Source organism: Erinaceus europaeus, unplaced genomic scaffold, assembly GCF_950295315.1.
Source record: "Erinaceus europaeus unplaced genomic scaffold, mEriEur2.1 scaffold_633, whole genome shotgun sequence".
Taxonomy (NCBI): domain Eukaryota; kingdom Metazoa; phylum Chordata; class Mammalia; order Eulipotyphla; family Erinaceidae; genus Erinaceus; species Erinaceus europaeus.
In genome coordinates this window covers 1-72089 of record NW_026648096.1, presented here as the reverse complement: position 1 = coordinate 72089, position 72089 = coordinate 1, and the positions used below count along the sequence as shown (strand labels likewise).

General features: G+C 41.4%; 1 long non-coding RNA gene across 1 annotated transcript; it reads left to right on the top strand.

Moving 5' to 3' along the window:
* The first annotated feature begins 28352 nt into the window (after positions 1–28352).
* Positions 28353–66470, top strand: LOC132536616 (uncharacterized). The gene is made up of 2 exons (XR_009548119.1): positions 28353–28877; positions 59534–66470. It is a non-coding gene; the product is annotated as an uncharacterized LOC132536616 (long non-coding RNA).
* Positions 66471–72089: the final 5619 nt, after the last annotated feature.

Genomic DNA, 72089 nt, shown 5'->3' with positions numbered 1-72089 from the left:
GGGGGAAAGCTTCACAACTGGTGAAACAGTACTGCAGCTGTCTCTCTGACTTTATCCCTTTCTGTCTCCCCCTTCCTCTGAATTTCTGGCTGTCTCTATCCAATAAATAAAGATAGTAAAACATTGCTAACCCCCCCCCAAAAAAAAAGACCTTATCCTATAGGGGTTGATGAGACTTCAGAGTCTCATTAAATAAATGCCATTTGGGGGCCAGGCAGTGGCACACCTGATTAAGCGCACACATTACAGTGCACAAGGGTCCAGGTTCAAGTCCCTGGTCGCCATCTGCAGGGGGAAAGCTTCATGAGTGTTGAAGCAGAGACACCTCTCTATCTCTCCCCACCTGTTTCTATCCAATAATAAATAAATAAGTTTTAAAAAAGAGAGAGAGAAATACCAGCTGTAGCAAGTGTAGTTGGTTAGCCTTTAAGCTTTGGGAATTCAGCTTCCTGCTTTATCTGAACAAGCTGGGCAAACTTGAGCGACTGTTGTCAAGCTTCTAAGCCTCAGTTTTATTATCTATAATTGGTAGTGATGAGAATACTGGCCTTAGAGGATTCTCATGAATAAATAACAAACTTTATTTAATGCTCACAGAGTGCCTGTCCTTGTTCTTCAAACTTGACCTATCTTGAAGGAAATAATGAATTTAAAAATGTAGGGCATTCGACCAGACTTCCCTGGACAGACAACCCCACCAATATGTCCTGGAGCTCTACTTCCCCAGAGCCCTTCCCCACTAGGGAAAGAGAAAGACAGGCTGAGAGTATGGATCCACCTGTCAGTGCCCATGTTCAGCCGGGAAGCAATTACAGAAACCAGACCTTCAGCCTTCTGCATCCCACAATGACCTTGGGTCCATGCTCCCAGAGGGTTAAAGAATAAGAAAGCTATCAGGGGAGGGGATGGGATACAGAGTTCTGGTGGTGGGAATTGTGTGAAGTTGAACCCCTATGGTTATCCTATGGTTTAGTCAATGTCTTCTTTTTATAAATAAAAAATTAAATAAAAAAAGAGAAAAAATAAAATAAAAATGAAAAGCAATACTTGAAACAAATTAAAAATAAAATAAACACATAAGGCATGGCCAACAAAATAGCTCACTTGGATAGTGTGCTGCTTTGTCATGTGCACAGAAACTACATTGAAGGAAGGTTCTGTGTTGTGGTCTCTGTCTCTGTCTCTGCCCCTATTAGAAGAAAAGGGAGGAAGGGCAAGCTTAAGGCAATTACAGTCACTGTTACCGGTGTCAGTGTTTTTCTTTCTTTCTTGTCTCCAGGGTTATTGCTGGGGCTCAGTGCCTGCACTATATATCCACTGCTCCTGGAGGCCATTTTTCCCATTTTGTTGCCCTTGTTGTTGTCACTATTGCTGTTGTTGCTGTTGATGTTGATGTTGTTGTTGTTGGATAGGACGGAGAGAAATCGAGAGAGGAGGGGAGACAGTGAGAGGTAGAGAAAGACAGACACCTGCGGACCTGCCTGTGTCATCACTTGTGAAGTGACCCCCCTGCAGGTGGGGAGCCAGAGGCTCAATCCAGGTTCCTTAAGTCAGTCCTTGCACTTTGCGCCACGTGCGCTTAACCCACTGTACTACCGGCCGACTCACGTCATTGTTTTTCTTGTGTGGTCAAATTTATATCTTAATAAGGTCTTTCTAGTGTTATCACAGAGAATGGTTTGGAGGCCAAGAGAGCAAGTAGTGCAATACTTACTTCATATACATGTCTGATACACTTTGAGTCTCTATCTCAACTAAAATATAGACAATGATAACCAATGCAAAGATAACCAATGTCTCCCAGCTAATGTAAGCTCCTCTATGATTGCTTAATGTTTCAATTAAATGAACTCCACATGGATGAGGGTGAGGGGAAGGAAACAGACTTCGAAGGACAAAACAATTTTTTTTCCCAATTAACCATGCTCTTGAAGGACAGAGAACCCAAGGAAAACTGGAACCTCTGTAACACATACCAGACTCTGATCTGGTCAATAGTTTTCTTTTTAACGCTTTTAGCAATAACAAAGGGATCCAGCAGACACTTATCTCTCTTCTCCCAGCCTAGTGGCACAGAGATGCTGGAAAGCAGAAAGGCAGACTGTAAGGACTGGAAAAAGATATTTGATGCTGGACAGATCACAGCCTTTTTATTCCTGGAGCCCTCAGGAAGATAAGTTGTTTACTACTGGTCTTTCTTTTGTAGAGCGCTATTCTTTTAACATTTTACCAAGTCACTGAGTATAGATAGGGATGCTATTCAAAATGCTTTGTCTTTGAGCCTGATCTTGCCTTTGACTGTCCTCCTGTTGTAAAAACAAAAACAAAAACAAACACCTGGCCCCCACCTGCAGGGGGTTAGTTCTTCCCTCTCTATCTCCCCCTCCCTTCTCCCTTTTCTGTCTTTATCCAATAAATAAATAAATAAATAAAACAAAAAGCAAGGGTTTGGGGCCAAATGGTGGTGGACCTTGTTAAGTGCACCCATTACAGTGTTCAAAGACCCAGGTTCAAGCCCCTGGTCCCCACATGTAGGGGGGAAGTTTCACAAGAGCTGAAACAGAGCTACAGGTGCCTCTTTGTCTCTCTGCCTCTTAGTCTCCCCTTCTCCCCTTCTCTACAGTGACTATAACTCCCAACAAGCTGGTAAAATTGTTCAAGTTATATATCTTCTCCTGCACCGTGCCCCTAAGAGATGGGAAATTGGGGGCCGGGTGGTAGCATAACAGGTTAAGCACACATGGCGCAAAGTGCAATAAGGATCCTGGTTTGAGACCCGGGCCCCCCACCTGCTGGAGGGGGCCATTTCACAAGCAGTGAAACAAATCTGCAGGTATCTGTCTTTCTCTCCCCTTCTCTGTCTTCCCCTCCTCTCTCGAGTTTTCTCTGTTCTATCCAACAACAGCAATAATAGCAATAACAAGGTCACAACAAGGGCAACAAAAATGGCAAAAATTCACATCTTAAAGACCTAGAAGAAGAAGAACAAAGGAACCCTAAAGCAACCAGAAGGACAGAAATCACTAAAGTTAGGGCAGAATAAATAACATTGAGAATAAGAAAACCATACAAAAGATCAACGAAAGTAAATGTTGGTTCTTTGAAAGAGTGAACAAAATCAACAAACCTTTAGCCAGACTCACAAAACAAAAAAGGGAGAAGACCCAAATAAATTGGATACTAAATGAAAGAGGAGATATCACAACAGACACCACAGAAATTCAACATATCATGTGAGGCTTCTATGAACAACTATATGCCACCAAGCTAGAGAACCTGGAAGAAATGGACGATTTCCTAGATACCTACCAACTTCCAAAACTAAATAAAGAGGAAGTAGATAACATGAACAGGCCCATCACAGCTAATGAAATTGAAACAGTTATCAAAAATCTCCCCAAAAATAAAAGTCCTGGACCAGATGGTTTTACAAATGAATTCTACAAAATATTCAAAGAAGAACTAATACCTCTACTTTTAAAAGTCTTCCAGAAGATTGAAGACACTGGAATACTCCCTTCCAGCTTCTATGAAGCCAACATCACCCTGATACCAAAAGCAGACAGGGACACAACCAAAAAAGAAAACTACAGACCAGTATCTCTGATGAACATAGATGCGAAAATATTGAACAAAATTCAAGCCAACCGGATACAGCAGTATATCAAAAAGATTGTTCATCATGACCAAGTGGGTTTTACCCCAGGCATGCAAGGTTGGTTTAATATACGTAAATCAATCAATGTGATCCACCACATCAACAAAAGCAAGACCAAAAACCACATGGTCATATCAATAGATGCAGAGAAGGCCTTTGACAAAATACAACATCCCTTTATGATCAAAACACTACAAAAAATGGGAATAGATGGAAAATTCCTGAAGATAGTGGAGTCTATATATAGCAAACTTACAGCCAACATCATACTCAATGGTGAAAAACTGGAAGCATTTCCCCTCAGATCAGGTACTAGACAGGGCTGCCCACTATCACCATTACTATTCAACATAGTGTTGGAAGTTCTTGCCATAGCAATCAGGCAGGAGCAAGGAATTCAAGGGATACAGAATGGAAGAGAAGAAGTCAAACTCTCCTTATTTGCAGATAACATGATAGTATACATGGAAAAACCTAAGGAATCCAGCAAAAAGCTTTTGGAAATCATCAGGCAATATAGTAAGGTGTCAGACTATAAAATTAACATTCAAAAGTCAGTGGCATTACTCTATGCAAACACTAAGTTAGAAGAAATTGAAATCCAGAAATCAGTTCCTTTTACTATAGCAACAAAAACAATAAAATATCTAGGAGTAAACCTAACCAAAGAAGTGAAAGACTTGTATACTGAAAATTATGAGTCACTACTTAAAGAAATTGAAAAGGACACAAAGAAGTGGAAAGATATTCCATGTTCATGGATTGGAAGAATTAACATCATCAAAATGAATATACTACCCAGAGCCATCTACAAATTTAATGCTATCCCCATCAAGATCCCAAGTACATTTTTTAGGAGAATAGAAAAAATGCTACAAATGTTTATCTGGAACCAGAAAAGACCTAGAATTGCCAAAACAATCTTGAGAAAAAAGAACAGAACCGGAGGCATCACACTCCCAGATTTCAAACTGTATTATAGGGCCATTGTCATCAAAACTGCTTGGTATTGGAACATGAATAGACTCACTGACCAGTGGAATAGAATTGAGAGCCCAGAAATGAGGCCCCACACCTATGGACATCTAATCTTTGACATAGGTGCCCAGACTATTAAATAGGGAAAGCAGAGTCTCTTCAACAAATGGTGTTGGAAACAATGAGTTGAAACATGCAGAAGAATGAAACTGAATCACTGTGTTTCACCAAATACAAAAGTAAATTCCAAGTGGATCAAGGACTTGGATGTTAGACCACAGACTATCAGATACTTAGAGGAAAATATTGGCAGAATTCTTTTCTGCATAAATTTTAAAGACATTTTCAATGAAACAAATCCAATTACAAAGAAGACTAAGGCAAGTATAAACCTCTGGGACTATACCAAATTAAAAAGCTTCTTCACAGCAAAAGAAACCACTACCCAAACCAAGAGACCCCTCACAGAATGGGAGAAGATCTTTACATGCCATACATCAGATAAGAGTTTCATAACCAACATATATAAAGAGCTTGCCAAACTCAACAACAAGACAACAAATAACCCCATCCAAAAATAGGGGGAGGATTGGACAGAATATTCACCACAGAAGAGATCCAAAAGGCCGAGAAACACATGAAAAAATGCTCCAAGTCTCTGATTGTCAGAGAAATGCAAATAAAGACAACAATGAGATACCATTTCACTCCTGTGAGAATGTCATACATCAGAAAAGGTAACAGCAACAAATGCTGGAGAGGGTGTGGGGTCAAAGGAACCCTCCTGCACTGCTGGTGGGAATGTCAATTGGTCCAACCTCTGTGGAGAACAGTCTGGAGAACTCTCAGAAGGCTAGAAATGGACCTACCCTATGACCCTGCAATTCCTCTCCTGGGGATATATCCTAAGGAACCCAACACATCCACCCAAAAAGATCTGTGTACACATATGTTCTTGGCAGCACAATTTGTAATAGCCAAAACCTGGAAGCAACCCAGGTGTCCAACAACAGATGAGTGGCTGAGCAAGTTGTGGTATATATACACAATGGAATACTACTCAGCTGTGAAAAATGGTGACTTCACCGTTTTCAGCCGATCTTGGATGGACCTTGAAAAATTCATGTTAAGTGAAATAAGTCAGAAACAGAAGGATGAATATGGGATGATCTCACTCTCAGGCAGAAGCTGAAAAACAAGATCAGAAACGAAAACACAAGTAGAACCTGAAATGGAATTGGCATATCGCACCAAAGTAAAAGACTCTGGGGTGGGTGGATGGGGAGAATACAGGTCCATGAAGGATGATAGACGACATAGTGGGGGTTGTATTGTTAAATGGGAAACTGGGGAGTGTTATGCATGAACAAACTATTATATTTACTGTTGAATGTAAAACATTAATTTCCCAATAAAGAAATAATTTTAAAAAAATTATTTTAAAAAAAGGCAAAAATGGCCTCTAGGAGCAGTGGATTCATAGTGTAGGCACCAAGCCCCAGAGGTAACCCTGGATGCAAAGAGAGAGAGAGAGAGAGAGAGAGAGAGAGAGATGGGAAATCATTTGTGACTTACAAGCTCTTTGACAGATGAACCAGCAGACAATCTGATACCAACCCTGTGTCTCCTCTGACTGATTGCAAAAACACAATCTAAAACTTTTGAAGTTTGTAACCAACAGGTGGTCAATCAAACAACATCCCTTCGAACAGAGTCAGCAAGGACAGGTCATTTCTGATAGGGCAGGAAAGAAAAGACCCTGCCTGAGCAGAGGTAGAAAAGAGTATTTAAACCATGTTAGTGAGATTTATAGAAAATACAATATTCCTTACTTACTAACTCCCAGTTAGGTATTTAAAAAGATAAGATTAAGAGTCTAGAATTCAGTGATAATTGTGTAAACAAAAAAACCAGCCTTAAATTGCCTTGTGTTCGATATGACTATTGACATTCTACCTATCTTATAAGTCATTCTAATTGAATGAGGGTGATGTTACCATCCAAAACTTATGGGGAAAAAAAAAAACACCATAATTCAGAGAGCACTGTAAGCATCGAACCTGGTGGTAGACTCAATGATAGACAGTTTTCAACATTTATGAAAATAAGCATGTTACTGGAGACACATGAAAACATGAGTCATATAAAAATTTCTAATGAAGGTTTTCACACTTTTAGAATGCATACATTCTAAAAATGCCTATGCAAATTTCTGTTTTTCTACAATCATGGTTTGGAGAGCTATCATTGGTTTCTTTCTTTCTTTTTCAGATAATTTAAACATGTATTATAAAAGCAGAAAATTATACCATCATTTAAAAAATTCAGAATTGCCTTCTATTTATTTATTTTCCTTTGTTGCCCTTGTTTTTTTTATTGTTGCTGTAGTTATTATTGTTATGTCATCATTGTTAGATAGGACACAGAGAAATGGAGAGAGGAGGGGAAGACAGAGAGAAGGAGAGAAAAAAAGACATCTGCAGACCTGCTTCACCACTTGCAGGTGGTGAGCCGGGGGCTCAAACCGGGATCCTTATGCTGGTCCTTGCGCTTTGCGCCACATGTGCTTACCCCGCTGCTCTACAGCCCGACTTCCCTGCATTTTCTTTAAAACATGACAAGGTTTATTACTTAACCTGTTGAGGTCTTTGGGATAAGTACAGCAGTCTCAAGCAGGTCCAAAATGGCTGACAAAAAGCCAACAAGAAAACAAACTGACTTGGGGCTTTTATTGTGGTTAGCAGGTGGGCCTAGGGGAGGATTCCACAGCAAGACAGGGAGTGAGATGGGCTGGATCTCCTGCAGGTGGTTAAAAAAAGAAAAGAAAGAAAGAAAGAAAACTTGGGTTTCTTTATCAGCTTGCCCAGGCACGGGGCACAAGAAGAGGCAAGTCTCAGACTTAAAAACTGTTTTCTGTCAAACATCAAAAGAGTTTAACTCTTTATTACATGTATCATCCATATAATCACCAACTGGTTATTTCAATGTTTACCACCCAAATTTTCTCCATTTTTTTATTTCCCCTTTTACTATTGCTCTTACAGTTTTAAGAATTTTAACTTTGTCCAAATCTGATAGATTTTTTTTGAAGTATAATTATGATCTACACCAGAGGCTAATGATATAGCACTCACTTACTTTCAGGTATGCAGTGTGATTCTATTTGTATATCTTGGGGAATAGTTGCCATGCTAAGTCTAGTTCACATCCATCCCCATGCCAAGTTACAAATGTATTTTCTTTCTTTCTTTCGTTCTTTCTTTCTTTCTCTCTTTCTTTCTTTTTTTAGTTTTTTTAAATGTTTATTTATTTTCCCTTTTGTTGCCCTTGTTGTTTTATTGTTGTAGTTATTATTGTTGTTATTGCTGTCATTGTTGTTGGATAGGACAGAGAGAAATGGAGAGAGGAGGGGAAGACAGAGAGGGGAAAGAAAGATAGACACCTACAGACCTGCTTCACCACCTATAAAGCGATTCCCCTGTAGGTGGGGAGCCGGGGACTCAAACCAGTATCCTTACACCAGTCCTTGCGCTTTGCACCACATGCGCTTAACCCGCTGCGCTACCTCCCGACTCCCCAAATGTGTTTTCTTACAATGAGAAGTTTTTAGATTTTCATTAGTGTTTTAATATTGATTTACAAAATTGTAAGAAAATAGGGGTATAACTGTGCACCATCCCCACCCCCAGAGTTCTGTGTCTCTATTCCCTTGATTGAAAACGGCAGTAGTTTTCCCATGATCACAGATCTGGGCTGACTATTATTTCTATAACTATCTCTCTCTATTTATTTATTTTTAATTTTTTATTATCTTTATTTATTGGATAGAGACAGCCAGAAATTGAGAAGAAGAGGGGAGCTAGAGAGGGAGAGAGACAGAAAGATACATGTAACACTGCTTCACTTGCAATGCTTTTCCCCTGCAGGTGGGGACTGGGGGCTCGAACCTGGGTCCTTGTGCACTGTAATATGTGTGCTCAACTAGGTGCACCACCACCTGGCCCCTGTCTTCTCTTCCTTTCTAAGTCACACCCACTACTTCCAAGTGTCCTTCCTTTTTTTTTTTTTTTTTCTCCTCTCCTCTCTGCATCCTTATGGAATTGGAGTTCAGAGCACTCTGGTCATTTTCCCCTAACATTTACCCCTTTAAAAGTATGGACCAAAATTCTTCTTTTTATTAGTGATTTAATATTGATTAATAAAATTATTAGATACAGGGGTATGGTTCCACACCTTTCCCGCCACTAGAGTACTGTGTCCACATTCCCTCCACTGGAAACTGTAGTTCTACCACGATCACAGATATTGGTTGACTATATATACGCTTTTCCTATGGTCCTGCTTTCTCTTCTTTTCTAAGTCACACCTGCTACTTCTGAGTGTCCTCCCCCCCTTTTTTTATTTTATTAGTGACTTGATTTTAATCCACAAAATTATAAGATAACAGGGGTATAATTCCACACCGTTCCCACCACCAGAGTTTTGTCTCCCTCTTCCCTTCATTGGAAGCTACAGTAGTTCTCTCAAGGTCACAGATATGGATTGACTTATTATTTCGATTATATATATGCCTGTTTTTGTTTTTGTTTTTTGTTTGTTTTACCATGGGTCCATCTTCTCTTTCTAAGTCACACTTAACACCTGTTACCACTTCCAAATGTCCTTCCTTTTTTTCCTCTTTTTTTCTCTGGATTCTGATGAAGTTGGAGTTCAGAGCCCTCTATTCATCTTCCACCTGTTATCTCTCCCCTGCTGAGAGTATGGACCAAAATTCTTTTTGGGGTGCAGAAGGTGGGAGTTCTGGCTTCTATAATTGTTTTTCCACTGGATATGAACAATCTGACCCAGGGTGCATATATATTCACATTTATCATAGGAGCCTGAGTAACCTCTAAGTCCCTGTCAGTCTGAGCTCTCAGTTCATGGTGATAGCTGAGAACATCATAGGCTGCACTCATTTCTGGACCAGCCTTCCTTGAGTGGCACGACAGGATGCATCCTCCCTTTGGAGAATGGGGCTTTCCTCACCTTGCTACTTTATAGGGAGGACAAGTTCCTGAAGTGGCCCACAAGAGGGCTTATGATGACATGCCTGATGTAACAGACCAGTGATGGTGGAGTGAGGGACATGTAGGATAGAACCAAAATCTTTTTTTTTTTTTTGCTTTCAGAGTTATCACTGGGGCTCAGTGCCAACACTACAAATCCACTGCTTCTGGAGGCCATTTTTTCTTTTCTTTTTTTTTTTTTTTAATAGGATAGGACAGAGAGAAACTGATAGAGAGGGAGAAAGATAGACACTTGCAGACCACTTGTGAGGCTCTACCCCCCCCTGCAAGTGGGAAGCCAGGGGCTCAAACCTGGATCCTTGTGTGGGTCCTTGACTTTATATTATGTGCACTTAACCCAGTGTAATTCCACACCGTTCCCACCACCAGAGTTTTGTCTCCCTCTTCCCTTCATTGGAAGCTACAGTAGTTCTCTCAAGGTCACAGATATGGGTTGACTTATTATTTCGATTATATATATACCTGGGTTTTTTTTGTTTGTTTTTTGTTTGTTTTACCATGGGTCCATCTTCTCTAAGTCACACTTAACACCTGTTACCACTTCCAAATGTCCTTCCTTTTTTTCCTCTTTTTTTCTCTGGATTCTGATTCCAACCTCCTGGATCAGATTCTTTATAGGGTGCAGAAGGTGGAAGGTCTGGCTTCTATAATTGCTTCTTCACTGGACATGGGTGTTGGCAGGTTGATCCATACCCCAGCCTATCTCTATCTTTCCCTAGTGGGGTAGGGCTCTGGAGAGGTGAGGTTCTGGGTCACATTGGTGAGATCATGGGCCCAGGTTGTGCAGGATGGAATCATACTAGCATCTGCAACTTGGTGGTTTGAAAGGCAGTAAGATATAAAGCAGGACAAAATAGAATTACCTTAATTTGTAAGTTATGCAGCTTTTTCTTCAAATTAATCCTACGTTGAACACCATCGTGCATTTCCCTATACACTTATGTGAAGATGTCAGTAATCTAAATTCATCAACATAAGACTGCCAAGTCAAAAGGTATGCATACTTTGCAGCCTGATAAATATTGTCATTTGCCTACTGAAAAGGTAGAATCAATTTACACCTCCATTCAGTGCCTTAAGAGTGCCTGTTTTGGGGGCTAGGCGGTAGTGCCACAGGTTAAGTGCACCTGGCGCAAAGCGCAAGGCCAGCATAAGGATCCCAGTTTGAGCCCCCAGATCCCCACCTGCAGGGGAGCCGCTTCACAAGTGGTGAAGCAGGTCTGCAGGTATCTTTCTCTCCCCCTTCTGTCTTCCCTCCTCTCTTGATTTCTCTCTGTCCTATCCAACAACATCTATGACAATAATAACAACAACAACAAGGGCAACAAAATGGGAAAAATAGCCTCCAGGAACAGTGGCTTCCTAGTGCAGGCACCGAGTCCCAGCAATAATCCTGGAGGCAAAAAAAAAAAAAAAAGTGCCTGTTTTCCTACAATCATATGATCTTTCTGTATTAATAATATTTTTAATTTTAGCCAGTCTGATAAAAATACTTTCATGCTATTATTTAAATTCATAACTTTTGCATTCAAAGATTTGCATGATTTATACATGACATTGGCCACTTGTCATTTTTTGTGGGTTGTCTGTTCCTTGTATTTAAATCATTTTGGTAATTTTTCTTATCAATTTGAAAGAGTTTTTTTTTTTTAAGGAGATTGGCACTTTTTCATATAAGTAGGAAAATTTTCCCAATTTTATTGTCATACAACTTTGTAAAGAGCATTTTATACTGTACTTTTACTTTTTATGTATTCAGATTTATCATTCTTATGATTTCTGTGATTAGAAAATACTTGCATATGGAGGGTAGATAGCATAATGGTTATGCAAACAGAATAATGGTTATGCAAACAGATTCTCATGCCTGAGGCTCCAAAGTCCCAGGTTCAAGCCCCCTGCACCACTGTAAGCCAGAGCTGAACAGTAATCTGGTAAAAAAAAGGAAAAAATACTTGCCACCAAGAAATGTTTAACTTTTTTCTCCAGTATTTTTCAGCCTTAAGACTATTATAGTGATTCCCCTTTTATGTTTATATTTTTGGTTTATCTGGAGTTACTCATTTATGAAACATGTTATAGATTTTTTTGTCCCTATTGGTCCGGTTGCTTCAACATTATTTATTTTATTTTATCTTTATTATGATTATTATTTTGGAGTGTGTATTAACACCATTCCCACCACCAAAGGTCTGTGTCCCTACCCCAACCCCCTATAGTGAAGCTGAAAATCTACCCTTATCCTCCACCTAGAGGTTTTGACATTGGTGCAATACCACAAACTCAGTCAAATTCTACTTTGTGTTTCTCTTTCTGTTCTTCTTTCTCAAGAGCCCAACAACAGATGAATGGCTGAGAAATCTGTGATATATATATATATACAATATATATATATTCAACTATTAAGAATAATAAACCCACCTTCTCTGATCCATCTTGGATGACGCTAGAAGGATTATGTTAAGTGAGGTAAGTCAGAAAGACAAAGATGAGTATGAGCTGATCCCACTCATAAATAGAAGTTGAGAAAGATCAACATTATTTATTAAGTAATATCTCTTTCCCTACTTCCTTCTTATACATTTTGTTGTATAAATTCCCATATGTTTCTGAATCCATACTGTGGGTACAGAGATGGCCAGTATACAGAAACCACATACACAACAGATAATGTACTTGAATATACAGGACATGTGAAATCATAGTACTGTGTAGTAAATGGCAATTTACTCCTTGTTAATACCTTGAGGCAAAGAATAAAAATTACCAGAAATCCTAAGACAATGGCATGCAGGCTACTAAAGAATACCTATTTTAGGAGGTCGGCGGCAGGGCAGTGGGTTAAGTGCATGTGGCGCAAAGCACAAGGACCGGCTTAAGGATCTCGGTTTGAGCCCCTGGCAGGTGGGTGGCTTCACAGGCTATGAAGCAGGTCTGCAGGTGTCTCTGTCTTTCTCTACCTTCTCTGTCTCCCCTCCTCTCTCGATTTTTCTCTGTCCTATCCAATAACAACAACATCAATAACAACAGCAATAATAATAACTACAACAGTTAAAAAACAAGGGCAATAGAAAGGGGAAAAAGCAAATTTTGAAAACAAGAACACCTGTTTTTATTTTATTTTATTTTATTTTATTTGTTTTTATTTTATTTTATGCGCAGGTTTGTTTTTCCTCACATCAGTAACTTAGCAATTTATTAGATCAAAAACCTTTAAGCCATGAACTCATTCTGGTTTCCCGTTTAATTTTGGGTATTGCTGATTCCATAAAAGCTGTTAAGTAGCAATAATGTTGAGCACTTGTATTGGATTTTTCATCCCTAAGTGCTATCTAAACATTAACTAATTAAATGCATTGAAGAAGGAAGGGATTTGCAGACATCGTCAGGAAAGCATATCTGGTTGCACACCTGGAGGGGGATGATTCCTAAAAAGCATGAGTTCTTTCTCTGAATGACACTTGGCAAGTAGGGGAATTCAAACCTGGTAACATTATTTTACCTCTTTTGAAAATGTCCTTGGAAATCTTCTAATTAGTCACCTTTCATCTATCTCCCCAGATTTTTCGTCTCTACATTCTCAGGAGGTATTCGACAAAACAAGCTTTGTTTGATGTTGGCTAACTACAGAATTGTAGAATCTTCAAACAGTGAATGACTTAGGACATCATCACTGTTTTGTAGATGAAGGAACTGAGGCATAGACAGTATAACATGCTTCTCATAACTAGGAACAGAAGTTTAAGATGCAACTTCCCATCAGATTTCAAGTCAGCTTCGTCCTTTTTTCTTTTTTTTTTTTCCTTTCCTTGGAACATCCAAATTGTCTTTATCTCTCCCCCCCCCCAACCCCCCAGTTAGTTTGTGTGTGTGGTTTTTGGTTTTGTTTTCATTTCCATCCTTTCCTTCACTTCTTTTTTTTTTTTTGCCTTTATGATTCCTAACTCTTGGTCGATCATTCTCTTACCTGACCAGGTAATGTTCCCATGCTTGTTGTGTCATCGTTGAGGCTTCACCCCTTCCTGCTGACAATTTTTCAGGCAGAGACAGAGACACAGAGACAGTGAGAATGGACTAAAGAAATCACAGTGCTGAGGCTTCCTCCAGCACAGTGGCGGCCAGGCTCAAACCTGGATCTCACACATGGAAAAGCAGTTCACTGTCCAAGTGAGCTATTTTCCTGACCCCGGTAGTGTTTCTTCTATCTCTACTTCTGTATCCTTTAAGCATGGAGTTTCCTATTGCTTTTCTGTTAAGAAGTCATACAATGGCCTCTACTCAGATTCATTCTAAAAAGTCACATTTCTTCAATGTATGCCACATACATTCGGGGAATTGCTTTGTTTTGTCTCCCCCTACCCAACAGTAGTTGCATTTCTCTTTAATGAAGTTCTTTAGTTTTGTGGTCTGGGAGGTGGGTCAGTGGGTAAAGCACTGGGCTGTCAACCATGAGGTCCCAGGTTCAACCCCTGGCAGCACATGTACCAGAGTGAAGTCTGGTTCTCTTTCTCTTCTTATGTCTCTCATAAATAAATAAATTCGTTTTTTTTTTTAAAAAAAGTTTTCTAGTTTTAGTAAGTAGCCATGGGTTTAAGTTGATATTAAATTCATACTTTGTCATGCTATTTTCTGCTTAATTCATTAATTTCGCAGGGGTCAGCCAACAGCAAGACAGTATTTAATGTCATACTAATCATTCAGAAAATTACACAGTTCATGCACATTTAAAAGAATTTCCATATAAGGATCCAGTATGCCAGACAATAAGTCTTTCTATCAAAATTCAGCTCAGACCCCATTCAGGTCAAAACTGTATGCATAGGGGCTGGGTGGTGGCACACCTGGTTGAGTGCATGTGTTATAATGCCTAAGGACCCGGGTTCAGATCCCCGGTCCTCCCACTTGCAGGGAGAAAGCTTCACAAGTAGTAAAGCAGTACTGCAGGTTCCTCTCTCTCTCTCCCTCTCTCTCTCTCTCTCTCTCTCTCTCTCTCTTCTTCCCCATTCCTCTCAATTTCTGACTGTCTCTATCCAAAAAATAAATAAAGATAATTTTTTAAAAACTGTATGCATTGGGGAGTCGGGCTGTAGCGCAGCGGGTTAAGCGCAGGTGGCGCAAAGCACAAGGACCGGCATAAGGATCCCGGTTCGAACCCCGGCTCCCCACCTGCAGGGGAGTCACTTCACAGGTGGTGAAACAGGTCTGCAGGTGTCTATCTTTCTCTCCTCCTCCCTGTCTCCCCCTCCTCTCTCCATTTCTCTCTGTCCTATCCAACAAGGACAACAACAAATAATAACTACAACAATAAAACAACAAGGGCAACAAAAGGGAATAAATAAATAAAATAAATATTTAAAAAAACTGTATGCATACAGAAATGAAAAGTCATTCCTTGTTCTTGGATTGGAAGAATAAACATTACTAAAATGGCTATTCTAGCAAAAGTAATCTACAGTTTCAGTGCAGACCCTATCAAGATCCCAATGACATTTTTCAAGGAAATTGAAGAACTTGTCCAAAATTCATGTGGAACTGCACCAAAATAAATAAATAAATAAATAAAACCATGAATAGCCAAAATACTTCTGAGAAGATTTAGCTTATTGAGATAAGCAAAAAGATGAACCCAGCTACTGGATGGCTTCACTTATATGTGGAATCTAGAAATTGATACACATGAACTTAGGGGTGGGGAACAGAAGCAAGCAAATTGTTTCTCAGTCATTGTGAAAAGTGTGGTGTTTACTTTTCTTCTTCTAATTATAATTGTTATTAATTTATTTTTATTACCAGAGCACTGCTCAGCTCTGACTTTTGGTGGTGCAAGGGATTGAACCTGGGGCTTGGGAGCCTTAGGCATGAGAGTCTTTTTGCATAACCATTATGCTATCTACCCCTTGCCCTTAGTGTTTACTTTTCCAGGTGGGAGGGTAGGGACACAGAACTTTGTTGGTGGGCATGGTGTGGAATTATACACTAATCTTATAATCTTGTAACCCACTATTAATTACAAGTTAAAAAAAAAAAAAAGAAAAAGAAAGAAAGAATTAGTGGTGCAAAGCGCAAGGACTGGCTTAAGGGTCCATGTTCAAGCCCCCGGCTCCTCACCTGCAGGGACTCACTTCACAAGCAGTGAAGCAGGTCTGCAGGTGTCTATCTTTCTCTCCTCCTCTATGTCTTCCCCTCCTCTCTCCATTTCCTATCCAACAACAATGACATCAATAACAACAACAATAAAACAACAAGGGCAACAGAAGGGAATAAATAAATATTTTAAAATATTGAAAAAAATAAATATATATATTAAAAGGAAGGAGAGGAGAGGAGAGATGGGAAGGGGAGGGGATAAAGAAGGGGAGAGGAAGAAAGGACAAGACTATCTAGAGTGGTGAAGTGGTTTATGAGGTCAAGGCCTATTACCAGCCAGCTAGGTGATCTTGGGCAGTTTTCTCTGGGCTTCAGTTTTCTTTTCCTCTTTCCTTTCCTTGTCTTCTTATTTATTTATTTATTTATTTATTTATTTATTCCCAAAGCCGGGGATTTGCTGTTCTCATAACAACATTTTTTTTTTTTTAATTCAGAGAGACGAAGAAAGAAAAGCAGAAAGGACAGTGAGAGACGGAGAGACAGTGCAGCACTAGGGCTTCCCCCTGGTGCCACCATGGTCATCACATCTGGTGTTGGGGTTTGAACATGAGTCATAGGCATGACAAGGCACCTGCCCTACCCAGTGAACTATCTCTCTGGACCTTCAGTTTTCTGTGTAGTAAATAAGTGCACTGAGTTAAGAAAGAACTAGTAGGATATTTTCCTGTTTACCATCAGTGAGTAGATTTTTTTGGTATTTTATGTATTTATTTATTTGCATAGATATAGAAATCAAGAGGGGGGGAGAGGGGAGAGAGAGAGAGAGAGAGAGAGAGAGAGAGGCAGGCTTTCCCTTTGCAGGTAGGATCCAGGGACATAAACCCAGGTCTTACACACTGTTGCATGTGTGCTGTACTGGGTGCTCCACTTCCCAGTCCCGATTTTTTTTTTATAAAAAAACACAGAAGAGAAAAAACACAAGTAGAACCTGAACTGGAGTTGGCATGTTGCACCAAAGTAAGATTCTAGGATGGGAGTGGGGAGAATACAGGTCCAAAAGGATGACAGAGGACCTAGCGGGGGTTGTATTGTTATATGGAAAACTGGGAAATGTTATGCATGTACAAACTATTGTATTTACTGTCGAATATAAAATATTAATTCCCCAATAAAGCAATTAAAAAATAATAAAAAGGAAAAACTGACAAGAACCATAGGATAAGAGGGGTACAACTCCACACAATTCCCACCACCAGAACTTAGTATCCCATCCCCTCCCTGATAGCTTTCCTATTCTTTATCCCTCTGGGAGCATGGACCCAGGGTCATTATGGGATGCAGAAGGTGGAAGGTCTGGCTTCTGTAATTGCTCCCCCGCTGAACATGGGCGTTGACAGTCCGATCCATACTCCCACGGTGTCTCTCTCTTTCCCTAGTGGGACAGGGCTCTGGGGAAGCAGGGCTCCAGGACACATTGGTGAGGTCGTCTGCCCAGGGAAGTCCAGTTGGCATCACGGTAGCATCTAGAACCTGGTGGCTGAAAGAAGAATTAATATATAAAGCCAAACAAATTGTAAATAATCACGAACCTAAAGGCTGGATCAGTACAGATGAAGATTTGGGGTCTCCATTTTGTAGATAGTTAGTAGGCCTATTTTAAGTATATTCCAAAGGGCCCATGACTATACTAGTGTTTTTAGTTTTGCTGTTGTTGTTTTGTTTTTTATAAGATAGAGACAGAGAGTAACAGAGACCATAACACCCAAGCTTCCTTCAATGCAGTGGGAGCCCGGCTCAAACCTAGGTCATGCACATGGTAAAGCAGCTCACTATCCAAGTGAGCTATTTTCGTCAGCCTGAGTAAATAATGCTATAGCTAGTAGGGCCAAAATGAATAGTAAAGACGTAATTCAGACTTATTTCAGATAGAATAACTGACTCAACCAAGAGTAGAATTCTGCTGCTCAGACCACGAAAATTTTCTGAAACTGAAGACATTTTCATGTCTTTGCCCATACATAATACACATGTACTTATATCAGGCTATATGCAGGCTATTAGGGAGCTCAGAATATTTGAACCTCGTGGTAGTTCCTACAGATGCTCCTGAGGAAGTTTAATGAGGTTACACCTTGATTCTTCACATAGTGAGGAAAATACTAAAGTCAATCTTAGGGCACCCTCCCCTCCCCCAATAACAATTTGTGTTTTTGAGTTTATCCTAGCCATTCAAACAATGAAGAAATCTGGGGATTCTTTTTCTTCTTTTCTCAAAGATTTAATTCCTAGAAGTAAGCAAAATGTAATTTGAAAGCAGTGCTGATAATCACTTCCACATCTACCCAATTACAATGACCCAGACTAAATTATCACATAGTTTCCAAAGTCTAAGTAGAAATTGTCACCTTTGAGAGAAGATCAGATAAGAACTAATTGGTGGCATCATAATCCACCCTGAGTTAAGTGCTTGATTAGCCAAAAATCTCAGTCCTATTAGAGCAGTTCTGTAATGGGGGCTGGGGAAGGGCAGCTAATTAGAGAAGAGATATTTTTCTGTTTATACACAAACATCCCCACATTAAGCCATGATAAAGAGCTCAAAGGTTAATTATGGGGAAATTGGGTCTTCACAAACTTTTTGAAATAGAAAAATTCCCTGTGCCTTTTCTTTTATACTTTCTCTCTCTCTTTTTCTATTCCTAAGAAAAAAACAATGTGGTAAATCTGTTTAAATATTTAAGATTTTAAGGAGTAAACTTTAGAAAGCATTATTTTTTGTGTTAGGATTTTCACTCTTAAGCAGAATTCCCAGATTTCTCCATCTTAGCTTTTCCATGAACTAACTTAGGTCACTCAGCTTTCCACGTGAATGCTCAGAACTGACCCTCCAAGACAAAGTCGTGAATGCACTGCTCATGGCCCTCTGGCCCAGAAAATGCAAAGTAAATTATATTTGAAATCATTTTGCAACATGTGATCATTTTGATTCTTCCATTTCATCGAGCCCGCTTGTTACCAGTGAGTGGCAGGTGGCTTTGTTCATCGTGAATGGAGTCTCTGGTTAGACTTCTCGAGGAGGGACCATTTGTCAAGTGCAGCAGCCCTCTTCATCAAAGTATTCCCAACAGTTGTCCAGAATTTAAATGTTACACAATGGCTAAGGAATGCTTGTATTGAACTGGAAGGTAACTTGACAAATCATGGAGAAGAAAATAGCCAATGCATAAAGAAATCCAGTGAGAAAGAGCTTTGTGTTTTCCTTTCCCCTTGCCTAAGTTTTAGAGTGTGCTGTTCCTGTCATTCTGCAGATTTTGAGTTTTATGGTAGTGCCTAGGGAATGAAGGTAGCAGACATAAAAGAATCATTTGTGCCTTTCCCCCCAGTCCCACAGTGCTCCATTGGCTACAGACCTTGAACATGACACTGCAATTTCCTGGTGCCGCACATGAGTAATAAGCAGCTGTTTCTGAAAGTGTGGTTTGGAGAAGGCAGCGCGAGGTTATTTTTTTTTTTAACTTAATTGTAATTTTTGATTGGTCTGCAAGAAAGTAAATCAAATAAAGTCTGTTGTCTTAGTCTGCAAGAAAGCCATAGGCCTCAAATTCCAATGCTGACCAGCTTGACCAGAATAGAAGGTGGGGAAAATGTGTGTATCCCTGAGCTGGAAGTTCAACCAGGCAGTTACTGTGCGTGGCCATCACACGAGAAGGATAAACACATTTGGTACATTTGTCAGCATAGAAAGTGTTATTTAATGGGGCCTGGAGTTCTAGAGTGTGTGAATGCTTGGTTGAGTGAAAAGAACTTCTTGAGAGACTACAAAAGTGAAAAGTAGGAAAAGTGGGAAGAAGACTATGATTTTGAGGTTGCATTTTGACCTTGTCCTACCATGCTGAAAATGGACACATAATTTAAAGTTCTGAATAGTAGTGCTTCTTCTTCTTTTTATTTATTATTATTATTATTATTATTATTATTTTAACCAGAGCACTGTTCAGCTCTGACTTATGGTGGTGCGGGGGATTGAACCTGGGAGCCTCAGGCATGAGAGTCTGTTTGCATAACCACTATGCTATCTACCCTCCGCCCCCCCTTTTTTTAAATATTTATTTGTTTATTCCCTTTTTTTGTTGCCTTTGTTGTTTTTTTATTGTTGTAGTTTTTTTTTGTAGTTGTTATTGATGTCGTCATTGTTAGGACAGAGAGAAATGGAGAGAGGAGGGAAAGACAGAGATGAGAGAGAAAGATAGACACCTGCAGACCTGCTTCTCCACTTGTGAAGCGACTCCCCTGCAGGTGGGGAGCTGGGGGCTGGAACTGGGATCCTTACTACACCCAGCCTTGCACTTTGCATCACTTGCGCTTAACCCTCTGTGCTACCGACCAACTCCCAGTGCTTCTTCTTTTAAAGCCCACTCAGTGTAATACCTCTGAAACAGTTGCATGGGTACACTTTGCAAGTAAATAAATGAAACTAGTACCTTCCTTAGTATAAGAAATGAAGTTTAATGGGAAACAGAGACTCTTTCCCCCTGTTTTGGATTTCTGCCTTTTCTCAAAGAGATAGGGTAATCTGGTATACAGAGAAGATGAAGGAGGTTGAAACAGACATAGGAGCGGGGTTGATAAAATGAGGGAATCTGACCTATGTTTTCTGCAAATTACGGAATACAGCCTGTTTTCTGCAAATTATGGAGTACAACCTATGTTTTCTGCAAATCACGGAATATGACATATGTTTCTGTGAATTACTTTGTCACAGTTTTGTTCACGTAGACGGGCACTTCTTAAGAAATGAATAGGGAGTTGGGCGGTAGCACAGTGGGTTAAGCACAGGGCGTAAGGATCCTGGTTCGAGCCCTCAGCTCCCCACCTGTAGGGGGTTCGCTTCACAGGCAGTGAAACAGGTCTGCAGGTGTCTTTCTTTCTCTTCCCCCTCTGTCTTCCCCTCCTCTCTCCATTTCTCACTGTCCTATCCAACAATAATAACTACAACAATAAAACAACAAGGGCAACAAAAGGGAATAAATGAATAAATATAAATAAAACTTATTTTTAAAAAAGAAATGAATAAGAGGATGACTAAGCCTCGTGTCAGAGATTTCTTCCACCACCACTTAGGACATAGCCTCCTAAATGGCTAGATAAAACCCCTAATCTTCTAACGCAAAAGATGAAATTACTTTCTCACTCTTGTAAAGTCCTGTTGATTTAATTACAAGTAGGCAAAGACTGAAAAGAAACAGTTTACTGTTCAGGCGTTACCTGGCACAGGTGATTCAAATCAAACTCAAGTTCTGTTCAAGGTCTTTGCCCAGCGTTTTGACTGGCAAAAGTATGTCTGAGCAAGTCCTGCTCTCTCAGTCACAGCAATACAAGGGGAATTAGATGTGACTGATTTATCTACTGGTCCTACCCAAACAGAAGGACAATCTGATTTTAAAACGAATTGTGAAGTCATGTTCCAGATGTGTGTGTGTGTGTGTGTGTGTGTGTGTGTGTGTGTGTGTGTGTGTCTCCCCTACTACTCCTTCCTTTTCAATTTTTCTGGCTATTTCTAAAATAAATAAATATACAATTACTTTTTTTAAAAAAATTGAAGAGTCAAGTGGCTCAAAATTAGTTCACACAAATGAATTCATGTGGTCACTGAAATTTCATGCATATACATACAGAAATCCACACTATGTTGAAGCTATGTCAGATTCTGGTTCCAGCATTTTAAATAAAGTACATAGAAATTGTCACTTTCTGTGTGATTAAAGTAAAAGAGTGGTGTGTGAAAAGAGAGACATGTGATCTTCCTATCTTTTTTTTTTCATTTTTCCCCTGCTATAACGATCCAGAGAAAATGTATCTAAATCATAGAGTGCTTCTTTTTAGATTAAGATGGGCTCACAAAAAACTATCATTTATTGACCCCAGTCCTATGTCAGCCGCTGTGCTCAGTGCTTCCATGATGTTAAATTTTCAGCCCTGCCGTGTAGATCTATCCCAGTTTTTTCGTTGAGGAAACTGAGACTCGTAACTTGCCAGAGTCTTCCAGCTGGGAAACAGATGAACTGAATTTGTACTCAGATCAGCCTTTCCAACAGACCCAGAGACAGAACTAAGTTGTGAGGGAGGGTAGAGAGCTCTGTAATGCTAGCCTCTCCCTGTTTCTCTGGGAGACTCCCTCCCTCATGAATCAAACTACTACACACTGGAAAAAATACACCCAAGTTGAAAAGAAACAAAAATTCTACCATGGTTAGGTGTTTTGTTTTGTTTTTTAACCAAACATTGACGAGATTTATTAAAGAAGTGCCTTTGTGATTTACTTAGTCCTGCTTGGTCCTGGCTTACTTTCTCACTCTTGGAAATACAGGAATCCCTTCAAGTAATGCTAACCGGGATACTTAGTTTCTCTGTCTTTTCCCCCTTGTGGTCCCCATTAGACTATTACCTCTCTAGGGAGGTTACTAAGTGACACATCCATGTTCTCATGTCTGACTTTCCTCGGGCTATGTGATGACTGGTTAGCTTGTTAACCATTTGACTTTATTCATAGTCATTTTCCTGATCCAGTGAGCATCCCTGATGGAAACTCTTTTCTGTGCCTCATTCCCAGGGAAACATAGGGCCTCCTGGCTTTGATCTTCTTTGGGGTCACCATATTCCTAGTATTTGAGGAATATGGCCACAACTTTCCACCCATACCAAGATAGCTAGGAAGTAAGATCGAATGTTGCAGGGTCCATTAGAAGAGGAAGAGATGTTGGGAAGCAAGACCCTTGACTTTTCTTTTAAGCAACTATCCAAAGTAAAGACATGCCTATTTAAAAATATTAGTAATAATGATGATGATGATGATGATGCTGGGAAATATTACGCTTATAGCCTACTACCTTGTAGTGATGAAATCTATAGATCAGAGGTTAGAGACAGCTAGATTTTGTGCCCAATGCTACTAGCCCTGGAATATTAAGTATAATCTCCCTCCCTACATTAAAGAGACCTTTATAAATTCTAAAATAAATAAAGAATATTAACTCACTTTTCCAGAGGAAAAATTGCCAATAACATCAACTCTTTGGAACATGGCCATGAACTTAAGCTGACAAGTAAGAACAATTAATCAAGTAGAAGGAAGCAAAACGAATCCCTGAATATCTGGGCTGCCACCAAGTCTGTGCAGCCTTTAGACTTCTCTTGAAATACTCAACAGAATAATTGAAAATATGTATGATGCAAATTCAGCCCTACATATGACTATCACAGCCCAGGGAGGAAAAAAAGCAAAACAGAAAATCTTCCTTGGTCAGTCAACAAGAATTTAGGTGCTTGGCAGATGGGGAATATCTAAAGCATGTTAGACTCAGCCATTGCTGTCACTTAGATTGTTCTATATAGAAATGCCATTTTTAGGGAGTTGGGCGATAACGCAGCGGGTTAAGTGCACGTGGCGCAAAGCGCAAGAACCTGCAGAAGGATCCTAGTTCAAGTCCCCGGCCTCCCCACCTGCAGGGGAATCACTTCATAGATGATGAAGCAGGTCTGCAAGTGCCTATCTTTCTCTCCCCCTCTCTGTCTTCCCCTTCTCTCTCCAGTTCAAGCCCCCGGCTCCCCACCTGCAGGGGAGTCCCTTCACAGGCAGGCGGTGAAGCAGGTCTGCAGGTGTCTTTCTCTCCCCCTCTCTGTCTTCCCCTCCTCTCTCCATTTCTCTGTCCCATCCAACAATGATGACATCAATAACAATAATAACTACAATAAAAAAACAAGGGCAAAAAAAGGGAGTAAATAAATATCACAAAAAAGAAATGCCATTTTTAGAGATAAAAATCACCATTAGAGTTAATATCATCATTTTTATATTGGATCTATAATTGGATAAGCAAAGCAATTAAATGTCTAACTATGGCAGAGTTGCAGAACAGTATTAGGATCTATTTCAAATGATATAGTGTCAAAAAAAAAATTATGTAGTGTCAAGTCAAATTATTTGAAGCATTAAACATTACAGATGGCTAAAGTAACCAAAGACAACTTTGCAGATTAAGGCAAAATAAATATGGGCCATCAAACCTAGGCAAAACTTAAGTATTAAGAAAGGAGTGAGGCATGAGGGTAGATAGCATGATGACTATGCAAAGAGACTCTCATGCCTGAGGCTCCAAAGTCCCAGGTTCAATCCCCTACACCACCATAAGCCAGAACTGATCAGTGCTCTGGAAAAAAAAAAGAAAGGAAAGGAAAGGAAAGGAAAGGAAAGGAAAGGAAAGGAAAGGAAAGGAAAGGAAAGGAAAGGAAAGGAAAGGAAAGGAAAGGAAAGGAAAAAAGAAAAAAGAAAGAAAGAAAGAAAGAAAGAAAGAAAGAAAGAAAGAAAGAAAGAAAGAAAGAAAAAGAAAGAAGGGGGAGTCAAACTCTTAGGTGTCTTAGGTGGAGGAACTCACAAGGAGCAAGAGTAAACATTTTCAGTAGAGGGAAAAGTCTGTTCAAAAAGAACAACACATAATACATGGAAAGTAAATTCAGCCCCGCGTGTCACATATGCCAGAGGGATACTCTGGCTCGCTCTCTCCCCCTTTTCTTTCTCTTTCATAAATAAATAAATAAACTTATAAGTATAGTTTGTAAAATGTTAAGTATAGTTTTGGTGTGGGGCTGGGTGGTACACCTGGTTGAGTGCACATGTTACAGTGCACAAGAACCCAGGTTTGAGCCCCCGGTTCCCACCTGCAGAGGGAAAGCTTTGCTAGTGGTGAAGCAGGGCTGCAGGTGTCTCTCTGTCTCTCTCCCTCTCTCCCCTCCTCCTCTCAATTTCTGGCTGTCTCTATCAAATAAATGAAGATAATTTTTTAAAGTATAGTTTTGGTTTTTTAATCATTTTTTCTTTATTAATTATTTATTAATGAGAAAGACAAGAGGAGAGAGAGAGAGAAAAAAAAAAAAAAAAAAGAACCAGACATCACTCTGGTACATGTGCTGTCAGGGATTGAACTCAGGACCTCATGCTTGAGAGTCCAGTGTTCATCCACTGCTCCACCTCCTGGACCATGGTTTTTTAATCACTTTAAGTATAGTATAATAAGCATTTAAGTGCTGAGTATAGTAAGTATTGGATAGGTAGTATTATATAACCTTATGGAGGAGACTTGTACAGTAAGCAAATTCAGATTCACTCTTGTATCAAGTATCTGGGACATACTAACAGTATAAGTTTTTTTTTCTTTTTCTTTTATTTATTTATAAAAAGGAAACACTGACAAAACCATAGGATAAGAGGGGTACAACTCCACACAGTTTCCACCACCAGAACTCTGTATCCCATCCTCTCCCCTGATAGCGTTCCTATTCTTTATCCCTCTGGGAGTATGGACCCAAGGTCATTGTGGGATGCAGAAGGTGGCTTCTGTAATTGGTCTGGCTTCTGTAATTGCTTCCCCACTGAACATAGGCATTGACAGTTCAATCCACACTCCCAGCCTGTCTCTCTCTTTCCCTAATGGGGCAGGGTTCTGGGGAATTGGAGCTCCAGGACACATTGACGGGGTCGTCTGTCCAGGGAAGTCTGGTTGGCATCAAGGTAGCATATAGAACCTGGTGGCTGAAAAGAGAGTTAACATATAATAAAGCCAAACAAGTTGTTGACTAATCATGAACCTAAAGGCTGGAGTAATGCAGATGAAGAGTTGGGGGGGAGGAGGGAGGGGCTCCATTCTGTAGATAGCTAGTAGGCCTATTTTAGGTATATTCCAAAGGGCCTGTGGCTATACTAGTTGCTTTTTTTTTCCCTGAGCCTAAAATCTGATATGCAGGTGGATCCTAGTTATTGTCTGGGGGAGATGATGTCATAGCTAGAAAAATGACTAGAAATCTGGAACAGGGAAGAGAGTAGCTCCCAAATATGGGAAAGGGGTATAAATATTGTTGACTATACTAAGTATAATTTTTTTTTGATTTTTTTATTTAAGAAAGGATTAATTAACAAAACCATAGGGTAGGAGGGGTACAGCTCCACACAATTCCCACCGCCCAATCTCCATATCCCACCCCCTCCCCTGATAGCTTCCCTATTCTCTATCCCTCTGGGAGCATGGACCCAGGGTCATTGAGGGTTGCAGAAGGTGGAAGGTCTGGCTTCTGTAATTGCTTCCCCGCTGAACATGGGCGTTGACTGGTCGGTCCATACTCCCAGTCTGCCTCTCTCTTTCCCTAGTAGGGTGGGGTATACTAAGTATAATTTTATGAAGTGAATGAATTAAGCGGTTTTACTAATGATAAAATTATTCACTAAGGATTTAAGGGAAAAGATGATACAAGGTGAAAGTGGTAGCCAAAATTGATCAGTATATACACAACAAGGATCAAAGAAAATGATTGGTGTCCAGAAATAAAACTTGGGACCAAGCGTTGGTGCACCTGGTTAAGCGCACATCCTACAATGGGCAAGGACCCAGGTTCAAGCCCTGGTCCCCACCTGTGGGGGAAGCTTCACGAGTGGTGAAGCAGGGCTGCAGGGTCTCTTTCCCTCTTCTCCCCCTCCCCTCTCAATTTCTCTGTCTCTATCCAATAATAAATAAAATAAAAAGAATTTTTTTTAAAAGAAATATAACTTGACAGTTATCTCTCTAATCTAGAGATGGGTAACAAGAGCCTGAGGTAAATGTGAAGGGAGGGCCGGGGGATCTCATGATGGAGACATTTAAAAGAAGATAGCATGAACCCCAAAAACATTCATGCTGAGTGAAAGAAGTCAGTCACAAGTGGTCACATATTGTACAATGAATGTGAAGAACAGCTTGGTCCATGGAAATAGAAAGCAGACTATTAGTTGCCTAAGTGCTAATGGGTCCCGGGTGTGGGGGAAGAGTTCATGAAATACTCTAGAATGCATTGTGGTGAGAGTCCACACTCCATATAAACTTAGAGCCATTCAGTTGTAGACGGTAGCTGAATTGCAGGTATACAATACAAAAGTTTTCTTTTCTTTTTTCTTTTTTTTCTTTGCCTTCAAAGTTATTGCTAGGGTTCGGTGCTGGCACTATGAATCCACTGCTCCTGGCAGGCATGTTTTCCATTTTATTAGATAGGACAAAGAGAAATTGAGAGGGGAGAGGGAGATAGAGGAGGAGTGAGAAAGATAGATACCTGCAGACCTGCTCTGCCACTTGTGAAGTGTCCCCCCTGAAGGTGGGGAGCCGGGGGCTCAAACTGGGATTCTTGAGTGGGTCCTCATGCTTAGTACAATGTGCTACTTACTGGTTTTCTTAGAGTTTACCATTGTTAGACTCATTAAAAAAAAAAAAAAAAGGGAGTCGGGCTGTAGCGCAGCGGGTTAAGCGCAGGTGGCACAAAGCACAAGGACCGGCATAAGGATCCCGGTTCAAACCCCGGCTCCCCACCTGCAGGGGAGTCGCTTCACAGGTGGTGAAGCAGGTCTGCAGGTGTCTATCTTTCTCTCCTCCTCTCTGTCTTCCCCTCCTCTCTCCATTTCTCTCTGTCCTATCCAACAACGACAACAACAATAATAATAACTACAACAATAAAACAACAAGGGCAACAAAAGGGAATAAATAAATAAATAAAAGAAAAAAAGTACAAAATTTAATATTAAAAAAAAAAAGATCATTAGTCCATGCTATTTTAAAATCATCTCAGTGTTCATCTTCACTGTTATATGTAGCTTTGGTTTTTCCTGGAAAATGCATTATTGCATTCCTTATAATCTATTATTTCTGTTTTAGCAGCTGCTCCTATTGACTCATCTGGGCCTTGACATTACTCGCCTTGGCTTTCTGTTTGGGTTTGATCTGCCACATTCCCATAGCATTTTTATGGGAAGTTACCGCCTTCTTTATATATTCATTTGACAATATCTAGCTGTTTCGAAATTCAGTCTTCATTAGTGTGTCAAAATCAGCACCCATGTGCACATGCATTAATGAGAGAGAAATAAAGGCAGACTTGATCTAATCAGCAGATGAAGGGCTGAAGTCTCTGCAGTCCTTGCTGTACTGAATGAGTGGAATCTGACTGACTGTTGTTCTGAAACTCACATATGTTTGCAGGCCAATGGAAGAGAGAATTATTAATTTTTAACACTAGACTTTTTAATTCTGGGGCTTCATATAACCCTCACATTACAATTTCTTGATGACCCACCCAACCTACCCCCCACCCCCATTATCTTAGTTCTCACATTTTACGAGTCTAATTATTCTTCGCCCTCCACCCGCCGCTTCTCTTTCTTTTGTAAGCATCTTTCCTTTAGCCAACTGAACTCTACATATGAGCGAAACCTGAGACATAGAGCTTCAGTGGAGGATATGATGATTTGGATGCACCAAGTATGGACATGAAAATACTCCTGAAGTCTGATAGTTCTGTAAAACACTGTTAAATGATGAATACATTTTTTTAATATGATGACAATTTGTCTTCATGTTATCAGACTTACTAGCAGAAAAAGAACCCATTTTCCACATTCTAGGAGGAGATAGTGGGGGAAAAGATCCCATTAATTCATGAAGGAAAAAAAAAATACCTGAATTCACAGGGCAATTAGTATCAGTATTTACCCCATACATTTTCAGCCTACTTTGAGAAATCCAGCTTACTCCTCATTACCACAGCAAAAGTGTGAAGTTGGAAGTTGGTCTCTCAGAACTGGGTTCCCTATGTGTCAGTCCTCAGTTGTCTCACCCTACAAGGGAAAGGGAGGACAAAAGAAGTCTTCTCAGTATCTTTATTTTCCATCTTCCAGTGGTTTAAGTCAAAGAATTCCTTGGGAATGAAAATACCATGTCCTTTTTTTCTCAACGTTGCTGAAAAATTATAATTAGAGGTTTTCCTGTTGGGTGAAGGAAAGGAATTCCAGTTGTCCTGCTTCTGTGAGACTTCTGTTTTCAATGACTTTGTTTCCCTTTCTCATTTCTCTTTCTCCAGGTAATAGAAGGAAAGTTGGCTCCGTTCTTGGGAAAGGTCATTAAGTTTGCCACCTCACACGTGTACAGCTGCAGTCTCTGTAGCCAGAAGGGCTTCATCTGTGAAATCTGTAACAATGGAGAGATCCTCTACCCTTTTGAGGACATTTCAACAAGCAGGTACAGAATACCTCATCTTTTAGAAGTTTCCCTGAGTATGTCATACATGGTATTATTTGGTCAGATAAGACCAACTTTATTTTAGTCAAATCATCTGTCTCTTGCCCTAGATCAGATTTCCTTTGTTTGGGGAGGACAATTTGCTCTTTGTCTTTCTACATTTACTTCCAGCTATTATCCTGTGGTTTTGATCCAGAATGAGATAGCGTAGTTGGAAGGAAGTATGTCCTACGTCTCTCTGTTATTAGATACCAAAGAGTGTTCAGACTCATTTTCACAGTCAAAATTGATGAGGGGCGATTCTCACAGTCAAGTGATAGGCAGTGGGAAATTGTGACCTCAGTGAGAGCAAGGATGGGTGGCGAGGAATAAAAGCAGAAGATTCTAGTGAATAGCGGTGTGGCTGACCACATGCTTTTCTCCGCAGATGCATTGCAGTGGAGTGATGAAAGTTTTAGGACCAAAGGAGTGAAAAGTGGGAGTTTATGAGGGATTATTTTTCTAACCAAAGAAAAATAGCATCCTTTGGATATCATCACATGCGTTGATTGATGGATGATTTTCCCCAACGGCGTGAGAGTAGGGTTTTCACTACTGTTTTTTTTTTTTTTCTATCACAGAATGATACATAGCACATTTTCCTTTCACCCCCCAAACATAACAGGAATATACGTATGTATACTGTGCGTATGTACACTGGCTTCTTTGGGAATGAATGTCATGGCTCATTTCCACCCTGCAAGGCTCACTTACACTGTGGTTCGGAGCAGAAGGTGAGGCATGTAGCCAGGGAAAGCTGAAGCATGTATCCCAGAGCTAAGATCTTACAAGTTGACTCAGACCTTCTGGTCTCTTCTTAAACCCACAGAGTATTTGTAAACTTACAGGAACATGGGTTGGCCACACACAGAGAAAGATAGACAGACAGACACACACACATACACACAAACACCTCTGCCTCCAGTTTCATGAGCACATGTACTTAAGTCATAGTCTAGAGATGATATACTTCTTTAAAATGCACACTACAAATAGCTAAAAAAAAAAAAGAGGAGGCCGGCAGTAGAGCAGCAGGGTAAGCACACATGATGTGAAGCATAAGGATCCTGGTTCGAGCCCCCGGTTCCCCACCTGCAGGGGTGAAGCAGGTCTGCAGGTGTCTTTCTCTCCCCCTCTCTGTCTTCCCTTCCTCTTTCCATTTCTCTCTGTCCTGTCCAACAATGACGATATCATCAACAACAATAATAATAACTACAACAATAATGAAAAACAACAAAGGCAACAAAAGGGGAAATAATAATATTAAATTAAAAAAGAAGAATTAAAATATCTAATAGAAGGGGTTGGGTGGTAGCACACCTGGTTGAGTGCATGTGTTACAATGTGCAAGGACCTGGGTTCAAGCCCCCAGTCTCCACCTTCAGGGAGAAAGCTTCATGAGTGGTGAAGCAGGACTATGGGTATCTCTCTGTCTCCCTCTTTTTCAATTTTTTAAATTATATTTATTTATTGGATAGAGACAGCCAGAAATTGAGAAGAAGGAGGAGAAAGAGAAAGACCCTTTCTTTCCCTCTCTGTCTCCCCTTTCAATTTCTGGCTGTCTCTATCCAGTCAATAAATAAAAATAATTTTTAAAAAAGAATTAAAAAAATATATATCTAGTAGAAAACATGGAGATTTCAAAATACTTAGAAGTTAAACAATAAACTCTAAAAATTTTGGATCAAAGAAAAATTCAATCACAAGAGAATTTTTGAAACTCTGAAATGAATGAAAACTAACTACAAAGTATACGCGGAGCCTGTGAGGTAGCATAGTGGATGAAGCATTGGACTCTCAGGCAAAATATATGTGGGCTTCAGAGAAAGCAGTTTTGAGAGTAAAATTTATAACTATAGGCACCTATATCTGAAAAAGAAGAAAGGTCTCTAAACAGTAATGTAAAGTTCCACTATAAGAAACTAGATAGTGAAGAACAAATGAGATCCAAAGCCAACAGAAGGAAGAAGAGATTAAAGACTGGGAGGAGAGGGGGAGCCAAGATGGACAAATAGATCAGTGTTTTCCTCTGCCTACAGCGAGAACAAAGCCACAACAGTACATGGAAACCTCCACATTGAAATACATTGGAATCTCAAGCAAACTTTGACGGCAATAATAGTAACAGAAAATCAGCTAAGTATATAGTTAAACTGAACAGCACTATCACTTCGTTGGATCTAAATGTCACTTATGTTAATTCATATTGTTCATCCAACAAAATTAGAGTAGGGGGGCCGGCAGTGGTACACCTAGTTAAGTGCACACATTAGACTGAGCAAGGATGCAGGTTCAAGGCTCTGGTCCCCACCTGCAGGGAGAAAGCTTTGTGAGTTGTGAAGCAAGGCTACAGGTGTCTCTCTGTCTCTCTTCCTTTCTAGCTCTCCCTGTCCTCTCAATTTCTCTCTGCGTCTGTCCAATAATAAATAAATAAATAAAATTTTAAGAAAATAGAATACACATTCTTCTCAAGCAGGCATGGGATATTCACCAAAAGAGACTACCTTCTATCTTAGAAAGCATACCTGAATCAATATAAAAGAATAGGAAGGAAGGAAGAAAGAGAAAGAGGAGAGCAGAGGAGAGGAAAGAGAAAGAAAGAAAAGGAGGTAAACTTTAGTCAGTATAGAGTTGCAGCTTTCAAACATACCCAGACATATAGCTTACATAAGTAAATGTGATAAGCAGAAGTAGGTATGAGTAGTTGGATGCTTCTAAATATGTGTACCTGACCTCTTTGAGGATGAAGTAATGTATTTGGGATTACCTTCAAGCTAATCTGATGATGAAAGAGGGGAATTTTTTTATTTTAATTTTTAAATTATCTTTATTTATTGGATAGAGACAGCCAGAAATTGAGAGAGCAGAGGAAATAGAGAAGAAGAGAGAGAGAGAGACACCTGCAGCGTTGTTTCACCCCTTGCAAAGCTTTCCCTCTACAGGTGGGGACCAGGGGCTCAACCCTGGGTCCTTGAGCACTGTAACGTGTGCGCTCAAACAGGTGCGCCACCACCTGGTCCCAAGAGAGGGGATCCTATAAATGAAAGAGGTTGAGTGTTGGAGTCGGGTGATACGGATACAGGGGTTGATTAAGCTATTCTCTCTGCTTTCTTCCTTCCTTCCTTTCTTTCCTTCTTCCTTTCTCTTTCTTTCTTTCTTTCTTTCTTTCTTTTCTTTCCTTCCTTCCTTCCTTCCTTCCTTCCTGAGCTGGTGACTTGCACATATCCAATTTCACCACTCCCAGATCAACTTTTTTTTTCAGTCAGATAGACAGAAGAGAGGGAGAGACATCAGAGCACCAGAGCTTCCCCTGTGGTGCTAAGACTCAGACCTGGGCTCTGGCTGTGATAAGGTATGTGTCCTACGTGGTGGGATGTCTCTCAAGTCCTTTTACTGAATTATGATCATGCTGTTTAAATAACTGGTAGGAGAGCAGATTAAGTATTAAGTATGTCTTGTGGTCCAGGAGGTGGCACACTGGATGCTCAAGCATGAGGTCCTGAGTTCAATCCCCGGCAGCACATGTACCAGAGTGATGTCTGATTCTTTCTCTCTCCCCTATCTTTCTCATGACTAAATAAATAAATAAATAATTTTTTTTAAGTATTAAGCATGGAAGTCGGGCGGTAGCGCAGTGGGTTAATTGCACGTGGTGCAAAGCACAAGGACCGGCATAAGGATTCTGGTTCCAGCCTTCAGCTCCCTACCTGCAGAGGAGTCGCCTCACAGGTGGTGAAGCAGGTCTGCAGGTGTCTATCTTTCTCTCCCCCTCTCTGTCTTCCCCTCCTCTCTCCATTTCTCTCTGTCCAATCCAACAATGATGACATCCATAACAACAACAATAATAACTACAACAATAAAACAACAAGGGCAATAAAAGGGAATAAATAAATAAATAATTATTTTAAGTATAAACATTTCTGAGGAAACAGATTGCTGAATTTAGTAAGGTAGGCAAGGATATATGGTGATGAATTTATTTAGAAGCTTTGTTTTTTTATTTTTTATTTATTTATTTATTTGATTTAGAAGCTTTGTACACAAAGGTTTTAATGTGTTTTGTTATGGAAAATTTCAAACATACCATTTTTCAACATACTCCTTAAAAGAAATTTGAAAAAAAAAATTATCTACCAGGGCTGGGTGGAGGTGGCCCAAGGTTTAAGATCCTGGTCCCAACCTGCAGAGTGAGAAATTTCACAAGTGGTAAAGCAGTGCTTCAGCTCAATATCTATCTGTCTGTCTGTCTATCTGTCTATCTATCTATCTACCTATCTCTACCTCTATTTCTGTCTCTATCTCTCTCTCTCTGTCTTTTCCCTTCTTTACCTCCCTCTTCCTACTCAATTTCTGTCTGTATCCAGGAATAAATAAGATTAAAATACAAAATAAGAAATAAAAAAGTTCTACCTCTGATACTAGAGAAGTCTCTTCCCAAAACCATTCTGAAGAGCCACTGTGAGGGTCAGTGAGAGAAGGAGACCACAGCAGAGCTCTGACCACCACACATGCTCTGACTGGGCTCTGGAGCACCTGGGAGAGGGAAGAGTCTGCAATCCCTAGGCTCCCCGGGTAAGCCTGTCTGTTGCACTGCACCACACCCTCCAGCATGCAGAAGATAATGCTGACAGTTTTACTGTGAGATTTTCTTTCTTCTCAAACACAAGCTAAATGGATCTCTCTCTCTCTCTCTCTCTCTCTCCTTCCCTCCCTCCTAACAAGACTTTAAATACAATAGGAAGATCCAGATTGGCAAGGCATCTTTACTTAAACCTAATCCAGCATTTACACTCCTTGAGAACTAATACAAAAGCATACAACTTTAGGAGAGAGAAACAGCTTGCTAAAACAATGATAAAAGTCCACATCTTAAGGAAACAGAAATGACATGCCCTCCTTGATGAAAAATGAGAAATAAGGGCTAGAAAGAAAGAAAGAAAGAAAGAAAGAAAGAAAGAAAGAAAGAAAGAAAGAAAGACTCTAACTTTTCTAAATTACAGATCATAAGATTAGGCTGATAGTGCTCTAAGACTAAGAGAAAAACAATGAATATAAAAGCAAAAAAAAAAAAAAGTCACATAAATCCACAAATTGACCTAGGTATTAGATTTCTTTCTTTCTTTCTTTCTTTTTTTTTTTTAGTACTTAAGCCACCTCTTATCCGGCTTTCTTTCTGACATCTCTACATATCACTAATATTCCCTTGCTATTAAGGTCCTCGTGTTGCTAAGGAGTCCATGCTATTTCACACTTTGCTGTGTGAAGATGTCATTCTTGAATCTTGAAATGCTTCCAGATCGTGAGTACAGAAATACTTCATCTTAAAAAACACCCAGCATGCCTTTTAACAGGGGGCTTATGAAACACAGAGCCTATCATGAGTCAATTCCATCCTTTCTGTCAGGATTCTTTGGAAGTATATATATCATACAAATCTTCCCCACAGATTTTTCTATATGGGAAGCATTGAGCTTCAGTACGTCATGACCTCCCTCAGATCATGTGGAACTCTTCCTGAGATGTGGCTATATTAGAAGGAAGCCATACTTACTGTTGGCTTCAGTTTTTCCAAGGATTCACTAAGAGCATTGGCAAAGGTCCCAGGTGGTGGCACATTATCATGCACAAGGACCCAGGTTCAAGACCCTTGTCCCCACCTGCTATGGGAAGCTTCACAAACAGTGAAGTGGTACTGCAGGTGTCTCTCTTTCTATCTCCCCCACTCCTCTCAATTTATCAAAAAAGAAAAAGGAAGAAATGAAGGAAAGAAAGAAAGAAAGAAAGAAAGAGAGAGAGAGAGAAAGAAAGAAAGAAAGAAAGAAAGAAAGAAAGAGAAAGGAGAAAAGAAAGGAAGGAAGGAGGAGGGGAAGGGAGAGAAGGGAAGGGAAGAGATAGAGGAAGGGGAAGGGAGGGGAGGGGAGAGAAGGGAAAGGAAAGAAAGGGATAAAGGAAGGGGAAGGAAGAGGAGGGGAGAGAAGGGAAGGAAGGGATAGAGGAAGGGGAAGGGAGGGAGGAGAGGGAAGAAAAGGGAAGGGGAAAGGAAGGGAAGGGAAGGAGAGGGGGAGAAGGGGAGGGGAAGGGAAAGGAAGGGGAGGGGAGGGAAGGGAAGGTAAATTGCTTCTGGGAGTGGTGGATTAATCCTATAGGTGCCAAACCTATGATAATCCCGGTAGCAATATCTGTATCTATATCATCTATATATGTTTATGTCTTTAAAAGAACATTGGAAAATCTTAAGTAAGCCAACTACTTAAGAAAATTGAAAATACTTTTAATAAGTGGAATCTAAAAACCCAAATCCATAGATACAGGAAACAGATTAGTGCCTGCCAGAAGCAACCACTTTCCAGAATGAATGAATTGGGATAAAGTTTCAGAACTCACAAACATCCAATCATACGGTAAAAAAATGCTCTCAGAGCATAATGCACAGGGCAGTGGCGAAAGATAACAACACCGTATCAGATATCTGAAAAGCGCTAGAAGAATGGACCCAGATCTAAGCACAAAGTGTGAGGTGAAGAATGTTGACTCTCCCCAATTATGTCTCAACAAAACTGGAAGGAAAATAACTCATATTTCTCCGGTGTAGGAGTCAGCATAATGGTAATGCAAGGAGTCTCTCATGCCTGAGGCATCCAAGTCCCAGGTTCAATCCCCTGCACCAACAAAAGCCAGAGCTTAGCAGTACTCTGGTAAAAAAAAAAAAAAAAAAATTATTAAATTTAAAAATTGTTTGCCAATGTTCTTAATGAATGCATATATACTTGGGAGAGATGAACCAAACATTTAAGTATAGCTTCCATATACCATAGCCACATCAGGGTGGGGTAGTGGTACATCTGGTTGAGTGCACATGTTATAGTGCACGAGGGCCCAGGTTCGAGCCCCCAGTCCCCACCTGCGGGGGGGCGGGGGGGATGCTTTGCAAGTGATGAAGCAGGGTGGCAGGTGTCTCTCTGTCTCTCTCCCTCTCTATCCCCACCTCTCAATTCCTGGCTGTTTCTATCTAATAAATAAAGATAATTAAAATAATAATAATAGCATAGCCGTATCTAAGTAAACAACGCTAGAGCAAACCTATGTACAATTTAAAGTACTTCACAATTGTGAGCATCACCTCTCCATGTCAGAATTCACTTTACTTTGCCACAAGGAAGCCATCCAAGTAGGTGTTCTTCCTTTGTCAGAGCCAAGCATCTGCTGCTCATTGGTTACTCTTCCCAAAGGGTCACTTGTTTTTATTAGAGGAAGGGGTGGGAGGGGACTCAGAGAAGCAAAATAAGTATTACTGGCCAGTTATTCTTTGTATAGAGCCGCTGACTGCTGTTTCTCCAAGAAATAACAAGTACACACAGGACCTTGAACTTAGCAACGCCAAACTCTTAACCAGTTGAGCTGATACCACATCCAGTCTCCAAGGAGCTAAAGAACACTTCTTACATTTGTCTATTAAGAACTAACACTGGCCTTGTTGAAAGCTCCATGCAAGTGAATTTCTAACAAGATTTATTACACACACACACACACACACACACACACACACACACACACACACACACACACTTTTCTTCAAGGTAGTTCATAGTAAAAGAAAGCCTCTTAAAGAACTTATTCAAACCTCATTGTTTTTATCCATCCGGTCAAACTCCAGAAATGGCCAACTTGTGCTGAAGGACATGGAGACACCTCCCAACACACTTGACCTATTGAATTTGTTCTCCGTCATTTTACATCTCTTAACAGTCTATACCACCCTGTCCCTGAGGACCTAAGCAGGTTTTGGGGCATGGACTTTGTTCTTTGCCTTGCCACTTTCTGTGCCCTTCTTTAAGCTCCTTGCACACATGGGGCTTCAAATAGCTCATTGTCGTCAACTCTTACAAAGGTCTGTTTTAAAACAGAGGGAGAAAGTGCTTTATTATGCGGTTTACAATGACTTCTTCCTGTGAAGATCCTGAGGTGCACAGTTTTTCTCAGAAATAACTGCAACAGTCTATTAGGAGTCATGTTTTCCCATGGCCCTGCCTCCTATTATATGTTCAGATTCACATGGAGCATAGAAAAGACTCCATGGATGGTGGATATGGTCACAACTTTGCTCAGAGTCATCACTTACATACCTAGACAAATTATCAGATCCCCGATTCACCAGCAGCCTTAAAGAAAGATGCTCTTTTTTCATGGTAGCCAGTTGTAATTTTTTTTTAATTTGTTCTTTTATCTTTATTTACTTATTGGATAGAGACAGCGAGAAATTGAGAGGGAAAGGGGAGATAGAGAGGGAGGAAGAGAGAGGCAGAGAAACACCTGTAGCACTGCTTCACCACTCATGAAGCTTTCCCCCTGCAGGTGGGGGCCGGGGCCTCCAACCTGGGTCCTTGCGCATTGTAACATGCATGCTTAACCAGGTGCGCCACCACCCAGCCCCCTGTATTTTTTTTTCTTTTTTAAGAGAGCGTCACATTTAGGCTGGAATGTTTTGGTGGGGGTTGAGGACTAGTAGATTAAAACTGAAGAGGAAAGAGTAGCACTGCCCAGAAGCTGGTCTTTTCCTTGCGACTTCCTATTTGTTCAGCCTTCGTTTTTCTGTGAGTCCTTGTACAAACAGACTGAATACCTGGATTATACTCTCATCTGGACTCAAATACACATACATTACATACCCTTTTCTCACTAATCAGCCTGACACATTCCTTTGTTGGGAAATGGTTCCAAGACAAACACTGTCAGTACACCTAATGAGCAGGTCTGTGGGCTGCGCTTGGCAGTCCTGTCACATCCTGTTCAACAGTAGAGAACAACAGCCTGGGCTGGGGCTGCGGACGGACAGAGGGAACAGCTTCCCCATGCATATACACGTTTGTAATGGTATTTCCTTTCGGTGACTTTTCTTGGGATGCAGTCATTCAGTGAGCGTTATAAATGAGGTGTGGGTCATGGAAATAGTGAGTGGAAGTGTGGGCTCCTCTTCATAGGTGAGCACTCATTTGTTTTTTTCCATTTTAGTGTTTGCTTTTTGTTCTCTCTCTCTCTCTCTCTCTCTCTCTCTCTCTCTCCCTCTCCCTCTCCCTCTCCCTCTCTCCCTCTCATATTAAAAAGGAGCACATTGAGAGATTTTTCTCCATGACCCTCACACTCATGATCAAGGACAGGCTTCCTGCCTGTGGTCCAGAATGACAAAGGAACAAAGATGGAAGGAAAACATTTAGATTTCTGGGGTAATTAGAAAGCTGGAAACTAGAATTGTGAGTGGCAGACGGAGGCCAGTGGTTGACCAAGATGGAAGTGTTCTGTTCTTCGCCTATATGACTTCTCACTTTTAATCATGTTTTTGTGTCTAGAGAGGATCTGCTTGACAAAAACTCAAACTCAGTGCTTCCCCCCACACACACACACACGCTAAACTTTAGTCAAAGAGTAACTTGGTAAATAACAGTTCACCTTGGCCTACTGGCTCCTATATTCACATGTCAGAATGTTTCAGAATGTCTGCTAACATAGGCGAGACTTTTGTGAAACCCTCAGGGCTGACCTGACCCTTTATGCCATTAGGCCACTTGATAAATGCCTTTCATTTATAAACACAATTCTAGCTGGTGAGGCCAGTGAATGTTTTTTGGTTTGTTTTTTTTTTAAAGCCATTTAGTCACTTGACAGATGGCTGTCATCTCCATGTAGACACAATCCTTACCAAACTTCTAGTAGTTACCTGCTTAATATTGTGTTAATCACCTTCAAATTTTTGTTGTTTGAAGGGGACGTGTTCATCATTGTTTAATTCACATTGTAACTTGCCAACTGTAACGCTAGCTGGTATTCAATATAGACAAGTTCTCAAGGACACAGAGTACAAAAGAAAAGTTCTCCCTGAGTACAGGTCCTGGAAGGGGATGACAGAGGACCTAGTGGGGGTTGTATGTTATGCACGTACAAACTGTTGTATTTGCTGTCGAATGTAAAACATTAATCCCCCAATAAAGAAATTAAAAAAGAAAGAAAAGTTCTCCATATATATATAAATACATTTTAGTAAAAACAGAGTCCATGTCAAATATATAAATCTATAAGCAGCTTTTTATCACACCCTGTCAGAACCAGAAGAAGGGTCACATTTATCTATACACTTTTATTCGTGGGTAATTTTAAAGGGGAAACTATTTTAATTGACTCTAAAATCACTGAGAAATCTGCTTTTGATTTTGGTTTGGGGGTTGGGAGAGAGATAGATCAGGGCCTCATGCATGTGTGACTTCACCACTCCTGGGCCACCCTTTTCATCCTCTTTGTTTCAGAGAAGAGAACCCGCAGCACCAGAGCTTCTCCCCTGTGCTATGGCACACCCCCGTGGTGCCAGGGTCTGAACCCAAGCCACACACATAGTAAGGCACATATTCCACCAGGTGGGCCATTCAGACCCCTGAAACTCTTTTAATAAATAGAGGAGGATCACTTTTTCAAAAGGTCACTAGATTTGGAATACCAAAGTCTAGATGTCTTTTCTAACTCTACCACTAATCTATTATATGACCTTAGAAAAGCCTCTGAATCCCCCTACCAAAAAGCACGGCACTATTTCAATCCTGTATTGAGCGAAGAGCTTTACTTCAGCACCACTGCTTAGTATTTTGCAATAGTCTGTTTGCTAATTGGTCCTGATGTTTTCAGTGAAATTGACTCATTTTGTTCTAGTTTACCCAAGGGGAGGGAGTAAGAATGAACTTCAAATTGCGATTTAGTTCAGCGTTTTAGAAAAACTGTAGGCTACATGAGAAAACAGACTTTTTTTTTTCATTTTTCTCCCTCCTCCATTCTTTTCATCTTGCATAAAAAACCATAAATAGCCAGTAAATAATTCAAGCATGAATAGGCAGTTTACTTTTTTCTGTTTCCCAAATATGTACTTCTTGACATGCTTTTACTTATTCTACATCACTTTTAAACTGATTTCAGGGAAATTATCTACTTAAATGTAGGCACTAGCAAGATACGTGGATTTATTTAACCTCTGACCATATACTGGGATAGATGTATTTTATTGGTCCAGTGGTGGCTTCAGTGTCAAAAATACAGTCTTTGTTAAGCTACTCCAAGACTTTCATTTATTTTTATTTTATTATTATTTTATTTATTTATTTATTTTTACCAGAGCACTGCTCAGCTCTGGTTTATAGTGGTGTGTGTGTGTGTGGGGGGGTGTTTGAACCTGGGACTTCAGAGCCTCAGGCATGAGAGTCTCTTTGCATAACCATTATACTCTCCCCCCAAGACTTTAATTTTCAAAACATCTTTTAGATCCTTTTTTTTTCCTACTGTGTGCTTTTTCTTTCCCAATGGGACAGTAAATAAGTAACCTGAATACACAATAGGGAAGACAGAGAGAGTATTTACCTTTCCATACAAAAAAAAAAAGATATTGACTTTTCAGACTGAGCAGTATGTTCTGCAATGAGCTGTTTTATGCCTTAGAATTACGAGAGGTACAATAATATCTTGGTTTTGTCAGCCTGTTCATGATATGTTGAGGCTATTTTTTTAAAATATATATAATCAACTAACTATAGTGGTAAAGGTATTAGTATCATGTTAAAGCTGGGTGGTTGTTTTTTGTTTGTTTTTTTTTGCCTCTTTTAGAAGCACCTTTTGTTTTTCTTTCAGCATCCAATGTCTCTTACCTTGTCTTTTTTAAAACTTCTTCAGTATTCTGAATATTAAGCCATTCAGTGCAGCATCAAGAAACAAGTGCTCGCACTATCTGTATAGCTGTCATAAGCCATCAGTTCCTGATGTTTCCAAAACACTTAAAGTAGAAATAAAGACATAGTGGATGGATGTTCACCCTGCATCTAAACCGATCAGAGTACAGAACCTTAATAGAATCTGGGGGTGGGGGAGGGTGAGGCTGAGTAGCCATCCTTGTGTCACTCCCACCCACTACAACACATACCTACAGACCCACATACAGGCACGCACACGCCTACCTTACTTCCCTGCATCCTCACCCAACACAATCCCCATGGCTAGTGGGAGATTCCAGCTGTTGAATTTCAGCAAAAGCACCCTCTCTGTTTAGGAACCTACTTACTCATTGTCCTCAGAGAGTAAAAAACTACTACTCTGGCTTGCTCCCGGTGATGGTTGTTGTGACAGGTGAGAGTATTAGGGGAAACATTTATGAAATTTTAATTAAAAAAATAGGAAAAGACAGTGTTTACAGAGTAGTCATTCACGTAAGGTACAGGTATGTGGGACTGACTTTTGTGAAGCCAGTACTGTAATAGATAAGCTTATAAATAATGACCCAACAGTTGATCCAGACACCTGCATAGGAAGTTGTGGTGCTGCTAACTAGACTGACTTAACTAAAAGATCTACTTTGACCTTGAGAGTTGGGAGGATGATGAAGAAGGAAGACATTTATTGCTCAGTGCTGGTTTATGTTGGTGCAGGGGATTGAACTTGGGACTTTGGAAGCTCAGGCAAAAGAGTCTCTTTGCATAACCGTTATGCTATCTACCCCTACCCAGAGGGAAGAAGTTTAAATTAAAAGACTTAACTGGAAAGCAGTTGATTTCTGTGATTTTTTTTATTTTTATAGTATATTTACTTGTCTATTTATTTGTACTGAGTCAGGGCCTCATACAAGTTGCAGTTTCACTGCTCCACATCTTTTTTTTTTTTTTTTTTTTGTCTCCAGGGTTATCACTGTGGCTTTGTGCCTACACTACAAATCCACTGCTCCTGGTGGCCATTTTTTTTTCCCCCACTGTTGTTGGATAGGACAGACAGAAATTGAGAGAGGAGGGGAAGACAGAGAAGGGGAGAAACAGACACCTACAGACCTGCTTCACGACTTGTAGGTGGGGAGCCAGGGGGCTTGAACCATATCCTTGCCCAGGTCCCTGCGCTTCGTACTATGTGCACTTAACCAGGTACACCACGGCTGGCCCCAGCTCCAGATTACCTTTTCATTCAGATAAAACAGAGGAAGAGGAGAGGCATCAAAGCTTTCTCTGTATCACAGTAACTCCCACACACTGTCGAGGTTCAAACTTGGGCTATACATATGACAACGTATTTGCCCTATAGTAAGCTATCCTTACTGCCCAACATCGATGATGTGAAGGAAAAAGTCAGAATTGAGAATGAAAAGAGACTAGCAAAATGTTCTTGGGAGTGGGAAAGAGAGGGTTTGACAATGGGCAGGGCATGGTGGAATGGGGGGAGGGCAGGAAGTTTTGAGATAATCACGGGGGGGAGGGGGGGCATGGTTTTCAGGTAGTGCCACCACGCCGCCCCTCCCACCCCTCACCCCCCGCCAAAAGGCACCAATCCTTTAGGGACAGAAAGGATGTTTCTGTGAAAGCAGGAAGCATGAAAGGTAGGTCCCCCTTCCCTAAAGTCATACACTCTGTGAAAGACAAGAACTTGAATTGGTGGTGGGGGTGCTTAATACTTAGGAAGTACCTAAGAGTAGAGCCTATGCCTTCTTCTCCTCAGAGTTTCTGACCTTAGTTTTGGTTTGTTTGTTTTCACCGAAGAGTCTGAAGAGCTTGCCCAGGCTACCACCCAGAGACAATGCAAAAGAACAGGCTTAGCTATTAGCACAGCATGTGGCTAATCAGGGCTAAGCCAGTGAGCAACTATGTTTGAAACTCTCATCTTTGACTTTTCCTTTGCTGATAATACTAACAGCTAAGCTTCATGAGAAAAGACTTTTCAGTGATTTCCAGATATCTTACATGTTTATTGTTACTTACATAGCATGACTCTTTTTATTGCTGTGATTATGAGACCCACCAAACTTTTACAGATACGCAGAGTGGAAACTCACGTTCCAAGTCCCATTCTCGGGGAGGCAAAGGGGTGACTGAAACAGCGTTGTTGTTGTTCATGTCTTCCCCCCTCATTGCACGTTGCTATGTCTCAGGCTGGAAGCATTGCTGTATACTTGACTCATACAAAGTAGGATTTTCTTTTTTCTTTTTGAACACTAGAAGTTTATACACTGATAAACAATTGATCACGGGGCTGGGTGGTGGCGCACCTGATTGAGCACACGTTACAGTGTGCACGAGCCCAGGTTCAAGCCCCTGGTTTGCACCTGCAAGGGGAAAAGCTTCACAAGGGGTAAAGTAGGGTCCTCCTCTCAATTTCTCTCTGTCCCTATCCAGTAATAAAGAAATAATTTTTTTAAAAAATTTGAACAAAATGCCTGCTAGTTTTATAACCCTGTAACCCATCAGTCTTCTACTTTAAGTTGCACAAAACTCATGGTCTGAGGTGTTCATATAAGTGTATCTTTTTTTGTTGCTGCAATGGCCAAGGGCTCGAATATGCTTGATTCCACAGCTCTGAGACTGAGTCTTTCATTCTTTGTACTTCAGGTAGAGACAGAAAGGGAGAGATGCCACAGCATCTGAGCTTACCCTGATGCCAGGGTACTCCCATGTGGTGTCAGCATTCAAATGTAGATTGTACTCACAGTAAAGAACATTCCCTACCAGGTGAGGCCATTTTCCAGTCCCTGCATAGATGTAGCTCAGTTTAAATAAATCTTATAAATAATGCTATAGCATAACATTTTAATTGATTGATTATAAATGTTCCATCTTGTTTTATATTTAACATAAGGATGGGCAGTGATAAAATTTCCTGACGTAGTCAGTCATTATAGAATTTGATCTTTTGGGGTAGGGGAGATAGCATAGTGGTTATGCAAAGAGGCTCCCATGCCTGAGGCTCTAGAAGCCTCAGGTTCAATCCCCCCATACCACCATAAGCCAAAGTTAAGCATTGCTTTAGTAGACACAAACAAACATTAGAATTTGACCTTCAAAATTACTCACATAAAGAGTATTTTTTACCAGATAGAAAAATGTATTGTAAAACAGTATTCTATGGGAACTCGAACAGACAAATCAGTGAAACAGGGTTTCAGGAGTACAGAAATAGACCTATGTGGTATGAGAATTTAGTGCATGATAAAGGCAGCACAACAAATGAGGGAAATGAAGAAAAAAAAAAAGGACCATTCCAATAGAGGGAACTAGGAAATAGAAAGCGTTCTAGAGATAACAAGAATAATGCTGGATTTTATCATACTCATCACCTCAAGAGAGTTTCAAGGAGCTGGGTGGTGGCGCAGCAGGTTAAGCGCAGGTGGCACAAAGTGCAAGGACCGCTTAAGGATCCCAGTTCGAGCCTCCGGCTCCCCACCTGCAGGGGAGTTGCTTCACAAGCAGTGAAGCAGATAGGTCTGCAGGTGTCTGTCTTTCTCTCCTCTTCTGTCTTCCCCTCCTCTCCTGATTTCTCTCTGTCCTATCCAACAACAACGACAGCAATAACAACAATAATAATAACAACGATGACGATAACTAATATGGGCAACAAAAGGGAAAAAAATTTAAGATATTTTCAAACTGAATCAGTATTTTAATCTAAAAAAATGAACTTCGTAAAGTACTAGAAGAAAAGATAATGACTAGTTTCATAATCCTAAAAAAGGGGATGTGTTTGTAAAGTTGACACAAACTCAGAAATTATGGATTCACAATGCTTTTAAATGCATTTTTAAAATGTTGATTGTTCAACATTCTATAAAGCAAAATGTAAACAGGAAACTTGAACTGTTTTCAACACATGATAAAGTATTAATTTTATGATGATAAAAAATCTTTTAAAGTCAGTCATTAAAAGCCAGTACAGGTCTGTGGAGGAAGTAGCTTAGCCATGAAGGAAGCCTTACCTGTGTGAGACCCTGACTTACATCACACACACACATTCACACCTACCCACCCCCTGCACTGCATTAAAAAAAATCTTTTTTTTTTTTAAGCAGAAAATCAGAGGGCATGTTGTGGTCCCACCCCTACCCCCAGAAAAAGTCAGCCATATGCTGCTTGCAAGAGTCTCACCTGAACCAACAAGACAAACACAGACTTAAAATGAAAGGATGATCTGACCGGTTAGTTCAGTGGGTTAGAGTGTGGTGCTAATAAAATGAAAAGATGGAAAACTATCACACAGGCTAACGGACCGCAAAAAAGGGCAGGAACAGCCATTCTCATCTCTGATACAACAGACTTTAAATTAAATAAAGTAATAAAAGATAGGCAAGGTCATTACATAATGATCAGAGGATCAATCAGTCAAAAGGATTTAACAGTTATTAGCATCTAAGCACCTGATGAGGGCCCGTCTAAATACATCAAACACTTACTAAAAGAGCTACAAAAATACATCAATAGTAATACAGTAATAGTAGGAGACTTCAACATTCCACTCTCATACTTAGATCAACTAAGCAGATAATCAACAAAGAAACAAGAGAATTGATCGAAGAGATGGATAGACTAGACCCCTCACAGAATGGGAGAAGATCTTCACATGCCACACATCAGACAAGAGACTAATCACCAAAATATACAAAGAGCCCACCAAACTTAGCAACAAAAAATCAAATGATCCCATCCAAAAAAATGAGCAGAGGATATGAACAAAATATTCACTACAGAAGAGATCCAAAAGGCTAACAAACACATGAAAAATTGCTCCAGGTCACTGACTGTCAGAGAAATATAAATAAAAACAACACACTGAGATACCACCTTACCCCTGTGAGAATGTCATACATCAAAAATGACAGCAGCAACAAATGCTGGAGAGGTCGTGGGGACAAAGGAAAACTCCTGCACTGGTGGTGGGAATGTAAATTGGTCCAGCCTCTGTGGAGAGCAGTCTGGAGAACCCTCACAAGGCTAGACATGGACCTTCCATATGACCCAGTAATTTCTCTTCTAGGGATTTATCCCAAGGACTCCATAACATCCAACCAAAAAAATGTATGTACACCTATGTTCATAGCAGCACAATTCATAATAGCAAAAACCTAGAAGCAAACCAGGTGCCCAACAACAGATGAATGGCTGAGAATGCTTGGTATATTTACACAATGGAATACTGTGCAGCTATTAAGAACAATGATCCTACCTTCTCTGACCCATCTTGGAGGGAGCTAGGAGTTATAGTAAGTGAGATAAGTCAGAAAGACAAAGATCAGTATGGGATGATCTCAACAGAAGTTGAGAAAGAGCAGAAAGGGAAACTCAAAGCAGAATCTGACTGAGTTTGGAGTATGGCACCAAAGTAAAAATCTCTGGGTGGAGGATGAGGGTAGATGTTCAGCTGTTACTAGGGGGTATTGGGGGGAAACAGACCTTTGGTGGTGGGAATGGTGTTAATTTAAATGAAAGAAAGAAAGAAAGAAAGAAAGAAAGAAAGAAAGAAAGAAAGAAAGAAAGAAAGAAAAGAAGGAAGGGAAGAAAGAAAGAAAAGAAAGAAAGAAAGAAAGAAAGAAAGAAAGAAAGAAAGAAAGAAAGAAAGAAAGAAAGAAAGAAAGAAACGAAAGGTCAGTAGAAAGGGGGCAGGTGTAGTGCACAGGGTTAACCTCACATGGTACAAAGTTCAAGGACCAGGGCAAGGATCCCGGTTCGAGCCCCCGGCTCCCCACCTGCAGGGGGGTCGCTTCACAAGCAGTGAGCAGGTCTGCAGGAATCTATCTTTCTCCCCACCTCTCTGTCTTCCTCTCTTCTCTCAATTTCACTCTGTCCTGTCCAACAACAACAATAGCAGCAACAAATTGGAAAAAAGATGGCCACCAGGAGTAGTGGATTCATAGTGCAGGCACCGAGCCCCAGCAATAACCCTGGAGGCAAGAAGGAAGGAAGGAAGGAAGGAAGGAAGGAAGGAAGGAAGGAAGGAAGGAAGGAAGGAAGGAAGGAAGGAAGGAAAGAAGGGAGGGAGGGAGAGAGGGATCAGTAAAAAAAGGACAAAGACGGGCCAGGCGGTAGTGCAGCAGGTTAAGCACAGATGGCATAAAGCACACAGACAGGCGTAAGGATCCTGGTTTGAGCTCCTGGCTCCCCACCTGCAGGGAGGTCACTTCACAAGTGGTGAAGCAGGTCTGCAGGTGTCTTATCTTTCCCCCTCCCTGTCTTCCCCTCCTCTCTCGACTTCTCTCTGTCCTATCCAGTAACAACAACAATAATAACAACAACAGTGATAAACAACAAGGGCAACAAAAGGGAAAAAATAGCCTCCAGGAGCTGTGGATTTCATAGTGCAGGCACTGAGCCCCAGCAATAACCCTGGAAGAAAGAAAGAAAGAAAGATAGAAAGAAAGAAAGAAGGAAAGAAAGAGAAAGAGAGAGAAAGAAAGAGAGAAAGAAAGAAAATGGACAAAGACATGAACTGATTTACCAAAATAAATAAGCAAGTTGCCAGTAAATACATTTTAAAACTCTATATCACTAGTCATTAAAATAAGCTAAAATAGGCGGCCAGGACAATAGTACTGGAGTGATGGTCTACACTGTTTCTTATTTCTCTCCTCCTCACCACCCACCCTTTGACACTACTTAATACAATTTTTATTGCTGGGGTTCAGTGCTGATACGACAAATCCACTGCACCATTTTTCCTTTTTTTTTTTTTTTTTGATGGAACAGAGAGGAGTTGAGGGATGACAGAAAACAGGGAGATAGAGAGGGAGAGAAAGATAGATACCTGCAGACCTAGTTCTCTGCTCATGAAGTGGACCCCCTGCAGGTGGAGAGCAGTGACTCAAACCCTGGACCTTGCGCTTGGTAATATGCGAGTCACAACCTAGCTTTGCTATTTTCAATCATTTAGCCCCTATATAGAAATATTAGTTAATATCACTTTTCTGCAAAGTTTTTTTTTTTTGTTTTGTTCCAAGTATTCAGAACAGTTCTTTCTGATATATTAGACAGCCCAACTGTCTTTGGAAATGATGGCCTAGCACGGTGGCTCTCAAACATTCATATTCATCAACATTCTCTGGAGAGCTAGTTAAAGTACAGATTGCTTGACCTCACCCTGGAGTTTATTATTCAGTAATTCTGGAGTGGGAACCTATAATTTGCATTTCTAACAAATTCTCTGGTGATGCTGGTTTGGCTGGTCCAAGGACCACACTTTGAGAGCCAACCACCTAGAACAAATTAAATATTAGAAAATTATGTAATATATCTAAAAGAGAATTGTCTTGGTGAGAGAAGACTAATGACCAGATGTGGGACACAATCTAAAGTCATGACATTTTGGATCTTTCATTTGAATGCCTCCCCTTCTGAATGTCCAGAAACATCTTATTCATAAACAGTCATGCTGCTCAGAAAACTTCTGAACTCTTTAAGTTTTCTAATATACCTAAGCTTGAACATTTCTTTTATTGTGACTGCATTAAGTATCTTAGTACTTTGAGGAACTGAAATGTAATGTGCTAAATAGAAGTAAATCCCATTCAGAGTCTTAGATATAGACCATCCTTAGGAATTATATCATTTCTTTTAAAGAGGCTTAATTCAAAATCTCAGCGCTTCACTTTTTCAGTTTTACATATAAAAGATTGACTGGTAAATCAAAGGGAGTCCATATATATGTAAACTAAGATTTTTTGTTTTTAAATCTGCATCAGCCTAGTAATATTCTCATATTCATTGCTTTGGCTGTAAATGTACCAAGACATTTCTAAATGTTACTTGGGTGTTTAGAACTACTTTGGAAAATTTGACAGAAAGCCATTCCTCTTATTTTTTGTTTTCTATGACACCAAATATAATTTATCCTAGCTTGTTCTCTCTCCCTCTCTCTCTCTCTCTCTCTCTCTCTCTCTTAAATCGTTAAAAGAAAATTTAAGTCTTCCTCATGTTCCTTTGCTTTCTCTAGTATTAAATATGATTTCTCTGAGGTAATCTCAAGAGATGGATCTGTGTTTGTTGAGGATTGTGCTAACTACCTGAAATAAACCACTGAATAAAGACTTAGAGGTCTTAGTCTTCATGTTCCCTGTCCTCCCCAACTGCTTCATTTAGGTCAATCTACTATGATTTTATACAGAGAGTATTACTAAGACTTTCTCTCACTACCCACAAACTAGCAAGAAGCATTTATTAAGCATTTGTACTAAAGATAATGATGAGATACTGTCCCCAGTAGGGCAGCAAAATTAACAAATGAAGTAATTAGCCCTTGTTTACCTTCTATTTCAGAGCTAAGATTTTAAGTAAGGCTTTTGTTAAAGGTATTAGCAGAGCTTGGTTTACATACTAAAAGTGCAAGACCTGTGAAAGCCAAATGTTTTGTTGGCTGCACTCAGGGAAAAACCCTTCCTTAATTACCTCTGGGGATTAAAAGGTAAATAAAAAGATTGTTGCAGGACACACCAATTGTTCTTCCCAGATTTGAGTCTTAGCAGATATCTGGGGAAGTGTGGCTGGTAACAGAGGACTCAAAACAAGTCCAAAACTGATCACCTACCTGCTTGTTCTGGAATCTTATGAGCCACCAGTCATGTTATTGTCTTTTATCTACTTTTCAACTGACTTAACTACTAAAATAAAATCACTGAACTATAAATTATGTAGAACTGGCGAAAGGCTCACCTACTCCGATACTGCCTCATTTAAATGTCTCATTTTGGCTGACTTTATTTACATTTGCCATTCAGAACTAGTATCATTTTAGGGACTAGCACATACGCACTGAAATCGGCCAGACATTTGACCAAAGGAGCTGAGTCTCTTCCACTCGTACAATTCCAATCCAGTCCTATGAATCTCTGTCTAACCACACCTCCAGCCCACTGCCAGCCTAAACAAATCTCAACGAACAATCACAAATGAGATAAGCCCAAATGAAGTCAGTCCATTTCTCACTCCGCAGAGAACCTCCATGTTGGGGTAATCCTACATTTCCAGACTTTGAGCTCTCTTCCTTCCCAGCCCTCCAACTTCTCCTGGGGTAGAACAGAAAGACATCTGGAAACTGTGGCTAGAGGATGGATTTCTAGTATCCTGGCTCAAGACTTGACTGTAAAACTTGGCCTTTCTTCAGCCATCAGCACCAATATAGTCAATTCCTTACTAGAATCATATGTTAAACTTGCCATATTTTAAGGGGATAAAAATCTCCTAAAAATTTCTCCTGTTCTGCCTTCCCGCCAAAAAAGAATGCATCTGTTACATTGACTTAAGTCATATTTCACTCATTTTTATCTTAAAATTTTTTATATCACGTATATGCTTCCAAACAGCATAAATACATTTTAAGTATATACACTGAGCATACGTGGGCAGGCATACACCATCCCTGCTACTGGCTGATTTCCCATTTAAGCAGTTATAAGTTGATTGCTTAGATTCATTTACTTACAATATAACAGAATAAAACACTAACCCAAAACATTTAAAATAGCCAGGCCCTAGTGCTTATCTCGCTTAGCTAAGAGATTTAAATAATTATCTTGGTTTCCTGGAAAACCAATAATAACTAGTGGCCCGATGGGGTGCCTGACATAGTAGCCATACACAAAACCACACTTGAATACCTGATAATGTGCACTTAGTTCTGCACCCCACCCTCTTCACTGTGGGCTCTGCAGAGTGGCAACCAGCCAAAGCTCTGCCCCACTCTGCCGGCCTGTCCCACTTGTCAGGGATCCAGCCAAACCCAAGCCTGAATCTTGGTCCTCATGAAATATCTGAGGTCATTGCCTGAGCCAAAAATAAAAATGCAGCAGGAGAAGAACCCAACACATTTCAGTGACACCCCCCCCCCAACTTGGGGCAGAGGCCATTAGCAGTTTCCTTTGACCTCCCTGTTTGCAGCTAGAATTGGACAGGCGCAGAGAAAGACATCAAGCCATCAAGCTTGTCTCTAATTGGTCTCATATCATCGGTATTCCAGAGCAGGAAACGGTCTGCAGCCAGGAATTCTACCTTCTTTGCCATATTGAGAACTAAACCTTTTCCCTCTTGCACACACATTTATTTCTGTTAGAGTGTAGCCAGTTAATTTTCTTAGTTTTGAGGGTTGTGATCAAAGCCTTGTCTGTCCCAGTCTCGTAGTAGTTGACTCTTAGACTCCTAGATCATGAGCTTTTCCCTCTTTGTTAGACTAAAAACTTACCCCACTAAAGTCAGTAAACTAAATTTTATGAAAAGAATGTTCATAAGAGGCATGGAGGCCAGATGGTGGTGCACCTGGTTGAGTGCACACATTACCGTGTGCAAAGACCTAGGTTCAAGCCCTGGGTCCCTACCTGTAGGAGAGAAGTTTCACAAGTGGTGAAATAGTGTTACAGGTTTCTATACCTTCCTTTCTTCCATCCATCCATCCTTCCTTCCTTCCTATTTATCATCTCTATTTATTTTTCCTTCTTCCCTCTATTTCTTTATATATATATATTTTTTATTTATTCCCTTTTGTTGCCCTTGTTTTATTGTTGTAGTTATTGTTTTTGTTGTCTTTGTTGGATAGGACAGAGAGAAATGGAGAGAGGAGAGGAACACAGAGAGGGGGAGAGAAAGATAGACACCTGCAGACCTGCTTCACCGCTTGTGAAGCGACTCCCCTGAAGGTGGGGAGCCGGGGGCTCAAACCAGGATCCTTATCCCAGTCCTTGAGCTTTGCGCCACATGTGCTTAACCCGCTGCATTACCACCCGACTCCCCTCTTCCCTCTATTTCTGTCTCTATCCAAAATAAATCAAAATTCTAAATTATTTTTTCAAGTATGAAGTCTCATTTTCCACTGCTTTTACTAGGAGGTAAAGTGAGATTTGTGTTGTCCCAAAGCAGTGTAGATTGCCCTTATCCCAAAAAGGGGGACTCAAATTCTTCCTTCCTCTTTGCATATACCACATGCGAAGGTGTATCCAATCAGGTTCATTCCAACATGGCTGCCCCAGTTGTTAAAATACCTCCACATGTGATGGTAAATGACTGCTACCTCTAACCAAAATAAGCCTTTCCATCTAATCATTCCATTTTATTTTGCTGACAAGGACTGAGAAAGAGCTTAGAAAACAATTATTTGCAGCTCAGGAGATGATGCAGTGGACAAGGTGTTGGACTCTCAAGCATTAGTCTCCAGGTCCCTAGCATTGCACAAATCAGAGTGATGCTCTGGCTCTCTTTTCTTTTCATTAATAAATAAACAGTCCTTCCTGTTCAATGAAATGTTGTGAGACAGAGACAGAAAGCAGCTCCCTTGGATCAAATTGCTTGTGGTCAGAGTTGTATGTCCTAGTTCATGTAAGCTATTTCATATTTAAAGTAATGCTTTTTACTATAAGTCCTGTCTCACTCAGTCCCACCAACCCAGTTCAGGAGTTTCTAGCACGAGCCCAGCAAGGCTGTTTTCCCACTTATTCAGCCACAGATTTCTTGACAAGAAAATTTGGAATCTGGAGGTAAAATGCAAGGCAGACATCTTTCCCCCTCTCCCTTGCACATAATCTGCAAATGGAAGGAACCCTAAATACCCTCACTGTTCTGTGTTGAGTGAGGTTCAGAGATGAAGTAACCTACCTGAGGTCCTGGTGATGCTAGACCAAGAATCCCAGGCTCCTCAGTCTACCCAAGTCCTCTTCTTCTTTAGTAAGTAGCCCTGATGATATTATATAAGTCTCCTTTTCACTGTGGAAGTTTCTTTTCTTTCCTTCTTTCCTTCCTTTCTTCCTTCCTTCCTTCCTTCCTTCCTTCCTTTTTTTTTAAAAATAGGAAGAGAGAGAGAGAGAGAAAAGGAACCAGACATCACTCTGGTACACGTGCTGCTGGGGATTGAATTTAGGACCTCACACTTGAGAGTCCAATGCTTTCTCTATTGCGCCGCCTCCCAGACCACTCATTATGAAGGTTTCTAAACCCCAACTATTTCACAGTTATATAAAGGTGGCTTATTTTGGGGAAGCAACTAAGAAACCATTTTTCTTTGATTTGTCAGTTGATCTACAAAGAATACCACTAGGAAATAGCTTAGAGGTTCTGGACCAGAAATTGAATAAATGTGACTGAGGGCCAACCACCAACATGGCCTGTCAATTTATTGATATATGAGTCATTGAAAATTAAGAACATTAGCTATCACACACACACACACACACACACACACACACACGACTTAATATCCTACACTGGACTTAATTGGTTGGTAGGAGTAGCAGGTGACATGAACAAAGTCTACTAAGGGGGCACTACTTGAACATCCTGTGGGTGGGTGCCCATCTGTGCTGCTGCCTCCAGATAAACCAGGTCAACAGTTCTCAGCTGGGATCATCTACCCAGTCCCAGAGGGTAGTTGCTGGCTGTTGTGTCTAGGAGAAGGTGTATAACGGGAGGTGAAGAGACTACTACCAGCACTACTAGCACCCAATGGGTAGAAGCCAGGGATACCACTAAATATCCTACAACATGCGGGATGGCCTCTCATAATAGAACTTAGTCAACCCAAAATGCCAGTAGCATCCTGGATTAAGTGAAACAATAGATACTGGATTGGAGGGCAGGGGGATGTTGGTGACTAGGTCTCCCTGGAGTTGCAGTTTTTTAGACATTTGGAGGGGAGATGTAAGGTCTTTGTTTTCTATAGGGGCAGCAATAATCAGCCAGCAATGACACTGCTGATAGCTAGGGCTGGGTGACCCAGAAATGAAGATGCTGACTTCCATTTGATTTACTGCTAAGGAAGACTGGCGAGACATTTGTCTTTGATTATCTGTTGTGATTTTCTGCACAGATGATTATGTTGGTAGGTTTGCCTTAGGTAAGAGATCCCAAGAAGTGTTTTTGAGTCCTTCTTTTAAAATAGGAAAATGAATAAGCACTAAGGAGGCAGTAAATCTTTTGAACGTGAAAATCTCTTAGTAATAAAAATTAAAGACCTATTTGAGTCCCTTTCTTTTATGAAGAAGTAAACCTGTATGTGGTATTTTTATATAAATGTGATAGTTTCTCTGCATATTATGTTCTTGTTAGAAAGCTTCATAAAGTTTATGTAAGAAAATAGTTTCACTTCCCCCTCATTCTTTTAGTCCTTAAGCTTTTCCTTTAAGGGAGAAATTAATTAAATCTCAAATCTCTGAAATCTGAAAGGTCATTGATCAGTCTGCCCATTGTACATGTCAAAAGATGATTGCTGGGTTACAGATTGTTAGAAGGTACGACTTGGTTCTATTTTCAAATCATTAATTTTTTTTTATCTTAGACTTTTTTTTTTTTCAGTTACTGACCTTTGACTAGAAAGAGCAGGTGCACTTGGTCCCTCCATCACCCTGTGGGTGTTTGTTGCACCAGAAATATCCGATAAGATTCCACCTCTCCACTCTGGTATTGACAGAGATAAGGGAGTGGTACTGAAGGAACCCAGCAGTGTGCGCCTTATCAATCACTGCCCTCAGGCCATATCCCTAGGTGTACAAATCACTGACTAACCCTGAAAGGCAAGGGGGCAGGAAGGAGGAAATTTATTTGATAAAGGTACCATTAGTGTCACTTCCATGATAGGAAGTTGCAGAGGTGTGACCCAATGAGGACAAAGTCACCACTGCTGGGGAATAAACTGAAGGGACTAGGATACCCAGGTCTGACCTTCATTCCCCCCTAGAAGGTCAGCTGCCCAGGCCAGCATGACACCAGCCTCGAGGGGACCAGTAGTTGAGTCACCAGGAGAGGTGACTTCATTTCCCTGTCTTCTGCATGGTTCTTCCACACATGCATTCACCATTCTGTTTGTTTGTTTTTGCATGCCCCCAGGGAGTGGGTGGGAAAGCGGTCGCTGTCCACTGCGTTTTACAGAGGAGAAAACCAGAACATCAAGAAAAGAAATGAATTGTTCAAGGCCACCAAGAAGAAAAAGGAAAGATTGGGGGCCAGGCAGTGGTGCACCTGGTTAAGCAGACACATTACAAAGTGCAGGGTTCAAGCCCCTGGTCCCCACCTGCAGGGGGAAGTATCACAAGTGGTGAAGCAGGGTTGCAGGTGTCTCTCTGTTTCTTTCCTTCTCTCTTATTTTTTAAATTTTTTTAATTTATTCCCTTTTTGTTGCCCTTGTTCTTTTATTGTTGTTGTTACTGATGTCGTTGTTGCTAGATAGGACAGAGAGAAATGGAGAGAGGAGGGGAAGACAGAGAGGGGGAGAGAAAGACACCTGCAGACCTGCTTCACCACCTGTGAAGCGACTCCCCTGCAAGTGGGGAGCCGGGGGCTCGAACTGGGATGCTTACGCTGGTCCCTGCGCTTTGCGCCACATGCGCTTAACCCGCGGCGCTACTGCCCGACTCCCCTCTTTCCCTCTCTATATCCTCCTCTCCTTTCAATTTCTCTCTATCTCTATTCAATAATAAATAAAAATTTAAAAAGTATTTATTAAATAATAAAGGAAAGGTTTCTGATTTGTGCACCAACACTTTGTCTGCAACCCTGTGGTAGATAGGTCAGTACCCAGCCATGCTCAGTGGCATGGCGCTCTGTGGGAGCCTTAGCCATGCTGCCAGGAGTGCTGGGTTCTAGTCCCAGTGCTGCCTTCAACCCACTGCATCCTCGTGGGACTATGCGAGTCCTCACACAATGCCATGTCCTCAGCTGTGAAATGAGGGGGTTGAAGGAGACATCCCTGGCAGCCGGGTAACCTGATGGAGTCAGGTTGAAGTGAACACCTGCTGAAGGTAGCAGATAGCTGCCAAAACTGGAAGGAGCAAGCTTAGCTATCATATCCAGCCTTTCCACAGGTTGGGTGGGATGCTGAATGCTTTCTTTATCCATTACCTCACTTGAGCCTCACAACATCTCTGTGGGGTGCTTATTATTCAGGACTCCATTTAGCAGATAAGGAGACTGAAGTACAAAGAAATGACATCTCTTGCTCAAGGTTATTGTTTTAGTCTGCTCAGGCTGTCCTACAAAATAACACAAACTGGGTGGCAAAAACAACACATACTTGTTTCTCACAGTTCCAGAAACGACCAGACCCTAGTCAAGTCCACCATGGCTTGTGCTTGGTTTCAGGTGAGAACTCTATTCCTAGGTTGTAGTCTTTGAACTGCTTTCCTCTGACTTCCCTCCTACAAAGTAGGGGGAAGTCTTGTGTCTGTTCTTTCAAGGACACTATTCCTATCACGTCAGAGTCCACCCTGATGACCTCATTTAACTTTAAGTACTTCCTAAAGACCCTCTCTCCAAATGGAGTGGCATTAGGGTTTAGACCTTCAATATAGGAATTTGGTGGTTGACAACTCAGTCATACAGGTAGACAGTGATTCAAAGGTGGAATTTGAAATCAGCTCACCTCAGCCATAGCCTTTCTCCTAACCACCACTCTGCCTTCCGTGGCTCGAAGAGCTGAGCAGATGCAAGAGGCTTCTGGGAAATGGTACCTTACTGTCTTTCCATCTCCTTTCTGTGACAGCCATCCCCTCTCCCTCTAACTTGCTGCCTTCTCTCCTGGGTACAAGAAAGGGTGAGACGATACTCCTTTGCCGGATTTTCTTTTAAAAATATTATTAAGGGCCAGTGAAATAATTCATTTAGCTAATGCGTTGCTCTGGCATGTATGCAACCCAGCTTTGAACTTGCCATCCATCACACTGAAGGATGCTTTGGTGCTGTGGTGTCTTTCACTGCTCTGTATCTATCTATCTACCAAAAGTAAAAAATAAAATAAGCAGGAAGTCAGGCGGTAGCGCAGTGGGTTAAGCACATGTGGCACAAAGTGCAAGGATCGGTTTAAGAATCCCAGTTCGAGCCCCCAACTCCCTGCTTGCAGGAGAGTCGCTTCACAAGCGACTCCTCTCTGTCTTCTCCTCCTGTCTCCATTTCTCTCTGTCCAACAACGACGACAACAATAATAACTACAATAATAAAACAACAAGGGCAACAAAAGGGATTAAATAAGTAAATATTTTTTTAAATGTTAAATAAAATAGTATTAGCATGAGAGAGAACCAGAGCACCATTCTGGCATATGTGATACTAGGGACCAAACTCAGAACTGCGTGTTTATGAGTCTGGCCCGCTAGCCACTATGAACCTCCCAGACTACTGACCAAACTTCCTTTCTTTCTTTCTTTCTTTCTTTCTTTCTTTCTTTCTTTCTTTCTCTCTTTCTCTCTTTCTCTCTTTCTCTCTCTCTTTCTTTTTAAAACTGTTTTTGTTTTCCTTTTTTTTAATTTTTTTATCTTTATTTATTGGATAGAGACAGGCAGAAATCAAGAAGAAGGGGGAGAGAGAGAGGGAAAGAAACAGAGAAACACCTGCAGCACTGTTTCACCACTTGCAAAGCTTTCCCCCCAGAAGTGGGGACCCGGGGCTTGAACCCAGGTCCTTGAGCCTTGTATGTTCAGCCAGCTGCGCCACCACCTGGCTCCCTGATTTCTTTTTCTTCATTTTATTTTACTTTATTTATTTATTAGATAGAGACAGAAAGAAATTGAGAAAGGAGGGGAAGAGAGGGAAAGAGACAGAGAGACACCTGCAGCCCTACTTCACCACTTGTGACGCTCCCCCACTGCAGGTGGGAACCAGGGGCTTGAACCCAGGTCCTTGCGCACTGTAATGTGTGCTCTTAATTAGGTACACCACCGCCTGGCCCTGACCAAACTTTCTGAACCCTTATCAGTACCAGGTCTAAGTCAGTGGCAATATGAATGGTGTCCCACTGACCATTCCATGCCCAAGACTGAAACACAACACACAACAGGAGAAGCAAAAGAAACACAAGGCTGCGTCCAGAAAATGGTTCTTTTACAGCCACCACTGAACCCAGCCCAGTACTTGTCACTGCACAGTTCATGTGGAATCCACTTCCCTGGGTTCCTGGGTAAAAGCTGTTTGTCACTCATGTGTGGAAGGAAGAGAAGTTAATCCACACTGGCAGGCCACCCACTGGAGTGGCGATCATTGTGCTTGTCAGTTACTCATTATTAAAGACTTCACCGTGAAAACAAGGCATTTAGACTTCTGTATAGTAAGTTCATCATCCACCTGGAATGTGTCTTCTCTACAGATTGCAATATCTGTGTGGGGCCTTTTGTTTTTGTTTTTTTTAATAACATTCTCTCCCTTGCTCTCTCAGGCTTTGCTCTTCTCACTTGTGTTATAAAGGCAAACTTATGAAGGCAGGGAATTTTCTTAATTTTTTATAAACTCAGAAGACCCATACTACCGGGTACTACCAAGAAAATAAAAATGTGTCTTTACCTGTTGTTACTGTCAAGCAAAGGCCAGCAGTTAGCAGGGAACCACTTAAGTCAGGCTAACTGAAATGGAAAGTCACAGTTTCACAGCTAATGGGGGTTGTGACTGGTGCTTGGAGTGTTGTCCATCTTGTGAAGCCTTCCTTTCTCTCCTTCTGTCCCTTCACCCTGGAGTTAACTACCAGCACTACTTCTTCAGTGCACAGGGCATGGACACACAGAGCTGCTCGAGCTCTGTCCATCCTAACTAAGCAAAATCACAACTGCTGGTTGACCATGGACTTGGGAGAACCCATAAGCCTGTCCACAGCTAGCTCTAATCAAAAAAGTTTTTCCAGAGCAGGGGAGATAGCATAATGGTTATGCAAAAAGTCTTACATGCCCGAGGTTCCAAAGTCCCAGGTTCATTCCCCTTGTACCATCCAACATAAACCAGAGCTGAGCAGTGCTCTGGTGAAAGAGAGAAAGAAAGAAGGAAAGAAGGAAGGTAGGAAGGAAGGAAAGAGAAAAGAAGAGAGATAGAAAGAAAGAAAGAAAGAAAGAAAGACACATCAAATCAGTGGGGTTTACAGTCAACAATATTTATACACCTATCCCATATTTGGGAGCTACTCTCTTCCCTGATCCAGCTTTCTGGTCCTTTTTCTAGCCATGACATCATCTCCCCAGACAATAACTTCGGTCCACCTGCATATCAGATTTCAGGCTCAGGGAAAAAAAAAAAAAAACTAGTGTAGCCACAGGCCCTTTGAAATATAACTAAAATATGCCTACTAGCTATCTACAAAACGTAGACCCCCCCCTCCCCCAACTCTTCATCTGTGCTATTCCAGCCTTTAGGTTCATGATTAGTCAACAATTTGTTTGGCTTTATATGTTAACTCTCTTTTCAGCCACCAGGTTCCAGATGCTAGCATGATGCCAACCAGACTTCCCTGGACAGACAACCCCACTAGTGTGTCCTGGAGCTCAGATTCCCCATAACCCTGCCCCACTAGGGAAAGAGAGAGGGAGGCTGGGAGTATGGATCAACCTGTGAACACCCATGTTCAGCAGGGAAGCAATTACAGAAGCCAGACCTTCCACCTTCTGCACCCCACAATGACCTTGGGTCCATACTCCCAGAGGGTTAAAGAAAAGGAAAGCTATCAGGGAGGGGGTGGAATACAGAGTTCTGGTGGTGGAAATTGTGTGGAGCTGTACCCTTATCCTATGGTTTTGTCAGTGTTTCCTTTTTATAAATAAAATAAATTTTAAAAAGAGAGAGAAAGGAAGGAAGGAAAAGAGACAGAAAGAAAGGAAGAAAGTAAAAGAGACAGAAAGAAAGAGAGAAAGAAAGAAAGAAAGAGAAAGGAAGGAAAGGGAGAGAGAGAAAAGAAAAGTTTATCTAGTGAAATTCAGCCCTGAGCGTTTTAGAAAAAGGGAGAGCCCATTTCTGAGACTCATTTCTCTTCCCAAGGGCAGCACTGTCCAGAATAAATCATTGAGCCCCTGGCCACACAGAGGTTTGTATGTTGCTCATTTCACAACCGCTAATCCTGTCCACGGTTGGCTTTTGCAGGTGTGAAATCTGTGGCGCCGTTTTCCACTCTGAATGCAAAGAAAAGTCTGTCCCCTGCCCGAGGTGTGTTCGCCGAGAGCTGCAGAAGAAGCAGAAGTCTTTCTGGAGGAGGTTGAACATGGATGAGAGTCTGGAAGAGGCTTGTACCATGTTTGAGCTGTCCTACCAGAACACTTGACTCAGATGAAATCCAGGACAGGGTTTGTCTTCTCAATGATGCATCAGCCCACAGGGCTCCCTAACTAGCCAGTTAGATCCCTTTGGAAGGAAGAGTATATCTCATCTTTAGCTAGCTATAGATATATATTTATATATACACATGCATACGCATACCTATATGTCCTGTACATATGCTCTGTATAAATTATTGTCTAAAAGGCCCATAGAGCCTCTATGGCTCAAAAAAAAAAAAAGACTACCAATAGTTGAATTTTTACTTAGCCATGAATTTGAGCTGTTTGCACCCAAGCAAAATGTGGTTTATATACATTCTTTATAGTTCAGATATATATATATATATTTCCCCCCTCACAGGAGCCATTTTCTTACTTAGGACACAGGATGAATCATATCCTACAGATTAGCAGTTCTTTGGTTTGTTTTTCGTGTTATTTATTCTTAGCCCTCACAGAGACAAGGTGAGTGAGGCATGCACCCTAGGAATCACTCCTGCATCTTGCCAGAGCCCGTTTCTCTCTGGTCTCTCCCGTTTCTGCTGCAGAACAGTGGGTAGAGGCTGAGTCAAATGGCTTGAAAATCAAGAGTCCGAACCCCCCCCCCCCCGCAACAATAAACAGATACCCTTATTTACAAGGAGAGCTAGTTTCGATTTTGAAGAATGGGTCTTCCCTAGAAGAGACCTCCGCCGCCAAGTACTGGTTGGTCTCTTTAACGGTACAAATCGCAGTGGCTGCCTGATGACACCACACTCCGCCATATTTGCCAGGTCATAAACAAGGCTCCTTTAAGACCAGTTTTCCAGGGTGATGTTTATGACTGTTCTGATGACAACTGGGAGTAAATTTCCTAGAACTGCAGTGAAATACACTGGTTTGTAGACTGGCAGACAAGTTTTGTGGTGTGTACATTCCAAGAGATGGTCTTCAACGTTCTTGGTTTTTGGTTTTTTTGGTTTTTTAACCGCCACAAAGGTTGTTCCTGCGCACTCATTTTCAATGTCTTATTTTTCATTGTTCCTCACTGCACTTTCATTTTGACTTGTAATTTGTTCATCACTTCACTTCTACTTTTACTTTTTCAGCTGTTTGAGAATATCAGAGTGACTTGAAATTTCAAAATATTAACTCTAGCCTATTAAGAAAGCGTCAAACTTATAAGTACAATTAATGGATTAACTGTACTATTATTAAATACACATATATTCACTCATAGGATTACTACCTTCAAGTAAAACAAGAAGTGCTAAGATAATGCGGTAGGGATAAGATGTATAATAAATTGCTTAGCCATTTGGCAGGGTAGTATCCGCTTTGCATTGCCCTTTTACAAGAGCCAACATAGCAATCACCGACTGAAGTTGTAGGTAGGATGGTACTAGAAATCAAGAATTCCATGCCTTCTACCTTACCTCTTCCCAGAACAGAAAAACATTCTTATGTCAAAGCAATTCTGATTAGACTATATGAAAAGGTTCTGTTTGCTTCCAGTCAGCAGATGCTTTCAATGCCTGTATGATTCTAGCATTTCACTGTTGCCAGAACCTGGTGAATCACTGACTCACAACATGGTACATGGAACCCCCCTGCTCCTTTTTCCTGTCTCTCTTATTCCCTCCAGATCTCAACTTATGGTACTTCCATCCACAGAAAGATGTGACATTTTAGACTAACTTTTGGCCAGACTGTAAGCATTAGACTTCTCAGACCATGCCAGTTCCATTGGCCCCAGACCACACATTTTAGTGAAGTAGCTCAACTCAAAAACAAAAGCAAAAAATAAACAAATGGGACTATGTCAAGTTCAAGAGCTCAGTACCCTGCATGCATTTATTTTTCTGATTACACAGTAGCTGTAACCAAGGCATGAAAACTTGGTTAAAGGCCAGGGCCCTATTCAGAAGACTTCTCACAGTGCCTTTTATCCTTGGAAACCCAGGTTGATTTCTGTACACTCACACACACACACACACACACACACACACACAGACTAGGGTGGAACATTTCAAACAAGTACTTGGCATAGAAGCAAATAAATTTGATCATCTCCTCTCTCCTTCTCCCCTTTATGAAATACAGTATTTATATTTTCCAGCCTCAGAGAAGATAGCAGAACATGATCTTTCACAAGAGAATTATAGACCTACTTATTATAAAACAGATGTGCTCCTATGGCAAAGTGCCTTTTCCTCCGCCCCCAGCTCCCTGTCACTGTAGCTTACCTTTCCTTTGCTGTAATTAATGTATCTGTGATTCCAGCTGTCGGCAATGCAATCCCCAGCACTATGCTTGGGGACCTGGAAGGTGGGGCTGTCTCCTCCCCTGTTGGCATGTTTGCTCTCAGCACAGAATTTCCTGTCCCAGCTCTCAGACATCCAGGGTCAGACTTGCAGAGAGTCAGTGTTTGGGATCCCTGTCTACAGGGCTTTGTTTCCACGGGTATCCGTTTAAAGGGCCTTGCTAAACATCGGCAGTCCCTGCGAATTCCTAAGGAAGAACTTTCCACCCACATAGTTTTCTGCTTACTTTCAAAGGGGGGGGGGGGGGGGCGGGTAGATGTGCTATCAATGTCAGCTGTCCAGAACTGGAACAGTATCCCAGTGGCTTCTGTTTTCTCTCCTTTTTGTACATCTCTGACAGCCGGGTCAGTCCAGTGGCAGGCCTACATCAACACTCTAGGCCACCACCGCCCAAATCTGATAGGGCAGGGTGCAGCCAAATTAGGAGCTGGGGCTGCCATGAAAATTCAGAATTGCTATTTTTCAGCCCAGAATTCCTTAGAGCACATGAACACCCTTACTGTTTTCAACCCTCACAGATTACTTGGTGTGCTGTTTAGGTAATTGTTTCACTGCCTAGAAACTGTCGAAACAAAAGTAGATCTGTGGATTACCACCTCCTTAAGACCTAGCTAATACCTGCTTTCCCTCATGTTCCGTTTTTCATCCCATATTAAATATCTTGCACATAAAGCACATGAGAAAAATGGTCAATTAAATCTCCTAGAGTTGGCAGGCAAGTCAAGGGAACCTCTTTTCATTTGAAAGGCCCATTCCCTGCTCTATCACTTGAGGGAATCCCTCCAGGCAGTGCCAGAAACTCTTAGGGGAGACAGCCCAACCCTGGTGAAATGTTGGCATCTAACCTGCAGTGAAGAAGCCAGTTCTTAAAATAAACTTGTGTGTACCACTGCAGGAAGGCCACAAAGTACTTAAAAAGCAGTCAACTGGAATGGGAGTCATGTTCTTTCCAGGACTTTTTTTTTTTTTCTTCCCAACACAGAAAGCCTCTTTATAAGAAAAATCATGCCCCCCCCCCTTTGTTTTACTGCCTTTACAGGGGTCTATATTACAGTCATTTTCAGATCTGTAGTACTATAAGGTTCTCTCTCTCTCTCTCTCTCACACACACACACATTTAGTGCTTGATTCACATTAATCAAGCTCTCTAGAACAGATCTCCCCCCAAAAAGGGAATGTCACTAGCCAATGTCCTAGAGGATTTGTGGTTTCTTAGCACCAGAGAGGTGGTGGGATATGCTTCAGGCTCCTGCAGGCGGTCTATGTCCTGATTTCCTCCCGACCACAGTGAAAGCTGGTGTCCTGTCACTCATGTTGCTCTGTGCAGTGAATCCTCTTTGATGGGGGTCTCACTTCTGTTTTCTGTGTGTGGACACACTGAAAATTAACACTGGATGGTCTCTTCCTGTGCCTCCTTGGAAGGTTTGGCTTCCAGACCTGTGTGTGTCCAGTCTCTACTCATGGCCTGGCAAATTCATAGGCGATTTTTCTGTGGTGTAGGAAGGTCATGATGCCACGATAAGCACTTTCTGCACGAGAGACACTATCTGAGGAAGTCGGGATATATTCTGCTCCTAGTTTTAGGGTAAAGCCGACGCTGCGTTTCACATTTTGTGCAGGATTATCCATCTCCACCCATCTGTTGCACTTCAGCAAGATAACCTGCTTATGCAATTAGTCTTCACCCCCTGATTCTAGTACTGCCTAGAGCCAACACAAAGGCTTTTTGTTTGTCTTACCGCTCCTAAAAAAAAAAAAAAAGAAAGAAAAGTGAGATACATATAAATTTCCACCTTCTTATTTCTTGACTTTTTCTGGCTCACTGCATTATTTACTCTGAAATAATGTGGACTAGTAGTGAACTGAGGACAAGACTGAAAGAAGTGAGTCTCCCCACATCTCCCCTTGCCCCAGCATGAACTCAATCACTGGAAGTTTTTCTTTCTTTGCTTTTTCTCATAACCAGACATTGGAGCTTCCTGCATCAAGGACCCTGTACTGTTCTTCTAACCAAGCCTGGTAGAACTAAGTACTCTAGTTTGAATCCAGTGATGATTGAATAAGACCTGCTCAGTTTATCTAAACAGATAAGTCCTGGTTCGTATTATTATATTATGGTGGTATAGTGCTTCCACAGTACAGTCCCAGCCCCCCAGCAGTCTTCTTACTGGTAGACTATTTTAATTTCACTTTAGTGAGAAAAAAAAAATAAAACAAACTCTGACTTGGGGAGTTTCTTTGGTGTGTTTAGTATAAAATTAGACTCCTGAAAACTAGAGGAAGTTATGTTGCAAGCAGTATTCATAGACCGTGTGAGGAAATGTAATAGGCAAGACTATGAACAAAAATTCAAGTCTATTAATATATACATAGTGAGAGCTGTGTTTAATAAGAGAGACTCAGAATCCAAGTTATTGTTAAACTCTAGAGAAAGTCAGAGGTGTGCAATATTGTCCGAAGCAAGGGCTTGATTCAAAATCAGTTTCAGAAGTTCATGTTATGTGGCCGTTTTCCAACTAAAGTTACCTTCCAAGGGGATGGAAGACATTATTAGACCCAAATGAAGGAGTGGTTAGGGTGAAGTTTAGGTGGTGGGTGTGATTTGATTCCTTCCTATGGAAAAAGAAGCCATCTTGTTAGGATGGACTGGAGTGAGACCAACTGTTGCCCTGCTAGAAGAGTCAGGCGCCTCCAGCAACTCTTAGCACAGTGAAGATTCCCTGCCCACCAGCCTCTCTCCCCTTCCCCTGGTCATCCCAGCCCCGGGACCTGAGGCCCAGCCCAAATTCAGGTATTATGGCTAGGAAGCAACTGATGGACAACTGGGGCCTATGGCTCCTTCCTCCATGCTGACCTTCCCGTTCATTTGCTCTCCCCATAGGAGTGCCTTATAGGACAGTCTAGTGCTTCTAGTCTCTCTGGCCCACTTGAACCCTGCAGGACACAGGATCACTTTGCTTCTTCCCTGTTAGCTACTCTTTATACAGAAGCACTTAGAGCCTGCATGGAATTCCATAGGCATGTCAGACTGCTCACCTTTGTCTAACCTGGTGCCTTAACCTCTTGGGTGAAACGATTCCGGTTGGAAACACACTGTTAAAAGTCGAATGATAGAGATTCAGGCAGTAGCACAGCAGGTTAAGCGCAGGTGGTGCAAGTGCAAGGACCGGCGTAAGGATCCCAGTTCGAGCCCCCCACTCCCCACCTGCAGGGGAGTCACTTCACAAGTGGTGAAGCAGGTCTGCAGGTATCTATCTTTCTCTCCCCCTGTCTGTCTTCCCCTCCTCTCTCCATTTCTCTCTGTCCTATCTAACAACATCAATAACAACAACAATAATAACTACAACAATAAAGTAACAAGGGCAACAAAAGGGAATAAATAAATATTTTTTAAAAAGTCGAGTGATAGAAACATTGGCTTCGCAACTCCATTGACACTTCTACAAGGAAATACAAAAGATACAACCACGTAATGTTTTAACTTTTAGTTGTTTTTCTTCAAAGTGTGTGTGTGTGTGTGTGTGTGTGTGTGTGTGTGTGTGTGTGTTTGCTTGCTGCTTGCTTGCTTGCTTGCTTACTTTCATCAGGCAAACTCAGGGGAATGTTATGATGTTACCAAGGCCAGTGGGTAGAAATTCAACCAGTCATCCAGACTTGAATCTGTAAGCAGTGAACTTAACCTTCTTTCAGGTCGATATATATCATACAAACATAAGGATTTTTCTTTTCTTTTGTATGAAGATATTCTCTTTTGACTTGTTCGTGACCTGTTTTCCAAATGGGAATTAGGGAGTCTCATGGGTGATTTGTAATCAGACTGTGTCTATGGCCTGGGCAGTCCTCTGAGCTGTTATTTGGTCTCTCACTGCTGTAACCCAGGTTCTGACTTGGGTTCCATGTCAGAAGCTGGTTGTGAATAGCTAGCAGCCTACCAGAAACAACTTAAGAGGAAACGAAAGAAGGAGAAGGAGAAGGAGAAGGAGAAGAAGAAGAAGAAAAAAACAACCTTGAAAGAAGAGTAAAAGGAGGGAAATTGTAGGCTGCTGGAGAAGAATGTGGCCGTGGTAGCATAGAACACTTCTATACAATGTGCCGTTCCGTTGCTAGGTCAGAATCATATCTTTTTCTCCTTAGTTGTGCTCTTGTAATATAGAATTGACTAGAATTTCAGGTTTGGACTATTATGTCACTCTGTGTTGAGATGTCTGTAATAGCTAATGTGCTAACCTATACCTGTTATTTCTGTTTACTGGATTTTATTGCCTTTTGTTTTGGGCATGACTTTTTGTTGTTATTGTTTACATCATTTAAAAAATATCAGTAACTGTCATAATGTATTACAGTTGTTTTGTTGTACTGTTGACAAGACCCCTAGTTTTTATGTTCATTTCTTATGTAATTTAAGAGAACCAGTTCCTAATGTATAAAATTACCCCCCTCCAATAAACAGTGCATAAAGTACTCTCTCTTCTTATAACAACTTAATTATAATATTGTCTTGGGGGGGCCAGGCAGTGGTACACCTGGTTAAGTGCACACATTACAGTGCAGTGCAGAAGGACCTAGGTTCAAACCCCTGGTCCCCACCTGCAGGGGTAAAGGCTCATGAGTGGTGAAGCAGGGCAGCAGGTGTCTCTTTCCCTCTGACTCCCCTGCCCTCTCAATTTTTCTCTATTTCTGTCTAATACATAAATAAATATTTTAAGAAATACTGTTTGGTGGTGTGGTAAAAGCCCAAGGTAAGTCCTGGATGTTAATCTAAGACAAGATTTAAGCTTTATTGAAAGTGAACTCTAAGGCTATAAAACATGTTTTATTATTAATCTTACAGACTTTTTTTTAATTCATCAACCTACAATAATCTCATCAACCGTTGTTCCACGTATGAAAATCGAGTAACAATAAAACATCACTGGTGCTGTGTATGGACTTAATTTGCCAGCTCAAGGAGTGATTCCTTTCTGATTTATTTATTCATTTACCTCTAGGATTATAGCTGGGGCTTGGTACCTGCCCTACAAACCCACTGCTCCCGGAAGCTATCTTTCCCCTTTTGTTGCCCTTGTTGTTTATCGTTGTTGTTGTTATTGTTGTTGCTGCTGCTGTCATTGTTGTTGGATAGGGCAGAGAGAAATCGAGATCAGAGGGGAAGACAGATGGGGGAGAGAAAGATAGACACCTGCAGACCTGCTTCACCACTTGTAAAGTGACCCTCCTGCAGGTGGAGAGCCGGGGCCCCCGAAACCGGGATCCTTACACAGGTCCTTGCGCTTTGTGCCATGTGCGCTTAGCCTGCTGTGCTACTGCCCCCCCCCCCCAGGGCATGGTTTCTTTCAAGTCTGAGACAAGTCTAGCAAACTCATGTGTGGTATGTTACTCCCTCAAAGTGTTTCTCCAACCTTTCTTCCCCTGGTTTCATCTCATCACCACACTTTCCAAGTTAGCTGGACAAGTGCCAGACAGCAGACAACCCTGCAGACCATCTTCCGGGAGCAAAGAGTGAAAAGTAAAGAGCAGGTATTTGTGTGACAGACAGCAGGCCTCTGGGACTGGAAGGTGGCTGGAAATAGTCTGCACTACCTGGTCTGCACAGAACATCACCCTGCCATCAGAAAGGCTATCGGGGCAAGGATGTCCACATGAAATCTTTTCAAAAGCACCATTTAAACACACATTTTCATTTACTTATTTTTACGTAATTTTATTTATTTTTATCGCCACCAGGGTTATCGCTGGGACTCAGTGCCTGTATAATGAATCCACTGCTTCTAGCAGTCTGTGTGTTTTGTTTGTTTGTTTGTTTGTTTTCCAGTTTTTGATAGGACAGAGAGAAATGAAGAAGGGAAGGGAGACAGAGAGGGAGGAGAGAGAAGGTGAGAGAGAGAGGGAGACCTCCTGTCCTGCTTCACTGCTGGTGAAGCCTCTCCCCTGCAGGTGCGGTTGGGACCTGAGTCCTAGCGCCTGCAAACTCGCGTTTTCAAAGACAAGCCTTGATGGTCTAGAAATTGTGCTTCCTGTTAAACATTGACTAAAGGTGAACCCTGAGCCTCGCTCCCTAAGACACACCTAAACAAGTTCATGCCCAACCGCTCCTCCTCCACCCGCTGGAAACCAACGGGCTCACACCCTCTGTGCAAAGCACAGCTGGACTTCATCCTCACAAGAACCGTGCCACAATCTGTCAAAGAGAAGCGAGTTAATGTTCCACTGAACCAAACCAAATGTGCATGTCGTCTGAGCCTGGATTCACCTGATCCGCAGGACAGGTATGTTTCTCCTCAGCTGTAGTCAAGTGGAGACGTTGATAAGACGTCCAGGAAGGTTTCACATTGTCCAAAAGAAGCTATGCAAAGATGCTTTTCAGAAGTGTAGAAGGAGATACTATTTTGTTCATCTCACCCCACCCACAGGAGATGGTGGTTTGAATCTCCCTTTTTTTTAAAAAAAGTTTTTTAAAATTATCTTTATTCATTTTTGATAGAGACAGCCAGAAATCAAAAGGAAAGGGGGATATAGAGAGGGAGAGAGACAGACACCTGCAGCACTGCTTCACCACTAGTGAAGCTTTTCCCCTGCAGTGGGGACCAGGGGCTCCAGCTGGGGTCCTTGCACATTGTAGCATGCGCTCAAGCAGATGTGCCACCACCTCGCCCCTGAGTCCTTTATAGTCTCCGCCACGCTATCCTTTGATACAACTCATGATGATGCCTTTTGACAGTGGTTCCCACAATAGAAACACAAAAATAAAAGCTTTCAAATATCAGGACCCCCCATTATTTTTTAATGTTTAATTTTTTTATTAGTGATTTAATGTTGATTTACAAGATTGTAAGGGGTATAATTATAATAGGGGTGTAATTCCATACAGTTCCCACCACCAGAGTTCTGTGTCCCCATCTTCTCCATTGGAAACGTCCCTATTGTTTATCCCTCTGGGAATATGGCCTGTAATTCCTTTTGGGGTGCAGAAGGTGGGAGTTCTGGCTTCTGCAACTGATCCTCCACTGGACATGGGCATTGGCAGGTGGATCTATACCCCTGTCCTGTCTCTTATCTTTTTCTAGTGGGGTAGGGCTCTGGGGAGGTGGACATTAGTGAAAGGACCCCCATTATCAATGATCAGATTGAAATAGCTCTGGATGGGCCCTGTCTGCAATTCTTGAAAGCTCTCTAGGTGATGCCTATGTGTTTTGAAAGAACTACTCGATTGAATGAGGTCATCAAGTACCCTGAAGTTAACGCTTGTCTGGCATCTGAGTGGTCCGGGATGTCAGAGACATGCCGAGGGTCTGAGGGCTCAGGTTGCACTCCGGCTAGCAGCTGCTGCCTCTCTTCTTCCCAGCAGACACGCAGATTTGGGACTTGCTACTCACGGGTTGCAATCGTTGCCATAAAACATTGCCTTTCTGCCCTCTTTTCTTGTAGGGTGTGGTTAACTTCTATTGACTCAGTATATGCCACCATCCACCCGATGAATAGAAGTAGCCAGGCCACGACCACAGGTGACTAAGTGAGCCTACAAAGAAAGCTATGTATTCTTCCTTTTCCTTTCCGTTCTTCCTGCGGTGCTACCATTATCCTCGGGCACCTGCATGGAAGTCCACGCCCTGGGCACAGCCCTCCTGACACTGCCTAGTGCTATTTCAAATGGAAAAAAAATCCCATTTAGGTGCTTCTTGTCCAGAAAGACTGAGAAGATCAGGAAATACTGAGTCTTTTCCAGGTTGCCACTAAAGAGCTAGACTTAACAACAAACCAGTCTCCAAATCCAGGCACCTGCCAAACTGGTGGTGGTCAACCTCAACTGCCAGTCACAACACAACGGGAACATGGAAAGACAATCCTTTTTATTTTATGTTATATTTCATTGGGGGAGGGCTAATGGTTTGCAGTCTAGTCTTTAGCACAAAGGCACAACCTCTCATCTCCCCTTGACTCTCCTCCCAGTGTCCCTTCATCCTGTCCGTCTTCCTCCTTCCTTTGTTTTGGTGCCATATGCCACACCCAGTCCAAGTTTCACCTTATCTTCTCCCTTACTGTCCTTTATTCTTAAGTTCCACCTATAACTGAGATCATTCAGTATTGATCTTTCTCTTTCTGGCTTGTGTCACTGAACACGATGCCTTCGAGTTCTAACCATGGTATTGCAAAGGATATGACCTCGTTATTTTAACAGCTGTATAGTACTCCATGTACCACACTGAAAGTCAATTCTTACCATCCCGCTGTGAAGTTAAAGACTTAAATAATGATCTGTTGGATAGTATGCCAGCTCCCCCTGGCTTCTGCTTAACCATATGCCTATATAGGGATAGATTTAATCCCATTCAAAGCTTTGGTCTATTTACATAAATCACTTTTACAAAAAGCACTCCCTCCAGGGCATTGGTGGTTCAGTGATAGGATTCTCGCCTGCTCCGCTCCCTCTTTGTCACACCCTGATCCCCTCCTTGTCACACTCTGATTTTCATCAGTCACTTTTCTCTCCACCCTCTCTATGTCACATCCTGTTTCCACCCCTACTTGGCAAGTATATATAAAGACAGCACTGTGAGTTTTAGGGTACTTGAGTTTAGCTTAGCTCGTCTTAGATTGTGCTGCGTCCTGCATGAATAAAGAGATACTGCCTACAGCTCAACCATGAGTCCCTGGTCATCTGTTACCCGCCCGTGAAGCCAGCCCGGCGAAAACAACCTAGCCCGGCGAAAACAACAATGATCCATCTTCCACATTGGATGAAGTACTTTCCCAAAGGCCTTATAAGAAAGGTGAGGCCTGCCCACGCTGGATAACACACACAGTAGCAATGGCTTTATTCAAACTCACTATAAGAAGAGAGCAACACCAAGGGGCTGGGATGCAGCTAGAATTGAAGCTGGTCTACCCAGGACCTGCCTGAGACTTGTAAGCAACACTGTTAGAAACTACCTTCCTGGGAGTCAGGCGATAGGGTGGTAGTGCAGCAGGCTGCACATGACACGAAGCACAAGGATCGGTGTAAGGATCCTGGTTCGAGCCCCGGCTCCCCACCTGCAGGGGAGTCACTTCACAGGCGGTGAAGCAGGCCTGCAGGTGTCTTTCTCTCTCTCCCCCTCTGTCTTCCCCTCCTCTCTCCATTTCTCTCTGTCCTATCTAACAATGACAACATCAATAACAATAATAACTACAACAGCAATAAAAAACAAGGGCAGGGGAGTTGGGCGGTAGTGCAGAGGGTTAAGCACACATGGTGCAAAGCGCAAGGACCGGTGTAAGGATCCCGGTTCAAGCCCCTGGCTCCCCACCTCCAGGGGAGTCGCTTCACAAGCGGTGAAGCAGGTCTGCAGGTGTCTATCTTTCTCTCCCCCTCTCTGTCTTCCCCTCCTCTCTCCATTTCTCTCTGTCCTGTCCAACAACAACGACATCAATAACAACAACAATAATAACTACAACAACAATGAAAAACAAGAGCAACAAAAGGGAATAAATAAATATTTAAAAATTAATAAATCTTTTTTAAAAAGGCCAACAAAAGGGAAAATAAATAAATAGAAATTTTTTTTAAAGAATATATATACATATACACATACACATACATATATAAAAGAAAGAAGCTGCCTTCCTGGAGGGGTGCTGGACGGTAGCACCCTTGTTTGATCGCACATGCTACAATGCATAAGGACCCAGGCCCAAGCCCCTGGTCCACACCTGCAGGGAGAAAGCTTCGCAAGTGGTGAAGCAGGGCTGCAGGTGTTTTTCTCCCACTCTATCACCCTCTTCCCTCTTGATTTCTGTCTTTATCCAATAAGTAAAACAAAATAAATAGAAACCACCTTTCTAGTTGGGTAAGAATGTTTGAAATGTCTTATTACTATCGTCTTGGACTCTGCAGTAGATGATTCCTCCCCTGGGAGAACGAAGACCCCGGGTACACAGTACCCAGGAAGTCCAAGGCGAAGCACACCGAGCAAAAATAGAGTTGATTCTCCTCTGTCTGCATCTGTTCCTTCACACGAGCCTGAGCAGAAAAGTCTAGAAGGAAGAAGAAATTCCCCCCTGTCTGAGAATACGGCAAGTCTGATTTATGTGCACTCATTTCCA